The 72,089-nt window shown below is 36.6% G+C and overlaps 1 protein-coding gene across 1 annotated transcript; it reads left to right on the forward strand.

Annotated features, from left to right (window-relative positions):
* Nucleotides 1–3,397: 3,397 nt before the first annotated feature.
* Nucleotides 3,398–56,547, forward strand: Sp3 (Sp3 transcription factor). The gene is made up of 7 exons (XM_076866881.2): nucleotides 3,398–4,086; nucleotides 4,703–4,842; nucleotides 5,296–5,421; nucleotides 14,276–15,635; nucleotides 45,186–45,378; nucleotides 51,063–51,259; nucleotides 54,771–56,547. The coding sequence occupies exons 1-7, from the start codon at nucleotides 4,080–4,082 to the stop codon at nucleotides 55,085–55,087; spliced, it is 2,340 nt and encodes a 779-aa protein (XP_076722996.1). The 5' UTR covers nucleotides 3,398–4,079; the 3' UTR covers nucleotides 55,088–56,547.
* Nucleotides 56,548–72,089: the final 15,542 nt, after the last annotated feature.

Below are 72,089 nucleotides of genomic sequence, written 5' to 3' on the forward strand. Positions count from 1 at the left end.
AAAGTGATCTTGAAAGAGGTGAACTATTTATTATAGGTCAAACAAATTTATCATACGGTATTTATCAGTTAATTTTGTATTTGTCATTCAATTTTCCTACAGTTGTCTTGATGATTTTCTGCTTACTATTAAACATCTACATGTCAGACGTAGGTTAAAGCATTCAAAATATATGATCCCTAATACAGCATCCTTATATTCTAAGGAAGACTTGCAGCATGTAGTGATTTTATCTACTTTATTATTTATTTTTTGGTGCTGGGGATTAAACCGAGGGCCTCCGGCTTGTTCTCAGTATATGCTCTGCCCCTGAGATATAATCCTACCCCTTATTGTGTCTTTAATTTTTCAGATGATAGGTTGGTGGATTTTTAAGGTGATAACTTAAAAGACTTGATGTTGATTGGTGAGAGTTTTTCTTCATCTGATAATGATAAATCTACAATATTTATCTTGTAGGTTTGTGAGGATTAAGTTAAAGGTGTAGAATGTTAGGCATATAGTAAATACTAAAAAAAAAAATCACCTTTTAGTAGATTTAGAAACAAAGAGATACAGCTCTCAAGGTACACTTGTGACAGAATATGGAAGATGTGAACTAACAAAGTGTTAAGTATACAGTGAATGTAAAATTGAGTATTTCTGAAATGTGATAGTGATTATGTAAGTATGAAGAACAAATTAAGATTCTTGAAAGCTAATGTGAACAGGTTAAAGATACAGGGCAAATAAAAGTAGGGTTCCAATTATAGCACTGAAGGTTGCATTCATGAGATATTGGTTTAAGTTGAACTTCACAAAATTGCCACTGTTTTGGCTGAAACACATAGAATATGGGCAGTTACATATGGTCCACTTGTATTTTGAGAGGGAAAAAATGCGGAAGTAGGGACTGTGAAGGAAAGGGCATAATTCTTCAGGTGTAGTCCAATTAACCAGGGTAGTCTTATTTTTAATACAGAATGGCTAGGTTCATGCAGATGTAGATTGTTTAGTTGCCTCATTTCTTTGTAGGAAAAAGCACCACTTCAGTAAGTACCTGGATGCTTATGGAGACTCTTAACCTTCATTACAGTTCCAAAGAATTAAGAAAATTTATAAAAAAACAAAAAAGGTGAGAATATTTTTAAAAAAATATTTATTCTTAAGTTTTAGGTGAACACAATATCTTTATTTTATATTTACATAGTGCTGAGGATCGAACCCAGTGCCTTGTGCAAGCTAGGTGAGCACTCTACCTCTGAGCCACAATCCCAGCCCAAAGGTGAGAATATTGAGTTAAGCAGACATAAAGTGACACACAGATCTCTTTATGTCAACAGTGGCTACCACAGAGCTTCCTCAAATTATTTTGGAAAGAACATATAATAGCCAGGTGCAATGGTGCACACCTATAATCCCAGTGGCTCAGGAGGTTGAGGCAGGAGGAGTTCAAAGCCAACCTCAGCAAAAGCGAGGCGTTAAGCAACTCAGTGAAATTCTGCCTCTAAATAAAATACAAAATAGGGCTAGGGATATGGGTCCGTGGCCAAGTGCCCCAAGTACAATCCCCAGTTCCAAAAAAAGAAAAAGTTCAATTATACAATATTTCAAGATTTGACTACAATACTGCAATAGTTAAGAGCAGTTATTTTTCAAGAGACTGTCATTTCCAGTCATCTTAAAATACTCCCATAGCAATAAAGTCAAGTGTGGTCTGAGGTTTTCTGAATATTAGCTGTAGCAGTGAACAATATTTTAAATCTATGAATCTTTTAAGAGCATCATGTCAGAATGGTCTATAGACCAAAACAAATTTTTCATGTCATTTGTCAACTGGCATCAAAGAAGAATTTAATTCCTGTGGCCAAGTACTTTATTCTCCAAGGTAGCTGGACTAACCTTTTGCAAGAGATAATGCACTTAGACTCCCCAAACATACCCTTACTTCTGGAAAAACATCTAAAAATACACGAAATTGCCCTTCCAGGGGAAAAGCTACCCTCTATCCAACATATTCAGGTTAGGAGAAAGTGATAGTACTGTGATTCCCTTTCTCCCATACTCCACTGTTTTAATCTCTGTCCTCTACAAATTACCCAGTCCTTTTTTCTATTTCCCCCATCATGTTATTCTAAACACTTTAAATTTTTAAACGGTAGGGCTGGGGTTGTGGCTCAGCGGTAGAGTGCTCATCTAGCACACAAGAGGCCCTGGGTACGATCCTCAGCACCACATAAAAATAAATAAATAAAATCAAGGTATTGTGTCAGACTGCAATTAAAAAAAGTAAATAAAAAAAAAAGGTCCATTGACAACTAAAATATATATTTTTTTAAAAAAACTGTATTGACATTAAAAAAACCAACAACAAAAAACCAAAAAAAAAAAAATTAAGTGTAAAATAGTATACAATTTGTACTATTCAAGTATTTGACGTGATTTTTTAGTTCAATATGAAAACAAAAGAACTTAATATTAGATGAATCCTGTTCTAGGACTCAGAATTTCGAGTATTTTTTCATGGTTGTATTTTTTAGGTCAATTCCCTGAAAATTTGATTTTTGGGGGGCATAATTAGCAGCCAAGTACAAGTTTCTCATTCTATGATAGGTGGCATGTATGCATGTTTTGGAAGTGAGATGCAAACTTGGTCTCTGGCAAATGGATACAGAATTTTTTTAGTTCGTGCACACAGTTCAAGTGCTTAGACTTTACAACATCATTCCCTCAGCACAACCTCACTTATTACACAAACTATAATAATCAAAATAATTGAAACTGATTTGAACCTGATTTCTAATAAAAGGCATATTGTGGGCACCGTTCCCACTTCTTGAATTTTACCTTCTTGGCAACCAAACCTAAGGATAATAGGCAGAGATGTCTCTTAGTTGGCAGAACACACAATAAAACCTAAGTATGTTCCCCAAGGTTGATATTAAGAATGTCAAGGAAGCCAAAGAAGGAAGGAGTGTTAACCTAATCCAAACTAATGCAATTGTTGTGGGACTTTTTCAGGAGATACCTGACTTCATATGAGGATTAAGAAGTAGCAATGTATGTGTGTGCAGCAAAATGATTGTGATTTTTTTTTTTAAGGGGATTCTGTCCCACTGAACGTGTACATGCTTCGTATAAAATCTACTTTGTTTTGATGCCACTGACTAGAATTAAAGATCTCTTCCCATGTGTGAGGTGACTTGCGATTTCTTTTGCTTTAAATGCCTGCCTCCAGGGTGGGAGTCGGTTGGAAACCTGGGTCTAAGGGGGATGGGAATGGGATGGCTCCGACTGTGAATCTGAGAGCTGCATGTGTGAGAAAAAAAATCCTCCTCCAGCCTCGGAGGGGGTGTCTCCCCCAATACCAGCTCCCTCCCCCCGGGCTCGTGGGGCGGGTCTGGTTTGTTCAGTAGCAGCAGCGGCCGCAGCAGAACCCCGGGGCTGAGCGGCAGCGGCCTCCTGGCAGCGCGGGGAAGCGGCGGCTCCAAGACCGCGAGGCCCTGGGGAGATCCCACCGAGGCTGCCGCCGGCATGGAGGAAACGTCGTGCAGAGCCAGAGCCAGCGGGGAAGGATTTCCTTCCCAGCTCAGCGCCCCTACAGGTTGGCGGGGCCTGCTCCGGGCATCAGCGAGGTGGAAGAGGCCTGTGCCGTGGGCCTGGCATCGGCAGCCGGCGAGCGAGGCGGGCACAGCGGGATAACCGGCGAGCCTTAGCCGCTCTCGGGAACCTACGCCGCCACGGCTGCTCATTGTCTCTCCCCTTCCACCCGGGGGGCAAACAGGAAGCGCGCCGCTAGGCCGAGCGACGGACGGGTACCCGGACCAATGAGCATAGCTGACAAAGAGCGTGGCAGCGAATAAGCGCGGAGAAGAGGGGCGGGACTTCCGGGCGGGCTGTCACCCTCTTCCCCCCTTTTGGGCTGGAGGCTCCACCTTTTGTGTTTCCCGCACAGTCAATCAAAATAGGAAAAAAAAATCCCCGGACCGCTCCGGCCGTGTCCGCCGCCGCTTCCCGCATCCTCTCCCGCCGCCGCCGCCTTCGCTCCTCACCATGTGTAAGGCGGCGGGGAGCCCCGCCTGAGGTGCCCTAAACACACTATGACCGGTACGTAAAGCCGAGAGAGAGCAACCCTTGCTGCCGCCGCCGCTGCCGCCGACCACAGCCAGCTCGGGGCCGCCGCCGCCGCCGGCTCCCGGCCCCGAGCGTGCGACCGAGTGTCTGTGAGAGGCAGAAAGCCGCACTCCCCTCCGCCTTCTTCCCCTCCCCGCCAGCCACCGTCCAGCCCTCAAGCCCCAGCAACGCCGTCTCCCCGCCGGAACCTGGGGCAGGCGGCCCGGTCCGCCGAGAGCGCATCCCCCTGTGTGCGGGCGCGGGCGGGCGTGTGTGAGTGACTGACGGTGCGAGAGGAGCGAGCGCGAGTGAGAGCGAGCGGCGCGAAGGGAAAGGGGAGGAGAGGAGAGGAGAGGGGGCAGGGGCAGCGCGGGGAGGAGGAGGAGGAGGGAAAGAGGAGGAGGAGGGTTACAGCCGCGGCGGGCGGGGGCAGCAGCAGGAGGGGAGGAGGGAGCCGCCGAGCCGCCGCCGCCGGGGGGCGGGTGGGGGAGGGGAAGGGGCCTCGGTCGGGGCTCGGAGTAATTTCGCCGCGGCCCGCGGGCCCCCCTCCCTCTCCTCCACCCGCCTTCCTCCCCACCCCCAACCCCCCCCCCCCGCGCTGTGCCTGCAGCTCCCGAAAAGCCCGTGAAACAAGAGGAAATGGCTGCCTTGGACGTGGACAGCGGCGGCAGCGGCGGCGGCGGCCACGGCGAGTATATGCAGCAGCAACAGCACGGAAACGGCGCGGTGGTGGCGGCGGCGGCGGCCCAGGTGAGGAGCGGCTGAGCCCCGGCCCGGCTCCCCCCTCGCGCCGCTTTCTCCTCCCCTCGCCGCTCCCCTCCCTCCTCTCCCCTCCCCTCCCCCGCCCCGGGAGCTGCCCGCCCGAGGCGCCAACGCTCCGACCCCGCCCGCGCTCCCCCGCCCGCCGCCTTTTTGTGCGTGTGTGAGTGTGCGCGCCCTCCCGGGGTGGGTTCCGGGCGGAAGGTGGAGGCCCGGCGCGCAGCCCGCCGCCCGCCTGCCGCGGACGGGGCCGGTGTGCGTGCGAGCGGGAGGAGAGCCGAGGAGGAGGAGGAGGAGGAGGAGGAGGAGGAGGAGGAGAGCGCGGGCTGGCTCGCCCGGGCGCAGCCGGCTAGGACCGAGCCGCACTTCCTGTGCGAGCAGCGGCCCGGCCCTAACCGCCACCCCCTCCCTGTCTCCCTCTCTGAACCCGCCCATCGGGGGTAGGACACTCAGCCGTCACCGCTTGCTCTGTTGGCCGCTACCTGCAGCAAGATAGGGCCGCCATCGCCGGGCGACGACGAGGAGGAGGCGGCCGCCGCAGCCGGGGCCCCAGCCGCCGCCGCCGGAGCGGTAAGTCCAGCGCGCGCGGCCCGCCCCCGCCGCGGCCCTGCGCCCGCCATCCCGGGCCTGCGCCGCGCCAGCCCCAAAGGCCTCCCCGGCGCCCGCGCGGCCGGGACACGCGCGGGTAGCGGAGCCAGGGCTTCTTTACTGCTCTGTGCATCCCTGTTTGGACCCCAAGTAAGCACAGCCTTTCTCGAAATTGTCACTGTGGTACCTCGCTGAAAATTCTCAACAAAATGAAGTCTGAGAGGGCGGGGGTAGAGGACTCCAAAATGGATGTTTGAGCAATTCATATCTCTGCTGAAAACTCCTTCGCTGAACACTACATTTTCAAGCACAGCCTATCGGCCATAGATAGTATGAACTAGAAAGGCAGTGTGTTTAGTTTCTAGAATTTTTGAGTCTGGAGCGTTTTCTGCTGGAAGTTACTAGATCTTAAACTGATTTAAGTCGAGAAGGTTTAATTTGAACTCTTTGTATGCAGGAATGAACACAGTGCTTTTTTTAAGTGACCTTTCAAAATGGTTGAATTTTACTTTTTGCAGACAACTACAAATTTGTAATAATTTTTTCTAAGCGTGGTAAATGAAACGTCCGTTTAGCAACCGTTGAAATTTGCAGTTATTTATATAGTACTTAAGCTTTTGAAATTGAACACTAATATCAGTGTTAGAAACAAGTACAGGTGAAGAATTTTATCTTCATGCTCGTTAATGCATATCATACAGTAGAATTTGGTTGGCAAACTTTTCATTGTATTAAATGACTGCTAGTTCTATAGGATGTGGTGGGTTTCTTTTGGAAGTGTTTCTAGTGTCTGGGGAATGGGGAGGAACTGGCAGTGTTAGATGATGGTGTAAGACAAAATTAGTAACACATTGTAGAGTATTTTTTACGAATTTTATATTTGTTTGGATCGTTGCTGTTGCTTTAGTGTAATCTGTACATGTGTGCATTTGTTAAAATAGTTGAAACACTTCTCAGTCTAATTTTTTGTGGATTATAAGAATTAATTTGTGGTGGAGGGTTTATTTATTTATTTTTTGGTACTGAAGATTGAATTCAGGGTCCCTTTTGCCACCGAGCAACATATACACACTCACACACACATATATATTGTATATATATAAATTTTGAGATGGGCCTTGTTAAGTTTCTGAGGTTTACCTCGAACTTGGGATCCTCCTGCCTCAGCTTCTCTTTTGGAGGTATTGGCTACCATGTTGGCCTGAGTAGTGATGTTTTGAATGGTCACTGTAAAAAGAAAAGTTTGATATTTGGTATAGTGAATATGTAGGCATTTCAAGTTTAAGCTAATGCATTGTTAAGTTTATTTGGAATTTTAGTGCTTCAGATTATGCTATGGGGGATGTGAATAGTCTTAATGTCTTAATTGTGCTTTTTAAAGTAGATTAAAGCATAAAAGTATAAAATCATGTTTGTGAGAAGCATTGTTATTTAAACAAATCTGTGGATTGGCAAACCAGTTTTTTAAAAGTATATTCCTCAGGACCCCAGAGTGCCAAAACACATTAAATGTTTATAAACCACGCACAAGTAAAATTGAAAATTAGACTTCTACTTTTTAAGTATTTCAAATAGGCCAAAATCTTTTTCCTAATTTGCCAGATTTACATATCACCTTATAGATGGGGGAAGGGTGAAGTGAAGAATAAAGAAGGAAGTTATGGGTGAAAATGTTATGTGTCAGTCTCAAGCCTAGGATTAGAATACTGTCTCCAACTGTTTCCATGTCTCTTTAGATCTTCTCTGAATTATCACATAATCACTGACAACACATTTACCATCCCATCTTAAATAGAATCATTCTGAGATATCTGAGATTTATCAGTCAGACACCTCATAATTTGGCAATCACAATAAAATGAAAATTAGTTTTTTTCCAAAATAGAATTTTGTATATTGAAAATTAGTTTTGCTGGCAAACCCTTAGAACAGATGTATGTTTGGCACATCTGCATAATATTTTTCACTTTGAGTAAAGTTGATAAGTCTGTCTTAGGTGTTTGCCTTAGCAATAATAAAGATTATTTTTTTCCAGTTCATGCCCCCCCCCCCAAAAAAAAAAAATGAACTTAGATGCAGGGGCATTTGTGCAGTCCTGTAATCCCAGTGGCTTGGAAGGCTGAGGCAGGAAGATTGCAAGTTGAAAGCCCAGTGTCAGTAATTTAGCTAGGCTCTGAGCAATTTAGTGAGTCCCTGTCTCAAAATAAAAAGGGTTGGGTATGGGGCTTGGTGGTTAAGCCCCACCTGGGTTTAATCCCTGGTTTCAAAAAAAAAAAAAAAAAAGAACATAGATAATAACCTCATTTTAGTTACTTAAATTTCTGGGAATCATGAGAAATCAGAGAGTGTTTTTGTAGTTGTGTTTTTAAAAATTTGTGGAATAATTTTAGATTTACAGGAAAGTTGAAAATAGAGAACTGAAAATTACCTTGTACCCTTCACCCAGCTTCTCCTCATGTTAACATAATTGTGGTACATTTATCAAAATTAGGAAATTAACATTGGTATAGTAATAACTAAAGTAATTACAGGATTTATTTGGATTTTGTCAGGTTTTCCACCAATGTTCATTTTCAGCTCCATAGGATCCATCTTGCAGTAACCACATTGCATATAGTGGAAATATACATATACAATTCAACATTATGCCAGTTTAGCTTGATATTTCAAGATTTCAAAGGGCCTTGAAAGGCAATCAGCTGCACTAAAGATTTGCTTTAAAGAATATGAATTTGGAATTTGTTAAAAGTGTTCTCGCCTATGTATAATGTCCCAAAGCATGGATTCCCAAAGATGGAAGCAGAACTCTTTTATACTTTATTACTAAAAATGTCTGGAAATTAAAAAAGTACACCTATATGCAAGTATTAACTTGTGCAAACTACATTTGTGTGAACTTATGGATTATTTATATGCCTATTTCATTTGTACTGTAGTGAAATAAACTGAACAGATAAATATTATGAGTCATTGTCTGATCTTTGGTTTAAGTTGTAAATTTAGTGTTTATTAGTTTAGCACATAAATGTTGGTGAACTAAAATAAATGAATAGTAGCTTATTTCAAGAAAAGGTTATTATTCCATTTTGTAAGATCTACAGTATCGTTGTAATTAATTTATTGAAGTCTGTTTGAGTTCTATTAATTTCCCTTTAAGGTCTCAACCTGCGTATTTGCTTAAGAGTGGTTCTTAGTTTGATTCCACTTTAGCTTCACAATTGTTCTTGTTTTCAATTGTGTGTGTGTGTGTGTTGCTGGGGGTTGAACCCAGGGCCTTGTGCATGCAAGGCAAGCACTGTACCAACTGAACTACCAGCCCTATTTCTGGCTTTTTGTATAGCCATCTGTGGGGACTGAAAAGTTAATTATCCTTTCAAAATACTAAGCAATAAGTGGTATGAATTTTCTTTTCCCTTTCCACAGGTATCTTCTAAGAAGTTTCATCCTTTTTTTTCTTTTCTCTCAATCCCATCCCCCTCATTTTTATACACAATTGCATCCTAGGATGCCTTTGTAATGAATTTGTTATAGTAACATCACTGCTGGTACCAACCTTTGATGCCCTCCCCTCCGCCCAGGCTGCTGTAGTTTGGGGTCCTCTTCATTTTGGGCTTGTGTGTTTAGAGAGGGACACTTTCATGGCCAAATGATATTTTGTTAATTGTCCAAAAAGAATACTAGAGTTACTAATTAAAACACTGGACTTTTCTTTAATTTGTAAGTTCATACAGGGGGTTATCTTATACCTAAACCAATATTAATTCTTGTCTTGGTTATGGGTGTTTGTTTTTAATACTGGGGTTTGAATCCACTGGTGTTTTACCTCTGTGCTACATCCCTAACTCCATTTATCTATCTATTTAGTGCTGGGGATCAAATCCAGGACTTTGTGCAAGCTAGGCAAGTGCACTACCGCTAAGACACATCCCTAGCCCTATTTTTATTTTACTTTACTTAAAAAAATTTTTAATTGTAGATGAACGCAGTGCCTTTATTTTGTTTATTTAGTTTTGTGTGGTGCTGGGGATCTAACCCAGGGCCTCACACATGCTAGGCAAATTCTCTACCACTGAGCTAAACCCCAGCCTCTTAGACCTATTTTTTAAAATTTTGAGAGGGTCTAGCTGAATTGCTGAGGTTGCCCTTGAATTTCAATCCTCCTACCTCAGCCTCCAGAGTATCTGGAATCACAGGTGTGTGCCACCATGTCCAGCAGGGTTATGTCTGTTTCCCTTTGATTCCCTTTGATTGAGCGCTTCCAATAATTCAACACAACATATTATAATGTTTTTGGTGGCAGATGACTTTCTAATTTATCCCTTTCCTATTATTTATTTTATATTGTCTCTTAGTGAGATGAAATTTCGTTGATGAAATTTATTTTGCAAAATGAGTGGACTTAGAAAACTTTAATTTTGAAATATTTGGATTTTTTTCATTGTGGAATTATGGAAATAACAGGTTTAAAATGAACTTATAGCCCTTTTAGAAGGTTCTAATACCTCAAAGTTGATTTTATTGATCCATTTTTATCATTCCATTTCTGTCATTTTCTTTGCAATGGTTTTAAGGTAAAATACCAGTAATTATTCATTCAATAAATTATATATTGATCTTAATTTGTGCCAGCAATTGTGGTAGCTATCTAATGGAGGCTTTTTCTAAATCTTTTCTTTTAATCTTAGTAATCACCAAAACTTGGGATTTTGACGTGCTCTAAAGTTTATAAATATTTTCCTTTTGGTTCTCTTGACCTTTCCTGCAAGATAACATTTTGTCCATTGTGAGCGTGTCATATTCTTCCTTTCCCTAAGCATAGTTTTAGTTGAAATCAAAGTTGGATTTGGTGACACCCCCACCCCCATTCTGTTTAAAAAATCTGTTTTACAGCAGATTTTAAAAACTACATATCTGTTGCATAAAATATTTGTTTTGTTTGCCTGAAATTTTTGCTTCAGCTATTTGTTGCTGCCTCCCATCTTTGAGCTTCACAGATTTTTAAAAATATATTCCTTTTACCTTGGGCTTATTCACAGAAGTTCATAATGCTTTCTCATTTTGTCTTGGAGATTTTGCTTTCATTTAGTGACCTGTTTTGCTGGGGAAAATGATACTACAGTTTATTTTATTTATTTATTTTTATTATTAATTAAAAAATTTTTTTTAGTTGTCAGTGGACCTTTATTTTATGTATTTATTTACATGTGGTGCTGAGAATTGAACCCAAGCCCCCACACATGCCAGGCAAGTGCTCTACCACTGAGCCACAATCCCAGCCCTACTGTTTATTTAGCTTCTGCAGAGGGGATAACTTGGGCATATTTACTCAGATTTGTTATTTGAGTGGTTGTATTTATTTTCAAGGAATTTCTTGACTAGAAATTGGTGGTTGAATATCTTTGTCTCAAAAAAATAAAACTGTAGGTGCCATAAACTTGACATTTTTTTAAAGAAAGGAAAGTGGTCAGAATGCCAGTATTGTAAAATTGATTTATGCATGAACTAGTATATATTTTTTTAAATTTTTTTTTTGTAGTTGTAGATGGACACATACCTTTATTTTGTTTGTTTGTTTTATGTGGTTCCCGGGATTGAACCCAGTGTCTCACACATGCTAGGCAAGCACTCTACCACTGAGCCACAATTCTGGCCCTTCTTCTTTTTCTTCTTCTTCTTCTTCTTCTTTTTTTTTTTAAATATTTTTTAGTTGTAAATGGATCTTTCATTTTATTTTTTTATTTATATGTGGTGCTGAGCATCAAACCCAGGGTCTCCCACATGCCAGGCAAGTGCTCTTACTACTGAGCCACTACTCCAGCCCGAGATAGTATATTCTTTTATTTAAAAAACTTGTAAATTGGGGCTGGGGATGTGGTTCAAGTGGTAACGCGCTTGCCTAGCATGTGTGAGGCCCTGGGTTCGATTCTTAGCACCACATAAAAAAATAAATAAAGATATTGTGTCTACCTAAAACTAAAAAATAAATATTAAAAAAAAAACTTGTAAATTTAATTCAGGCTAGAAATAGTTAATAGTTGATTCTCCAAATAAATAATAATCTTAAGGTAAAGATTAGATTTTAGACTTACTTTTTAGTGTATAGACTTTAAATGTCCTTAGTTTACTTAAAATGCCAAAAGGCTGAAGTGAAACATGAAAGATGAAATAAAATTTTAATTTTGATACCAGTTGAAGTTGAATGACATGTGACTTTAATATCTGGTGCTTCGTTTTCAAATTTAAAATCAACAGTTTAACTATATAGTTTAATAAGTATGTATTTTAAAGACAGATGATTTTAGTTCAGGCTTGGAGGTTTGTACTGGGTCCACAGTTTCTCTGCCTTTAGTCTCTTCTGCCTTTCTTTCAGTCTCCTTCCTTGGACATTAGTTTATCTTTATAAAATACAGATGTGATTGCACTTGCTTATTAAGTGTTTATAGCTGTCATTCACTATCTGCAGGACAAAGTCCAAGCCATGTAGTAGGATCTACAGGCCATTTATAGACCTTGATGAAAATGTCTAGTTTTGTTCTCCCATTATTTTTGTCTATAAATAGGAGCCTTTTTGGATCTTGTTTTGAACTTCAAACTCAAAACTGCATATTATTCTTTTTCTTTTTGTCTGTAATTATGTTGTTTCTATACCTTTCTTAATACCTCTGTTTCTGACAACAGTGAAATCTTACATATTTTAATACTTCAAATATATTGCATGTGAAATCTCTCCTCCAGTCTTTATGTTCCCACATAATAGTTTCATCAGGTGGCTAGTATATGCCACTTTTCACGTTGTATTAGTTTGTGTATGTCTGCTTGGATGGAGTGTGAACCATTTGAATATAGGATTGTATTGTTTACTCATTCATCCTTATTAGATGTGCTTTTATGTTCTCATTATCTAGTGACATATGGAGTTATAGAAAATTATAGATAGGTTTGTAAATAAGTGGAATAGAGATGGCTTGATTTTGATGGTGAGTAAATCATATAGGGTCCTATTCCTAGTGGCTTTACCCCTGGTATTAGTAGAGTCCAGGTATGGCATAGTGTCTAAGGACCTGAGTTTGGAGTTAGTTTTAGCCTAGTTTTAAATCCTGTCTTGGTCACTTGACAACAATGTGACTTTGTCCCTCGATTTTCTCATCTGTAAGATAGGGATGATAATAAATTCTATCAAATTGTTTTAGCTGGTCAGGTGCAGTGGTGCACATCTGTAATCTCAGTGGCTTGGGAGGCTGAGGCCAGAGGATTCTGAGTTCAAAGCCAACCTCAGCAACTTAGTGAGGCCCCTAAACAATTTAGTGAGACCCTATTTCAAAATAAAATGTAAATAAAAGGATGGAGATGTGGCTCAGTGGTTAAGTGCCCCTGGGTTCAATCCCTGGTACCAGAAAAAGCAAATGAGATAGTTTTAAACCTTGTTACAGTATTTGGCATATAAAGAAAAGCTTAGATCATTTGCTTAAAAAATATCTACCATTTGACATTGGCATGCAGGATTTTTTTTATTTTTTATTTTGTGACAGGGTCTTACCAAGTTGCTGAGGCTGTCCTTGAACTTGTAATCCCCCTGCATTTGCTTCTCAGGTCACTGGGATTACAGTGAAGCATCACTGTGCTGGGCCTGACATGGAGGGTTTTTTTTTTTTTTTCTTCTTTCCCTGCTGGCATTTTTCCAATGTTGCCTATGTGACCATATGGGTGATCCCAGAGATTTCTAGCAGGTTACAGCATACAAAACATATATGCCTGGCATTCTACTAGAATCTTAGAAAAGTAACTAAAACCAAACCAAGTATAAATCCTCCAGCTTTTGGATTCTAGAAAAGCTTTTCAGATGGGGCTTCTTTACTCTGTAGTCACAGGGCAATAATAACCTTTCCTTACGAAGTTTTTATAAAGTTTTTTTTTTTTTTTAATTGTTCATGATAAAAGTGAAGAACTTGATGGGTATGCTTATGAAATTCCACTAATCATAAGTCTATTCTGAAGTACCTTAATATATATCATAAAAGAATAGCTTTAATTGTTTGACTTAAGGTTTATAGCAGTAATATACAAATCTTTTTTTTTAATATTTTGCCACATTTTTTTCTTTTTTTTAAGAGAGAGGGGGAGAGAGAGAGAGAATTTTTTTAATATTTATTTTTCTTAGTTTTCGGTGGACATAACATCTTTGTTTGTATGTGGTGCTGAGGATCGAACCCGGGCTGCACGCATGCCAGGCGAGCGCGCTACCGCTTGAGCCACATCCCCAGCCCAAATCTTATTTTTCTAACTTAGATTTAACACTGCACTGTTCACAATTATAGTACTCTGGATTTATTGACATTTTTAGTGGGTTGTATACTTTTTTATACTTTTTAATGGGTTGTGCACTTTCTTAGCTCTTTAGTAGATGTCATGTTTGGTTTGAACTGTTTATAATCTATTCTAGCCACCTCCACTTAAAAAAAAACAAAAACACTATAAACATTAGTGATTATAGATGAGTAATTGGAAGATCATAGTCCCAGACTCATTTGCTGCACGATTTCAAGACCTGCCCAGGGCAATATAGCAAGACTCCATTTCCAAAACATTAAAGAAAAAAATTGATCAGGTCATGATAAATAGAATGGGCTGTCTTCACAATAACTAACAAAATTGCAAGGATTATTGTTGTAGTTTGTAAAGTATTACTTTTGTATTTTAGTCCTGTTATGTTATTAAGGGGATTTTCACTCTTAGATAGTAGGATTTATACTAGTTTAGAGTTTTTTTTTTTTTTCTTTAAGAATTGGTTTAAACATACCACAAAATATATCACAACATTTTTGTTTTCTTCATCCAGACAGGTGATTTGGCTTCTGCACAGTTAGGAGGAGCACCAAACCGATGGGAGGTTTTGTCAGCCACACCTACAACTATAAAAGATGAAGCTGGTAATCTAGTACAGATTCCAAGTGCTGCTACTTCGAGTGGGCAGTATGTCCTTCCCCTTCAAAATTTGCAGAATCAACAAATATTTTCAGTTGCACCAGGATCAGATTCATCAAATGGTACAGTGCCCAATGTTCAATATCAAGTAATACCACAGATTCAGTCAACAGATGGTCAGCAGGTTCAGATTGGTTTCACAGGCTCTTCAGATAATGGGGGTATAAATCAAGAAAGCAGTCAAATTCAGATCATTCCTGGCTCTAATCAAACCTTACTTGCCTCTGGAACACCTCCTGCTAATATCCAGAATCTCATACCACAGACTGGTCAAGTCCAGGTTCAGGGAGTTGCAATTGGTGGTTCATCTTTTCCTGGCCAAACCCAAGTAGTTGCTAATGTGCCTCTTGGTCTGCCAGGAAATATTACCTTTGTACCAATCAATAGTGTCGATCTAGATTCTTTGGGACTCTCGGGCAGTTCTCAGACAATGACTGCAGGCATTAATGCCGATGGACATTTGATAAACACAGGACAAGCAATGGATAGTTCAGACAATTCAGAAAGGACTGGTGAGCGGGTTTCTCCTGATATTAATGAAACTAATACTGATACAGATTTATTTGTGCCAACATCCTCTTCATCACAGTTGCCTGTTACGATAGATAGTACAGGTATATTACAACAAAATACAAATAGCTTGACTACTTCTAGTGGGCAAGTTCATTCTTCAGATCTTCAGGGAAATTATATCCAGTCGCCTGTTTCCGAAGAGACACAGGCTCAGAATATTCAGGTTTCTACAGCACAGCCTGTTGTACAACATCTACAGCTTCAAGATTCTCAGCAGCCAACCAGTCAAGCCCAAATTGTGCAAGGTATTACACCACAGACAATCCATGGTGTGCAAGCCAGTGGTCAAAATATATCACAACAGGCTTTGCAAAATCTTCAGTTGCAGCTGAATCCTGGAACCTTTTTAATTCAGGCACAGACAGTGACCCCTTCTGGACAGATAACTTGGCAAACATTTCAAGTACAAGGGGTCCAGAACTTGCAGAATTTGCAAATACAGAATACTGCTGCCCAACAAATAACTTTGACGCCTGTCCAGACACTCACGCTTGGTCAAGTTGCAGCAGGTGGAGCCTTGACTTCAACTCCAGTTAGTCTAAGCACTGGTCAGTTGCCAAATCTACAGACAGTTACAGTAAACTCTATAGATTCTACTGGTATACAGCTACATCCAGGAGAGAATGCTGACAGTCCTGCAGGTGAGTCTTAAATGATGGCCTTCCATAAAAAGTGTAGTTATAATATATGGGGAAATTTTTATTAGCATATAGCTTTCATTAAAGATGACATGTCCCTATGTTTATATGAAAGTAGACATCAAAGTGTCTTCCAAATTGTTCTTTGAAAGTTTTGAAGTTAAGGTTTCATTTTTCTGTTATGCCAATTACATTTGTAGTTTCCTTTGTTTTGACATCTGGTGTTGTCAAGCATTACAGAATTTAATTTTGCAGGTAGTGTGTCTTGTTTGGCCCTGGTGTGATTTGGTTTAAACATGGTGTGCATTATATTTGGTTGATCATATTAGCATAGAGTAGAGTACTTATGTAGCTGTCTTAGTCACAAACTAGCTATGTGATTTTTGGATAGGTTTTTTTTTTTTTCTCTTGAAAACTTGGTTTCCTCATTGTGTGAAATGGGATATTAGTAACTTCATATCTAGGATACCTTCTAGATGTAACATGTGCTTCTCACCCCCACTCCTGCAGAATTGAACCTGTGGGTACTTTACCATTGAGTTATATCCCCGGTTCTTTATTTTATTTATTTTTTTTTTAAAGAGAGAGAATTTTTTAATATTTAATTTTTAGTTTTTGGCGGACACATCTTTGTTTATATGTGGTGCTGAGGATCGAACCTGGGCTGCATGCATGCCAGGCGAGCGCGCTACCACTTGAGCCACATCCCCAGCCCCTCTTTATTTTATTTTATTTTTTTAAATTGTGAGGCAGAATCTCTCTCACTTAAGTTGGTGAGGCTGACCTTAAACTTGTGATCCTCCTTTCTCCCAAATTGGTGGGATTACAGGCATGCCTATCACGCCAAACTCCTTTTCCTTGTGAGAAATTTGGGACATATGCTTAGAATGTTGGAATTGCCCATGGATCTCAGATCTGTATTTGGAAATTCTTCAATTGTGTTTGTGCCTTCTGAGTCTGGGTTTAGAGCAGCAGTTCTTGAAGTGTGGTCTGTCCCCAAGACCCGTTCAGAGGTTCTTTATGTGAAAGTGCTTTTTTTTTCGGTACCAGGAACTGAACTCAGAAGCACTTAAACACTGAGCCACATCCCCAGCCCTTTTTTGTATTTTATTTAGAGACAGGATCTCACTGAATTGCTTAGTGCCTCACCATTACTGAGGCTGGATTTGAACTCAAAATCCTCCTGCCTCCCTAAGCCCCTGAGATTACAGGTGTGCACCATCACGCCCAGCTGAAACTACTTTTCATAATAATACTAAGAAGTTACTTGATTTTTTTCCCCCCTCTCCAGTGTTCACACTTTCACTGATGGTGGACCAAACTACTAGTATTTTCCTGACTGTGCACTTGTAGTTAAAGAAAAATTTTGTTTCACTGAAGAATGACATACATTATTATTTTTGCTAAATGTCAACTCTTCAGAGCTGCATATCTTTTAAAAAACAGTAGATTTATTGGATTCTAACATACTATAAAATTCACCTTTTATACAATTGAGTAGTTTTTTAAACATAGTCACAGACTTGTGCAGCCATCATCACTATCTAATTTTAGAGCATTTTCATTACCCCAAAAAGAAACCCATATCTATTAGTAGTCATTTCTCATTCCATCCCATCTCCCAGCTTCTAACAACCACTGTCTTTCCGTCTCTTTGGATTTGCATATTCGTTCATAATAGTGAATTATATAACGTGTGGCCTTTTGTGTCTGGCTTCTTTCATACAGTGTGTTTTCAAGGTTCATCTATGGTACAGCATGTCAGTACTTCATTTTCCTTTATGGCCCAATATTCCATTGTATGCCAAATTTTATTTTTCTATTGATGGAAATTTGGATTGTTTCCACTTTTGGGCTATTATGAATAATGGTGCCGTGAACATTTTGTGTATAATTTTTTGTGTGGCATGGGTTTTTCTTTTGAGGAATGGGTACTAGGTTCTATGGTAATTCAGTGTTTGAGGAATTGCTAAAAAGATTTTTCCGAAAAGAATGCACCATCTTGTATTCCCATCAGCATTGTATGAGAGTTTCAGTTTCTCTAATTCCGGTCAATGCTTATTATTGATCATCATCTTATAACCACCCTATTGGGTACGAAGTGATATCTCATTGTGGTTTTGGTTTGCAGTTCTTACTGATGTCTATAATATTCTTTGTGAGGAAAAGGAAAGTATGCTTTAATAAAGCATTTCTGCTGCCTACCAAAATAAGATAATTGACTTTGAAAAAAAACCACTTTTCCCTGTTGTACAGTCTTGTATGTTACAAGCTGAAATATTGTTTTTACTTGAAAGAACAACTGACATGGTTTTGGGGACTTCAGATATTAAGTGACAAAATAATTAAGCAAAATTAAATGAAGTAAGCTTGTCATTTAAACCCTACAATATTTCTTGCTAGTGATAAAACATGGACTTTCCAGTTAAAATTAGAATTTTGGCTAAAATCTACTACTGTGAGTTTGTTAGCTTCTTTATACTTAACATTTTTCTGAGGAGATGGGTGGTGCTATAAATAGAATCTGTTTGATATTGTAATATTATACCAACACTTGGAAGATCTACATGAAAAACTCAGTGAGTCAGTAGCTTTTATTTTTCATTTTCATATGTATTACACATATTGGGGATTGAACCCAGGGGCCCTTTACTATTGAGTATAGGATCTCACTGCTGCTAAGCTCTTGCCTCAGCTTCACTATGTGCTTATAGGTATGTACCATCCTGCCTGGCTGTCCATAGTTTTTAGGTGATGAACTTATTATCATGGGTATTATTGAATTATTATACATGGGTAAAAGCCATTTAAAGTCCAAGATAGATAACGAGTGTGAAAAATTTACCAATTTGGTATAAGACTCCATATTTCAACTGAGTTAATAAACTGCCACTTGTCAAGTTTGGTGGTATCAAAGAAAACCCAATTGTTTGAAAGACTATTAAATTATTCTTCCCTTTTTCAACTGCATATTTTTGTGAGACTATATATCTTCAAATGCTTCAACCCAAACCACATATTGCAAGAGATTGAATGTGAAAGTGGATCTGAGACGCTTTTGACTTCTTTTAATCTGGATACTACAGAGATTTGCAAAAATGTGAAACATGGTTTCTTTTATGAAAAGTGTTTTGGCAGCTTTTTCATAAAATGTTAATTAATTTTCATTTTATTTATTTATTTATGGTGCTGGGGATTGAACCCAGGGCCCTGTGCATGTGAGGCAAGCACTCTACCAACTGAGCTATATCCCCAGCCCAAAGTGTTAATTTATATTAACATGTTAATGGATTTATTTTTTTAATGGTGTCAAGCAAATCCAGGGTCTCATGCATGCTAGCCAAGTTCTCTACTGTATTTACTTTAAATGAATTTTAACAATTTAAAGTTTCTTATTTTTAATATAGTAAATATGTCTAATGATAAATATATATGTATACACACATATACATATATATGCGAATATGGATGTGAGTATTCGTGTGTGTATCCTACACGAATAAAAGGTTTTTGGAACCTCAGTAGAGTTTAAAATAGAGAGTCCTGGGTTGGGGGTGTAACTCAGTGGAGGAGTGTGTGCTTAGCATGTGTGAGACCTTGAGTTCAATCCCTAGGTCTTGAGACTAAAATGTTTGAGAATTACTGGTAAGATGACAGACTTCTGAAGACAATTTGAAACATTTGAATATTCTTTCTTAAAGATATTTGAAAATAGTTTTTAACGATTACTTAAGTTAATGTTATAGAGTGTTATTACATGTTAGAAACATCTCCAGAATTTGTTTTTTTTTGTGGATTTATGTTGATGTTGAATTTACGAGTCTCTTAAGTATTAGTAAGATGATTTCAGGTGTTATCAAATAGGAACACTGAATTAAATACAAAATGGAGGGCTGGAGTTATGGCCAGTGATAGAGCGCTTGTCTAGCATGTGTGAGGCACTGGGTTTGATTCTCAGCACCACATAAAAATAATAAAGGTTCATCCACAACTGAAGTATATATAAATAACATTTATATATATATGTGTGCATGTGTATATATGTGTATGTGTATACATACATATATACATAAAATTTAAAAATACAATTTTTTTAATATTTATTTTTTTAGTTTTCCGTGGACACAACATCTTTATTTGTATGTGGTGCTGAGGCTCGAACCCAGTGCTGTGTGGATGTCAGGCGAGCGTGTTACCGCTTGAGCCACATCCCCATCCGCTAAAAATACAATTTTAAAAAATAAACATAAAATTTAAAAGAAATGTAGTTAGTCTCAAAGGGTAAAATAAGTACTCCAGAAGGACATTAAGTTTGTCCCAATTTTAAAGAATGGGGAGCTGGAAATGGTGGTGCGTGCCTGCAGCTACTTAGAAGCTGAAGAAGGAGGATTGCAAGTCCACGTGGACGACTTAGTGGGACTTTGTCTCAAAAAAAGTAATAAGGACTGGGGATGTAACTCAGTGGTAGAGTACCCCTGTCCTGGGGGAAAGTTTTGTTGTTGAGAAAGTAAAGTTAAAGCAAATGAGAATTTAAAATGCTGGATAGTACACAGCATATTTAAAAATAAAAACTAGGAAATTATCATTTGGGAAATATTAGATATTAGGAAAACTTTTTTCTTGGTATGCTATTTAATTGACAAGAAGGGGAAATAGGGGCCAAGGATGAAGCTCACTGGTAGAGCTTATAGGAGGTCTTACAAGTTCCCAAAAAGTGGGGGATTCAGAGATAAATTATTATTTTTTCCAGCATAAGACATTTTTATCTGCTAGGAATAGGATATCCAGATGAAAATGCTTAATACTTTGACATATTTGCTTTGCATTTTTGGTAAGTATGAAATTAATGTAACAATTTTCCCAAATACTGGATAAGGTATCCTCTTCCTCCTAAAATCAGGGCTTTGGAATTTGTCTCTTTAAAGTTCCCATTTAATAAAAATGACCTCTATTCCAGCCTTTTTAAAGTTTTGGGCTCCTCCTCTTGTGAGATAATTTTACTATTTCTTGTCCTTTAAGAGCAGATCCCTGAGGCAGAGTAAGCACAAGGCAAACAGAATAATATAGGCAAAAGAGGAAAGTGACTTTGGCTAGGCTAATATTATATAAGGAAAGTCTGAGGAAAGGTAGGATAAAGAGGGAATTAAGAACTCTGTTTTGGAATTGTTGAATTTGAAATTTCTATTATATATCCATAGTAAAGTGTTTTAAATAAACAGTTGGATATGTTGGATATCAGAATCTAGTGCTCAAGTTGGTTGGAGATAAAATATAGGGTGTAATTAATGTATATAGATGTGACAAGATGAAATCATTCAGGTCATATAGCTTCTTAACCTTTTGTTGCATGGTAGAAACTCATAGGGAACTTCTAAAAAAAAAAAAAATGCTAACAACTTGTGTTCACCTGCCTCTCAGTTCTAATTTAATTGCTCTGTATGAGGCCTAGGAAAAAAATCCCAAAGGGATTTTGAAGTACAGCTGGTTTCTGAATTACTTAACTTTGTGAGCAAGGAATATAATAGAGGTTGGAATAGGTATCATTTTCAGCCTGAAGTTATTTCTCCACATTTTTCAAATGAGCTGTCTAGCACAGAATCAAAGGTAACTAGGCATATGAGGAGATCAGACACAAATGAGAACCAGTAGGAACAATACAAATAGACCACTGGAACTCCTGATAACAAAAATTATGAATGTGGACTGAAACACGTGTTTATAGTAGTCTAGGAGATAAAAGCCAACCTTCAAATTTTTAAGATTTAGAGACCATAATAAAAATGACATTACTGGTTTGTGAAAAAAACAAATAAAAATTTAGCAACTGAAGCTTAAAATATAAAATTGAGGAAAATTTTGGAGGCTTTGTCAACATTTAGCGAGTGAAGTAAAGAAGGATCCAGCAAAGGAAACAGAAGGAGCTTCCTGGAGAGAGTGATATCCTGGAATCCAAACCAATAAATTACCTAAGAAAGGTAGTAGGAGTAACTTTCATACAGTGTAGACAGAATATGTAAAATGATAGAGAATGGGAGATAAGAGGAAGATAATGGTTGTCCCTGGCCCTTAACAAATAGATTCAGTAGAGTGCAGGAGAAGAAAACCTGGCCAGAATGACTTAATGGGGGTGGGGGTGGGGGAGAAGATGGTAACTGGAGGTGAATTTGGTTAAAGGAGGATTTTTTTTTCAGGAATGTATCAGTAAAGAGTGGGAAATTGATGCTGTAAAGAAGGTAAAATGGATAAAAGATTTGAAGAAGGCAAGGAAGATGAAATATAGGACTGTGGGTATAGTAGAGGTTGGGCAATCCAAGTCTGAGAAGGTATGAAATGGTCTGAGAAAATTTGGAAATTGAGATTTGAAACAATTGCAGTAGTATTGGGTTCCCACTTGAATAATTAGCATAATTGTGTGTTTTTCTCCAGTTGCTCTGCTGCTGGGATATATGTACAGGGTTGATTCTTCTCCCAAGTAAAAAGTTCTGAGTACTTTGGATTTTTCTCTACCATGTTTTTGTGAACTCTTCCTATCTATTCTCATTTTGTTAACCTGGCTCTAACTGACCCCTGATCTTTTCTCTTTCCAGTTCATTTACAATTAAAAAAAAGAGTTTCATTTTTTGAATAGGCAATAGGGCATAAGGCCCAACTTGAAAAGATATAAAAAGTGTAATTAATAGGTTAGTTTCTTTCCTTCCTTAATCTTTAAGTTCCTAGTAGCTTTTTTTTTTTTTTTTTTTTTTTTTTTGGAGTTGGGGGAGAATGTTGGGTATTGAACCCCAGGGCTTTGCGCTTGCCAAGCAGGTGCTGTACCACTAAATGAACCCCAGCCCTTAAATTTGTAGCTTTTACAGAAGACCCTTGACTTAGAATTATGTTTCAGAAACCAGTATATAAACTTGAGAGGGAACATGCTAAGAGAAGCCAAAGGAATTTTAGATTGGTTTGCTTTCATATGAGGGAATTTAGTAGAATTGTGACTGGTTTCAAGTTCTTTTAACACTACAGATTTTATGTGCTGTAAGAATAACATGTTGAAAGATTTTTAAAATGTTAAGTTGTTTTTTGTCTTTGAGCAATTCATATGAAATACTTGAATCAAATGTTATATCTGAGATAAACAATCTGGAGGTAATTTGGCTTGTATAGATGATAGGTATATTGGGGTTTGTTAAATACTGTTTTACTTTGTTTATATTTGAGATCTTAGATAATAGAAAGCTTTTGAAAATGTTTGGTCCTCTCATGTTTTTGATTAGTGGAAATTTTCAATTACAAAAGTTTTTTAAGAGAAACAACACATTAGTAATATTGGACTTTTGGTGCCAGAAGATCCCTGTGATGGCTTGGGTTAGTGAGCCTTGTTCATAGTTAACAGCTTGGGTAGAGTGTGAATACTTACTTGGCTCTCAGTAGAAAGGATTTTATGGTTCTATGAAAGCCTTAAAGATAGATTTTTGATTCTAGACTGTTTTGCTGCTGCTATAATACGAAGCAAGTAGTTGATAAATGTCAGGGGTTGATTCTTTATACACTAAACTGCAGTGAAGTGTTCTTGGTTTGCTTAAAAATGAAGGGGAAAGCCACATTTTTATAAATGCTGTTCTTATATTTTGGCTGTATGTAAAATGTAGGGGCATTTGGCCAAAGGCAGAGAAAGGCTTAAAAACTTGAGAGGGTCTGGGGATGTGGCTCAAGCGGTAGGGCTCTCGTCTGGCATGCATACTAGGCATGCGTGAGAGTTCGATCCTCAGCACCACATACAAGCAAAGATGTTGTATCCACTGAAAACTAAAAAATAAATATTAAAAAAAAATTCTCTCTCTCTTTAAAAAAAAATTAGAAAAAAAACTTGAGAGAAGGGAGAAGGTGAACAAGCTTCTTAGAGTGAAACTGTATTCAGTCAACTAAGTAGTACTTTTTTTTTTTAAACTGGGTGCTTTATAAGAGAAGTGTATACATGTTCAGTTCTTAAGAGGCTTACTGATTTGTTGGGTATTAATGGTAGACATATGGGGCAGTAATAATCACTATAAATCAGTGCATAATTGACAGTATAAATCAATGTAATAAGTTAGTAAATTGCATGATGGAGATAATTGTGTAGATCAAAGAGTGCTCCATTTGTCAGTGGGGACTTCACAAGAAGGAAGAACTTGAATGGAGTGTATCTATATTTGTATAGATAGAGATGAGGAGAAGATGTTTACTAATAAGGTAAAAAGCATTGTCAATGTGCTTATTCAGGAGACAGCTTAATAATGAGCATTTCCCCCAAAATGGTTTGTAAGATGTTAAATAGGTATTATTAAATAAGTCATGAAAATGTTCATTAGCATATCAAAGTTTCTGGGAAATTCAGTGGATAATAAACCTGATCTTTTAAGGAAAGATCGAGGCTACATCTTTGTTCTTACTTTGGATTATACATCTCTAGAGATTAGTAATATGTCATTGGGTTAATTATGAAGAACTACCGGAAATGTTAATAGCATGAATAGCAGTTGAGGTTATTTGGTGACTAGAGGCTGATAGGGCACATTTTATTTGAATAGACAGGATAAGAGTGTAGAACACAACTCTGTAGCTATGAGGATTTTACTATTTTTAGTCTCGCTAAAGAGCCATTGAAAGTTTTTTTGGGGGTGGGGGGTGGCTCATACTGGGATTGAGCTCAGGGTTACTCGACCACTGAGCCATATCCCCAGTCCTGTTTGTGTTTTATTTAGAGATGGAGTCTTACTGAGTTGCTTAGTGTCTCGAAGTTGCTGAGGCTGGCTTTGAACTTCTGTCTCAGCCTCCCAAACTGCTGGGATTACAGTCATGCGCCACCATGCCCAACCCATTGAAAGTTTTTTAAGAGGAATAACCTGAATAAATCAATGCTCAGAAGACTTTATTTCAGTAATAAGTTGTAATGGGAAGAAACAAGCACTAAAGAATGTAGAAGGCTACTTCAGTGATAACAGGGATAAACTAATGAAAGTAAGGAAGTAAGATGGTAGACATTTCAAGGAATGAATTTATACGATTAGTAACTAGTTAATGGGAATGAGAGATGTACCTACTGTTTTAATCAGAAAGGTCACATTATGGACTGAGTTTAAAGAGTAACTGGGGGGCGGGCCTGGCCAAGTGATGTGTTTTAATTAATTTGGTTTGTGAAACTATATTGAAAGGACTGTTGATAGCATAAGTAGAGATGAACTCAGGATGTAAGACTGGAATTATTTAGGAGAGAAGTTATAGACTTTTTTTTAAATTTTAATATTTATTTATTGGCGGACACAACATCTTTGTTTGTATGTGGTGCTGAGGATCGAACCCGGGCCGCACGCAGGGCAGGCGAGCGCGCTACCGCTTGAGCCACATCCTCAGCCCCAGTTATAGACTCTTGAAGTCAGAAGAGTAGATAACTGAGCAAAGGAGTTAATGTAAGGTAATGAAAGGTAGATGTTTAGGGGGGCTGGAGTTGTGGCTTAACACTAGAGCGCTCATCTAGCACGTGTGAGGCCCAGGGTTTCAATCCCCAGCACCACATAAAAATAAATAAATAAAATAAAGATATTGTGTCCAACTATAACTAAAAAATAAATACTTTCCCCCCACCCCAAAAAATGTAGATGTTTGGAGAAATTTTGAGGGTGGAGTGGGGACTATAATAAGTACCGTGTTAAATAACATCAGTAAAATATGCGGAAATGTGTACATTTTGTTATTTCTAAAATTTCTTTCCTTAGGATACTAAAGTTTAGTGGGTAATATATGTCCTTGGGTTATAGGATTTCTCTTTCCCTTGACTACTGGCATTAGAAAATTTAGTTTGGAATCTGTGGATAGTTTTGAGTTTGGGTCTTATTGTCCATCAGAAAAACACCTACATGAACTGTGTAAGTTCTAGATATTATCACCTCTGCTTATATTTAAAAGAGCTTATTTTACAGGTTGCAGTGGCATATACTTGTAATCCCAGGCTGAAACAGGATTGTAGGTTCAAGGCCCACTTTAGCATTTTAGTGAGACCTGTTTCAAAGTTTAAACAATAAAAGGGTTGGAGATGTAGCTCAGTGATAGAGCACCCCTGGGTTCAATCTCCAGTACCCAAAGCAAACAAAGCCCCAAATAGCTTATTTCATCTGAAACTGATCTTTAATAAGTTAGGATACCCAACTTTATTTTTAATACTTATTTTTTAGTTATAGTTGGACACAATACCTTTATTTATTTTTATGTGGTGCTTAGGATTGAACCCAGGGCTCTGCATGTGCTAGGCGAGTACTCTACCGCTGAGCCACAACCCCAGCCCTAGAACACCCGACTTTAAAACAAAGATTTTTGTAGGAAGGAATTAACTTTTTAGCTTGTTCTGGGGATCAAATCCATTCATTGCTTGCTGCAGGCTAGGCAAGTGCTGTATGTACTATTGAGCTGTACCACCCAGTTCCCAAGACTCTTTCTTGAATGCTCAAATGAAGACGAAGTAGAATGTAAATATTCATTATTTAGGAGAAAGGGATTTTAGCTTTAGACCTGGAAAACCAAAGCTTATCTGTGGTTCTAGATATTGGTTCTTAACATTTTGGGTAACTAAGTAGGCAATTGATTTTTAGCCATAAATAACAGGGAGTTAATAATAAAGGCTGGAAGAGGAAATTTTCTTGAAGGTCAGTAAAAATATCTTTAGTTTTTCTTATTTCATCTCACTTTTAAGGAGTAATTGTGGCTTTTTCTCCCCCTATTTTTTTCTTGTCTGCACTTGTTTCTGCAACAGTAACCACTCAGAAAATCTTGGTGAGATAAGTTTTAAAGAGGATTCAAAGTACTTGTTTGCCACACCAAAGTAATAGTATTTCAGCTTTACTCACATCTTTTCAATTGCTTTTTCCAGAATCTTCAGAAACATTGGTGAAGGGAAATTTATGTTCCATGATAAAGAAATTTTATTTGTCCTACAGTTACTATTTCATCTTGTTAGTGGTAAAAGCAATTTACTCAATAGTATGACTCTTGACATTTCAAAATTTTATTTGTGCCCCCCACCTCCGTTCTGTGCTGTTGAGGATTGAATCCATGTGCTTGTTAGGGTAGGTGCTTTATCATTAAGCTATGCAACCCCCCCCCCCCCCCCCCCCCCGGGCTTCTGCCCCTTGCGACCCCTCCCCACAGGATATCTGTGTTGCCCTCTCTGCTCATCTAAAAGTCCTGAGTTTAAGGGTTCCCCCAGCCTACTGCCTCAGTCTCCCAAGTAGGTAGAACAATAGCAAGTGCCACCATGCTGAACTCTTTTATTGCTTTCTTTTTTAAAATCAGGTTATATTAAGGGATTAAAAAAAAGGAATTCCTTGAAAACATAGTTTGAAAGTTTTAAATTGTGACTTGAAAAATGAGTATGGTAATCACCGGTGCTGTCTACTTTTTGGTTCTCTTTCTGGTAACACCTGAGTTCGGTGTAGCTATATGTAGCTTGCTTTAGTCAGAGAAATTGGCTACTGCTCCATTATCATTGATCTGTAAGTGAGAAAAGCTTGCTTTCCCTGAGCTGACTTGTGATGGAGGTGAATTAAAAAAAATAAAAAGTTTTTTTATTTTTTTTAAGCCACTGTGATTTCAGGGGCTATTAAAATAGTTTTGGCCAGGTGTGGTGGCGCAAGCCCGTAATCCTAGCTGCTTGGGAGGCTGAGGCAGAAGGGTGGTGAGTTCAAAGCCAGCCTCTGCAAAAAGTGAGGCGCTAAACAATTCAGTGAGAACCTGTCTCGAAATACAAAATAGGGCTGGGGATATGGCTTAATCCCTGAGGCTTGGGAGACTGAGGCAGGAGGATCAAGAGTTCAAAGCCACCCTCAGCAATTTAGTGAGACCCTGTCTCTAAATAAAATATTAAAAAGCGCTGGGGGGCAGGGGCTGGGATTGTGGCTCAGTGGTAGAATGTTTGCCTAGCATTCATGAAGCACTTGGTTTGATCCTCAGCACCACATAAAAATAAAATATTGTGTCCACCTAAAACTAAAAAATAAATATATATTTTTTAAAAAGGACTGGGGATGTGGCTTAGTGGTAAAGCACCCCAGGTTCAATCCCATGTACAAAAAAAAAAAAAAAAAAAAAGGAATTTTGAAGATTTAGGATAAAAAACAGAATGTAAAATATCTCATTAATGTTTGTATTGATTATGGATTTAAATGTAATTATTTTGGTTAAATGAAACAGTATTAAAATTAATTTTACTGTTTTTTTTACCTTTTATATGGCTATTAGAAAATTTGGAATTACTTATGTGACTTGCATTATATTTCTGTTGGACAGTGCCTATGTAATAGCCTATTCTGACTAAAATAAAATTTGATACAAGGAGTAGTGTATTCTAACAAAAGAATTCAACTCTAGCATTGGCTTAGGGGTCAAATGGCAGGGAAACTGATTTTAGAGCCTGGGAAGATGGGATACAGAGGAGAAGTATTTAGTATAATATGCAGTAAGGCATGTAATGTGCCCAATGTATTTGTAGGTTGAGGGAATGAGCTTGGAAAACAAATGGTATTTTAGCTGACATTGGCTCCATTCAGTGAGTTATTATAAGAAAGAGATGAGGGGCTGGGATTGTGGCTCAGCGGTCGAGTGCTTGCCTAGCACAGGCGGGACCCAAGTTCGATCCTCAGCACCACATAAAAAAGAGATGAGATAGAAAATGATTGGCTGTTTTTCTCTTTCTTTTTTTTTTTTAATATTTATTTTTTTTAGTTTTCGGCGGTCACAACATCTTTGTTTGTATGTGGTGTTGAGGATCGAACCCGGGCCGCACGCGTGCCAGGCGAGCGCGCTACCGCTTGAGCCACATCCCCAGCCCTTTCTCTTTCATTTCTCCCTCCCTCCTTCCTTCCTTTCTTCTTCCTTCCTTCTTTCCTTCCTTCCATTGTTTCCACATCACCCATAGATTCTGGTATTCCAACTTGATACTGTGACTAGATGGGGTATTTGGGTTATCTTCTGTAGGAGTCTTATAGATATATTTTGCATGTGGAAAGAAGAGTAAAGTGAATATTGGACCAGCAGAGGAACTTGAGAGTTAAGATTGTTCTTAGACACTCTACTTCTCTTCTAAGCACATGATAGGGGGATTGCCCTTTTCTGTAATTTTTCAAGTTAGGCATGGCCTTGTGCCTTTTTGTGACCAGTGGAAATGTAAGTGAAAGTTCGAGTAGGATGTGATTTGCCATGAACTTTTAACCTTCCTTCGTAAGGTAATCTTGAAAGCATTCTCAAGTGGAACCTAGGTTCAGAGAAAATCTCATCTGCCAGCCCGAATTGGACATGTACAGGTAGTGAGAGAGAAACTTTTGTTGTGTCAAGCCATTGAGATTTTGGGATTGTTTGTTAACTATAGCATAATTTCACCAATCTTGATTGATGTGTTTGGATATAATTTGGGTGCTTGGTAAATGTTTGAATTGAATAATAAATTTGAGGGCAAAAGAAAAATGTACAAATTCTAAAATTTCCAAGATTTAGCTTTTTGCTTTATATTTCTTGTAATATAGCCAGCCTACACATTGACTAGGAACCCTCTTATGTAGGTAATATGGCAAACTGATTACATAGGCGGAAGACACAGGAGGGAAAAAAGGTGAAGCTTGTAATATAACTAGAAGTAACTAGTCAAAACAATGTTTATGATATGGTGTAGTGCTTTATTTTTTTAATATTTTTGTTTTTTTAGTTGTAGGTGGACACGATACCTTTATTTTATTTATCTTTATGTGGTGCTGAGGATTGAACCCAGGGTCTCACATATGCGAGAGGAGCGCTCTACCACTGAGCTACAACCCCAGCCCCTGTAGTGCATTATTTAAAACATTGTTTTCTATTTCTGTTGATATCAACCCACATTAGTCTTGTTTGTAATCTATAGAAAGTATTTCAAATCCTTAGGGAAAATAATATGCCTTTTTAACATAGTTTTGAATAGTTTTGAGGAAGGGAAATGTTTTGTTTGCTTAAAGGCAGTTGTGGGGTTGGTTAGTTTTTTTTTTTTTTTTTTTTTTAAGATGGGGGAAAGATCCCGGATGGTGACTTCCCCGACCCTGGCCATAGCAACAAATGGCAGCAGCATAATTTTAGTCCAGAAGAACCTTTCCCTTAAACAAAATCTCTGGTAAATCCTCCAGTGTATAAAACTGATCTTAATGGGGCTGCTCAGATTTATATGATGACCTGGAACCCTATCTATTCATCTTCATTGTTGGCATAATGTCATTTAAGGAAACAGTTTGAAAGTCTGCCGAAGTAGGTGTTAGCTACTGTAGCCCTCTTCATTTGGTGTGTGTGTGTGGTTTAGGTTTCTTTTTTTTTTTTTTTAATATTAATTTTTTAGTTTTCGGCAGACACAACATCTTTGTTTGTATGTGGTGCTGAAGATCGAACCCGGGACGCACACATGCCAGGCAAGCGCGCTACTGCTTGAGCCACATCCCCAGCCCAAGGTTTAGGTTTCTTAAGGAGTAATCTCAGATCACTTTTAACAGTCTTGGCTGATTGCAAAATGATTTGGAAGATGTCAATTAGAAAAGGTAATGGGTATGGTGATCCAGAGCTGGAGAGGAAAGATACCACTGGAGTTTGGGATAAGATAGAAGAGTAAGGGCTGGGGTTGAGGCTCAGTGGTAGAGTGCTCACCTAGCACATGTGAGGTACTGGGTTTGATCCTTAGTACTACATAAAAATAAATAAATAAAGGTATTGTGTCCATCTACAACTATATATATATATATATATATTTAAAAATAAGTATATAAAATAAACTTAAAATGTAGAATTTTAGACACTTAAAAAGTGCAGTGTTCTAAGCCAGGCATGGTGTAGTGTATGCCTGTAACCTCAGGTAAGGCTGAGATAGGTGGATTGCAAGTTTGAGGGTAACTTGGGTACCTTAGTGAGATCCTGTCTTCAAAAAAGGGGCATGGATTTACTGGGATTATGGCTCAGTTTTAGAGCGCTTGCCTGGCATGTGTGATGCCTGGGTTTGATCCTCAGCACCACATATAAATAAACAAAGTAAAAAACTTAACTTAAAAAAAAGAAAAAGAAAGAAAAATGGGGCTGTGGATGTAACCAATGGTAGAGTGCTTCTTTAGCAGTGCAAGGCCCTTGCTAGTAGTCTTCAGTATCACCAAAAATATTTTTTAACAGTGTGGTATTCTAGGCCTTGTCTATACCAGTTCAATTTTAATAATGAATTGGTGTTAACAGATGAATATTAAATAATATCCTGGGCTTCCTGATAAGGAAAATAAATAAATGAATAATTAATTCTGGAGATATTTCTGTTTAGAATATGGTGACCTGTAAATTACCTTGTAACTATCCTAAGTAACTTATGCTGTTCTAAATAATTGGTGTCCTAAAGCCTTTTTTTAATACTTATTTTTAAAGGTGGACACGGTATCTTTATTTCATGTGGTGCTGAGGATCGAACCCAGTGCCTCATGCGTGCTAATCAAGCACTCTACCTCTGAGCCACAACCCCAGCCCCTAAAGGCTTTTAATTTTAGAAGTTTTCAGTGAATTTTGAAGTGATATACAAATAATTAAACATCAAAATATTTAATACTCTTCCAAAGTTTAATTTGAAATCCCAGGGTGTTTAAATTTGAGAAAATGGATTAATACTTTTATATGCCATTATCATTGTATTTTAAATTATAAGAATAATGTATAGTTTCTAAAAAGCATACCTATAATCTGTCATGGTTATGTTTTTGGACTTTTTTTTGGGGGGGGTGGGGGGAGACTAGGGATTGAACCCAGGGCCACTGAGCCAAATCCCCAGCACTTTTTTGTATTTTATTTAGAGAGAGGATCTCACCGAGTTGGTTAGGGCTACGTTGCTGAGGCTGGCTTTGAATTTTAGATTTTCCTGCTTCAACCTCTTGAGCTGCTGGAATTATGGGTGTGCGCCCGCAGCTCCTGCCCGTTTTGGAATATTAAGAGATAACTACATCCAGGGCTGGGATTGTGGCTCAGTGGTAGAACACTTGCCTGGAGTGTGTAAGGCACTGGGTTCAATCCTCAGCACCACATAAAAATAAATAAATAAAATAAAAGCATTGTGTCCATCTACAACTGAAAAAAAATTCAATTAAAATAAATTAGTAAGAAAATTCATGTGGAAGCAATTTTTGCATTTTTAGTGACTAATATAAACATACATATATGAACCTATAGGATAATGTTCATTGGGTAGAAATTATGAAAACTTGAGAATAAGGCTATGAGAGATGAGGTTACAAAATCTCATATAATGTTACCTATATCTATATATTTCAACCCACTGTCTTAAAACAGGAGGCAGTATAAAACAACTGTATATTTTGTCTTTAAGACAATTGCATATTCTAGTGATAAAATTTTTCAAAGATCAGGCGATTCGGGAGTGGGATGGGAAGTAAACTCTTATTAGGATTCAGTTCTAGTCCTGGTTTGTTTTGAAACAAAAGCACTATTGTATTCCCTAGTTTGAACACTTAACTTTACTCATAGTGTAGCTTCAAATCATCTTTAGTTATCTCTAAAATTGAATCTACACTTAAGGTAAATATTTGGTACTATTAGGATTTGAATAGTGAGAGTTGTGAGTTGTGATGGATGCTTAAAGCAAATCACTTTTTTCATGTTTCTAGGGTAGCAATTAGAAATTATTGGGAGCTGTCATTCTTTTCATATTATTTTAACTTGGAGGAACAACTTTTTTTTTTTTTTAAAAAAGAAATCTTCAAAGTAGCATTAAAGTTTCTTCTTCCTCCTCCTCCTCCTCCATCATCTGAAGGAGAAAGAAAAATTAGCCCCTAAAGGTTGTGGGGAATGGGAGGGAACCTTAGGAAAGAATACTATTTGCAGTAACTTACAATATTGATGTCAATAGTTACTCTCAATTTCATAGCTGTGGCATTGAAGATTTGTTCTGTGGGGTTCCTAAAATTAAAGTCCTCTGAAGGTAGGCATCAGGGCAGATAGCTTCAGTTTTCTTTTTTTAATTTAATAAATAAAAACTATTTTAATTTTTAATTATCTTAATTTAAAAGTTAATAAAATTTAAATTTGTCATTTTAACGATTTTTTAAAAAGTGTTCAGTTCAGTAATGTTAAGTATGTTCACACTGTTCTACAATAGATTTCTAGAACTTTTCTTTATTTGGTACTAGGGATTGAACCCAGAACGATTTAATACCATGCTTTATTCTCAGCCCTTTTTATTTTTAATTTCAAAACAGGGTTTTGTTAAGTTTCCTGAGGCTGGCCTCAGACTTGGCAATACACCTGCCCCTGCCTTCTGAGTAGTTGGGATTATAGGCCCTGTACAGCTGTGCTCGACTTCTAGAAAATTTTCATCTTGCAAAACTGATATTCTATATCTATTCAATACCCATTCCCCTGTGCTCTTTTCCCTAGCAGTTGGCCGCTTTCTGCTATGTTTTTCTATGATTTTCACTATTTTAGATATTTCGTGTTCATGAAGTCACAGAGCATTTGTCATTTGTGACTGACTTATCTCATATTTCTGGTAAGACCATAGAATGAGATTTTTTTAAAAAATATTTTTTAGTTGTCAATGGATCTTTTATTTTATTTTTTAATTTATATGCAGTGTTGTGGATCCAACCCAGGGTCTCACGTATGCCAGGCAAGCGCTCTCTACCACTGAGCCACAACTCCAGTCCTAGAATGAGATTTTTAATGTCATTAAGATTCATCCATATTGTAGCATGTGAAATAATATATTCTTTTTTTAAGGCTGCGTAATATTCTATCATAGGTATATACTAAAATTTGTTTTTCCTTCCCAGATTTTAGAGTCACTAATACTATTTGATCAAACTATAGTTAAAAATCATATGTATTTATATGTAGGGGAAGGTAACTTAATGCTGCTTATTCTTGTGAACAGGCCCCTGGTAAATAACTGATCTTTAATAATAATCTACAATATGGTTATGTTTAATTTTTTATTGTTGTTCTATTGAACTGTGTGACTTCAGGCGACTATATAACCTCTTTATCTTCTGGGAAAAAATTAACTCAGGGGCATTCAAAGCCAGCCCGAGCAGTTCAGCATGGTTGGGTGCATGTAATGAGATATTAATAACATATTAATAACATATATGTTAAATGTTACAAGAATGCCTGAGAAGTAGTAAATCTTACTTTTATTTTATTTATTTATTTTTTAAAGAGAGAGTCAGAGAATTTTTAATATTTATTTTCTAGTTTTTGGCGGACACAACATCTTTGTATGTGGTGGTGAGGATCGAACCCGGGCCGCACGCATGCCAGGCGAGCACACTACTGCTTGAGCCACATCCCCAGCCCTAAATCTTACTTTTAGATACCATCTTCATCTTAATCTTAGTAGAATACTGTTCCCTTAATAGATTATCTAATACTTCAGATTAAAAAAGGTGAATCTAGGGGCTGGGGTCATAGCTCAGTGGTAGAGTGCTTGTCTTGCACATGTGAGGCACTGGGTTCAATCCTTAGCACCATTAAAAAATAAACAAAAGTACTCTGTTCATCTACAACTAAAAATATTTTTTAAAAAATGGTGAAGCTAATATTTCACTATATACAATGTATTAATTACAGGCCACCTGGTCTTTTTCTCATATATTTCTGGTAAGACTATAGAAGGAGATTTTTCTTCTGTAACTGATATTCTAATATGCCTTTAGAATATCAGTTATTTCCTGGTATGCTCATTTATGTGTGTATATATTATAGAAGATTGTATTTTCTAGATTTATGATCTCTGAATGGATAGAAAAACTTAGAGGATTAATTTTAATTGAGGAAAAAGCAGCAGTCATAGAAGAGTTATGATCTAAATCTAAGGAGATGGGGTTTGAGAAAAGAGCTTGCTTAATGGTAGTGATAATATAGTTTTATATATACCTTTTTTTTTTTTTTAAACTAAGAGAAAGAACTAGAATTCAAGCATGGAGAATAGAAATAGAACTTGTTGCCCTAATAAATATATTTTTTGATAACATTTGGTAAGGAAATAAATGTAATTTTAAAATCTGCCCATAAGCGGCTGGGGTTGTGGCTAGGGGTAGAACTCTAGCCTAGCATGCGTGAGGCACTGGGTTCGATCCTCAGCACCACATAAAAATAAAATAAAAAGGTATTGTGTTCACCTACAACTAAAAAATAAATGTTTTTTTAAAAAAAGTCTGCCCATAAGGTGTTAACTTTAGATTAGATATGAAAGTGCGTTTTGTATAACTTACCCTCTTAAGAGAAAATTCGAAAAAAAACCTTTTAAGTAGTTCTGAAGCATTCATAGGAGTATAAATCGTTAATGAAATCTAACTAAACAATATATGAAATTGTATAGGACTATCCCATAATTCTATTTAGGTGATTTTTTTTTTTTTTTGGCAGGTAAAACTAACTAAAGGGAAATTTAAATAAAATAAATTTCAAATTAAAATGTAATTTCATCAGTGCTTTAAAAAATCGAAGGCAGAGAATATGAAAGACTTTGATAACAACAACAAAATCCTAATGATACACTATTGATAAAGGAGAATGCCTCATTTTATCAACAGTTCTTTAATTCATATTTATCTAGTGTTAGCTATTTAAATCAAGAATGCATCTTCCAGACTTGATAAACCAGTTAAGAATTTATATTAAATATCCTATTAGCCTCTGTTTATAAGTAATTACCAACTAGTTTTAGGTAGAGATATTTAGGATGTTTTTCTGATATTTTTAATAGAAATCTAGGCATGTTTTGAGTTATTAATGCTTAACTAATATTGAGAATTAATCTTTTCTTGGTAACTATATTGTATGCCTCTCTGTGTATTTCATCATTTAAAATGCTTCCCCTTTATTTCAGCTCTTATCCAGGTGTGCAGGATTTTTTTCCCCCTCTTACCTATATCCCTTTCATAAGCTTGGTTTTTCATAAGCTTGTTTTATATATGGGTAGGCCTTGAAAACAACCATAGTCATGGGACAGAGATACTGTTAGTGCTATACCAGGCCAGATGAAAAGGAAATGTAAACATTTTGAGATAGAAAATATTCATAACTGGACATGGTGGTGCATGCCTGTAATCCCCAGCTGCACAAGAGATTGAAGCAGGAGGATCACCAGCTCAAAGCCAGCCTGAGCAACTTAGCAAGGCCCTAAGCAACTTAGCAAGACCCAGTCTCTAAATAAAATACAGAAAGGGCAGGGGATGTGGCTCAGTGGCTCACTGCCTCTGGGTTCAATCTGTAGTATCCCCAAGATATATATATACACACACACACAGTAAAACACCAGACTTGTTAATTTATAAATTCTAAAATGTGTTATGCAGATATCCTTGAATTTCTATCAGTTAACAATTTTGTACTTTAAAGCCTGTTTTCCTAAAATACCCAAAGTCAAATTTAAACCAGCACATGCATTTTCTATACTGCTAGTGTATATAGTAAAGGTATTGCTATTTGATATAAAGGCTAGTTTACAGTATTTTAGGTACTCTAATGCACTAAACCTACTAGTGTAGTGTAAATCTACTTTTCTGGGCTAACCTAGGAAATTTTGTGACATTTTACAATGCTTGTTGTATTAGTCAACTTTCAGTCACTGTAACAGACCTGAGATAATCAACTTATAAAGAGAGGTTTTAGTTTGGCCTACAGTTTTGGAGTTTGGGGTTCTGTGATCAGTTCACCTCATGGCTGGGATTTGAAAAAAAGGAATGAGGGTCCCATAATCCTCTTCAAGGATACCCCCAATGATCTTAAGACCTCTCACTAAACCCTGCTTCTTATCCTCTGGATAGTGCAATCCTGGGGAACAAGCTTTTACTATGTGGACCTTTGGGGGACACTGAAGATCCAAACTCCATAGCACTTTTTTTTTTTTAATTGGTTGTTCAAAACATTACAAAGCTCTTGACATATCATATTTCATACATTAGATTCAAGTGGGTTATGAACTCCCATTTTTACCCCAAATACAGATTGCAGAATCACATCGGTTACACATCCACAGTTTTACATAATGCCCTATTAGTAACTGTTGTATTCTGCTACCTTTCCTATCCTCTACTATCCCCGTCCCCTCCCCTCCCATCTTCTATCTCTACCCCATCTACTGTAATTCATTTCTCTCCTTGTTTACTTGATGTTACCACAAAACTCTAAATAAGAGTCGGCTATAGTTTACTTTTCATTTTCTTGAATCTACTTTGGGCAGGGTTTTGTCCTTATTTCACTGAAACAGTTTTTGTGAAGATTGCTAGTGATTAACATGTTTTTACATCCAAGGATTATTTCTTGGTTCTCATTTTACTTTTCAAGTATTTGACATAGGTTAGGTTCTTTTTTTAAAATATTTTTTTTATTAGTTGTTGATGAATTTTTAAATTTTATTTATTTATTGGTACGTGGTGCTGAGAATCGAGCCCAGGTTAGGTTCTTGAAGTGATTGTTTTCATTTGACTTCTGGGCACCAGTTTCCTCCCTCACTTCCACTATTAATTTTCTGTACTTTTTTTTTTTTTGGAGAGAGTGGGTAACTGGGGATTGAACACAGGAGTGCTTTATCACTGAGTTACATCCCCAGTCCTTTTTATTTTGAGACAGGTGCTCCCTAAAATCCTGAGTCTTGCTAAGTTGTTGAGGCTGGTCTTGAATTTGGCAGTCCTCCCACCATAGCCTACAGCGTCATTAGGGTTACAGGTGAACACCACCACATCTGGCTTTCTGCTTAATTTTGAATTGCCTTCTATCTACATTGTGTTTTATGTGACTCTTAATACCAACTGTATGTGCTTATGATACCCAAATTAATATTGGCAACTGCCTGATTATTGTCTTTATTTGGGTATTTAATAGGCATTTCAAAATGTTCATACCCAAAAATAACCCTCTAGTTGGCTCCCTTCCTTACAACTTTCTACCTATATTCTGTCCTATTTCAGTTAACAGCAACTCCCTATTTTTAGTTATTCAGGACAGAAACTTTTAAGTATCTTTTTAACTTCTTTCTCATAAAATAACTTATTACCAAATCTGTTAGCAGATATCTTTGACTACAGTTATTTAATGACTCATTCTAATACCTCCTCATCAGCACCCTAGTTTTAGACCATCATTATCTCGTGCTTTAATAACTACAGCAACCTCCTGATTTAATCAGTATTTTAAAAATTTTTATTTCATTTTATTTTTTATTTTAATCCCTCTTCATGCCAAGTAGCAGGGATTATAGGTGTTGTGCCCCAACACTCAGCTACTTGAACTAGTATCCTTGTTTTTGCCTTTGCCTCCCATAGTCTCCATGATTCTGGATTTATTTTAGTAAAATTTAGTTCAAATTATATCACTCCTCAATCCCTCCTTGGCTTTCCTTAAGATAAAATGTAAAGTCCTTATAATGATCCCGAAAGTAATTCACATTGGCTTGTAACATATGATTCTATTCTCTCTTTACCTTCCATTTTATACCTCTGTGATCTTATGCTTCTATACTTATATATTCAGGCCATTTTAGCTAGCCATACAACCTGCTTCACTTTTCTCTGAATACACCAAACTTAAGACAACTTGGCTTTTCTTTCTGCTAACCATTTGGTCTATTACCTCCTTTAGGTCAGATGTCACCACATTAGTCCCCTCTATTTAAAATAGCCAATACTGGCTGGGTGCACTGGTGCCCACTTGTAATTCCTGTGGCTCTGAAGGGAAATAGGCTGAGGCAGGAGGATTGCGAGTTCAAAACCAGCCTTGGAGAGACGCTAAGCAACTCAGTGAGACCCTGTCTCTAAATAAAATACAAAATAGGGCTGGGGATGTGGTTCAGGGATTGAGTGCCCCTGAGTTCAAACCCCGGTACCCCCAAAATAAAAAAAAAGCCACTACTGTCTGGGCACAGTGGTAATTTACTGCAGGGGTTGAGGTGGTAGGAATACGAATTTGAGGTTAGTTTGTGTAACATAGTGAGACCTTGTCTAAAAAATGAAAAAATAAAAAGAATAACAACTACCACTTTCCTTCCATTTCCTATTCTTTCTTGTCCAAAAACACTTTTTCCCCCAAAACAATTAATCATTGCCCAAGTACTGTGTATTTGTTTATTTATTCTGTCTTCTTTTTTAGCAAGCTGACTTGCTAAAGTCATGAATTTATTAACTGCTTTCTCCTTAGAATGTAGAACTGTGAGTGGGGTTGCTCATAGATCTGTTGAGAATAATATTCTAAACTTCAAACTGAACTTCATTTTGGCAGCATGGTCATTTTAAAATTTTTAGTGTTGTTCATACTTCAACAAAAGAAATTGTATCTTAACAATTCCTAAGTTACCTATATTTTAATATAAAATGTTTTATTTAGGATAGTCTTCATATTGAAGTATATATCCAGAAAATCTATAGATCATTTTGTATAATTTGATGATTTTACAGAAGAACACACAGATCAGAAAGGTGATTCCAGATCATGAAATGTATATTACCAACCAAGAAATATTTCTTTTCAGTATCTCTCTCAGAAGTAGGAAGTCACCACTCTTCTATCACCACAAAGTCCTCTATCCTCTCTCTGAAAAAGTTAACCTTATTATAAATTCTCAATAGAATTGAAAGGAAGGTATCACATGTATCCCCTACTCCCACACATGCATAGCTTCCTCAATTATCAATATCTTCCATTAGAGTGGTATGTTATACTTGATAAACCTACAATGACACGTCATTATCACTCTAAGCTCATACTCTGCATACTCTTGGTGTTTTACAGTCTGTGGTTTTGGGTAAATAAATAACATGTATTTACCAATTTAGTATCATATTGAGTATTATCACTCCCCTAAAGTTCCTCTTGCCCTACCTATTCGTCCTTCCTATCCCCTGGCAAACACTGATTTTTATTTTGTTTTTTTATTTTATTTTACTGTCTTCAGAGCTTTTGCATTTTCACAGCATTTTAGTTGGAGCCATTGCCTATTCTGAGTTTTCAATTAGTTATAGTTGGACAACAATACCTTTTTATATAGATGGAATTCCTAATTTACAAAAATCATGTGATCTTATTGTATAGGGGGAAATATACATGTATTTTTTAATGTGTATATATTTAAATAGAGTATGTATATAGATTTGACGTCCTTTGTTCAAAATTAGAGTCACTCTTATCATTGCATGTTAAGTTGTTAATTTTCATTATTTTAGCATGTTGCATTATACAGATGAATACATCATGTTTTTTTTTTTTTTCATTTCAATACTAGTGGATATAATCTGGTTACAGATAATGTTGTGATTTTTATACATTCTTTGGTATCATATATGCATTTCTGTTGGATATATCCTTAGGAGTGAAAGTATTTGGACCATAATTGTATAGATAGATTCGGTGTTAGAAGATATGGATTATGGATGAAAGAGTTTCCAGTGTGGTTCTGCTAATTTACATAACTACCAGCAGTGTAGGATCCTAGTATCATTGGCTTTACTTCTTTTTCAACAATTGGAAGTTATCTATTTAGAAGTTTTTAGTCATTTTGGTATAATGTAGTAATATCTCATTGTGAATTACATTTTTATTTCCCTAGTAACTGATGATGTTCAGTCCTTTTCATACGTTTATGGGCCATTTTGATGCATTATTATTTTCCTTTCTCCTTATCCAGCAGATCTCAGAATAATTAAGTACCATTGAGGACACTAATACAGCACAGTTAGAAAATGATTTCTTCTAATCTACATAAAGAAATTGAAGAAGATGTAAACTTGATTGACTAATACTGAAAACTTAAGGTTCAGGTTGAGTATCCCTTACCAAAAGGTTTGAGACCAGAAGTGTTTCAGATTTGGGAGTTTTTTGGATCTCTTTATATTTGCATAGGTGTTACCACTTGATCATCCTAAATCTAAAATCCTCCAAATCTGAAACTTTTTGGATTTTGGAGCACTGAAGATTTTTACAGTTTAGGTAGGGATGTTCATCCTGTATTTGTCTTAAATTGGCATTCATTTTGACAAAGGGGAAGTATTAAGGACATTAATTTATGATTAGAATTTTAAAATAAAGCCCAAATGCATATGAGTAAAAATAGTGATTGGAAATTGTTGGTAATACTTGATGGGCAATAATTTATTGTCTTATAGGAGTTGATTCTTAATCTTTTATATATTTATTTATTTATTGGTACCAGCGATAAAACCCAGGGGCACTTAACCACTGAGCCACACCCCCAGCCCTTTTTAATATTTTATTTAGAGAGGAGAGGGTCTCTCTACTTTGCTTTAGGGCTTTGCTAAGTTGCTGAGTCTGGCTTTGAACTTTTTTTTTAACATTTATTTTTTAGTTAGACACAATATTTGGGCATAAAGAAGTAGACACAAAGTTTTCCTATGTAGATCATTACCAGTATTGGAAATTCTTCCTTAAAGAAGGTTAGTTCATTTTAGTCAGATTGTATTTTCTGAGCATTACTGAGCAAAGCATTTGTTATGTAAGGAGATATAGGGACAAATAAATGTAATTAATTCTACCATAAACATGTATAAAGGGAAATGACTTTTGATCTGTCTTGAAGGAGAGATAGAGGCTACTTAGATGAAGAGCAAAAAAACCGGAGAGCAGTGTAGTCAAAAGGAATAAATCATATAAGGGTGTGACATTGAAAAATCATATGTTCTAAAAAATGCTGAGAATTGCAGTTTTTTTAATATTTGAAGTTGGAAGAGTAGGGTGGAGCCAGATTGAATACCGAGTTAATGAGATTGGACTTGATCCTGTTGAAACTAGAGGAATAGTGCAAGTGCTCAATCAGGAAAGTAATGCAATAAGATTCTTATTTAGAAGAAAATTTGGGAAGCTGAGTAGAAGTGGGATTGAAGAAGAGAGCCTGGGGATGGACTAATAGGGTTTACTTGTAGGTAGGTTGATGCAGGGAGATATTTTTAAATTGGTGCATATCAATTATACAGAATAGTGGGTTTCATTGTGGCATATTTGTACATGCACGTTAACATACTTTGCTCAGTTTTATTGTTCAGTTCTTCCCCTTGCTTTTTCCTACCCGCCACTCCACCTCACCCTGCTATTCTCCCTTCTATTTTCATAAGATAACTTTTCCAAAGATTTTTTTTGGGTGGACAAGATTGTTCAGTTTGGACTTAAATTCTTTTTGCCTATGGTTTATCCAGATGCAGTAAGAAAGAAAACTTAAGTTTGAGTATTCATTTCTATGACTCATTCTTAAAACATGTTCTTTGTAGGTTTCTGTAATAACAAGAATGCCCTAAAATATCTTCATCTCCTCAGTGAGGTTGCATTTCATTCTTTCCCACTCTCATCAATTGCTCTTTTGTTCCCTATGCTTGTCTTTAATTCTTCTTATATAGGTCCTGTCTGGATTTCTTCATCCATTCTTTTCTTTAGGGGGCAGGAGGCTGGGGATTGAACCCAGGGTGCTTTATTTTTCATTTTGAGACAAGGTTTCACTGAATTGTTCAGGGCCTGCCTAAGTTATTGACTGACTTAACTTGGGATCCTCTTGCCTAGGCTTCCTAAGTTGTTGGGATTTCAGGTATGTTGCCTGGCTCTTTATCCATTCTTTTTCTTTCTTTTTTTTTTGAATCCAGGGATTTTTAACCACTGAGCTACATACCCAGCCCTTTTTTATTTTGAGATGGAGTCTTGCTAAATTGCTTAGGACCTCACTGAAGTTTGCGAGTGTCATTCGTTCACCCCCACCCCCACCATGCTGAGCTCTTTATCCATTCTTTTTTTGGTGGGTGGGGGTACCAGGGATTGAACTCAGGGGCACTCAACACTGAGCCATATCTTCCAGCCCTATTTGTATTTTATTTAGAGTCAGGGTATCACTGAATTGCTTAGTGCCTTATTTTTGTTGAGGCTGGCTTTGAACTCTCATCATCCTGTCTCATCCTCCTGCCTCAGTCTCCTAAGCCACTGGGATTATAGACATGTGCCACTGCGCCGGGGTCTTTATATCTATTTTTGTTATTATTTTGCCTCCCTTTTTCCTACCATCTTATCACAAATGATGTTAAATAAAAAGAAGATTGTAAAAAAAAACTAAAATGAGTAGCTTTTAAAATGTTTGATAAGATTTTTCATTTCATGGACTTAAATATCCAGAACTACATATGTGATAACCTGTGTTCATCTTGTGAAGGCTAGTACTGGACAATATTTGGGCAGTCTTTTGTTATAATAATACTATTGAGTACCTGATTATAAAGTAACATAGGTTAAGGTTTACTTACATAGTATATGGAAGAACTTTTGTTCATATCTGATTCCCACTTAATCCTTTCACTGGGAACATAGAAACAGCAGATTAGAGCTGTTCAATTGCGCCTTAATTCCTAGCCATCAAATAAAATTCATTCTATATCTGGGCACATAGTAGATAATTATATCTATTAGATGAATGAATGTGCTCTTATCTTTTGGTCCCTCATCCAGCAAAGGAAAAGATGACTGCTCCATCAGCTAAACCTGTAAGTGCTCTGGATTATCATGTCCTCCTGGCTGGAAATTCACTCTCCCTCTCTAGTGAATCTTTCTCATAAGCATTTTAAAGGTTTGTCTTTCCTATTTTTAAAACCAAACACCTTTTGTCTTATGTCCCCTTCTAGCTTCCACTGCCGTGTTTCTTTTTTCCTCAAACTTCATGAAAAGTTTAGGTCTATAGTTGTTATTACTCTGTCACTTCTTGCTCACTAGTCATTTTCTTTATTGACTTATCTGCAGCAACTTATGTTGTGTATTTCCTGTCTTTCTTGAAACATATTCTTTCCTTTTATTTACCATATTTTCTTGACTGCTCCCTTCTCATCCCTTAAATGTTTGTGTTCCTTATAGCTCACCTTCTATCCTCATTCTCATAGTGCCTGAGTAATATAAACTACTGTGGATGAACTCAGTAGCATAGTGAGAATTCCCAACTATATATCTCTAGCATATACATCTTTCTGTGCTCTAAACCTGTAGGACTAGTTTCTTTACTTCTCAAATAGTTAAAACTCAATGATAGAATTAACAACTGTCCCTCTCCACCTGGACCTTATCTAGTAGTAGTTCCTATTTCACCATCTATTTAGTTGCCTAGGCCAAAATCTTTCATCTAATTTCCCCCTTTGATTTTTGGAGTAGTTATTCTGGTTTAAAAAAAAAAATAGTTTAAACCTGTTTGTAGTTTTTTTTATTGTTGATTATATGTTCTAGTTTTTATTAATGTAAAGTCAGAAGTTTTTGACAGGGTTTTTTTTTTTTTTTTTTTTGGTGGGTGGGGGAACAGTGCTGGAGTTTGAACCCAGGTCCTCAAATGCACTAAGCACATGATCTTCTATTGAGCTACATTAAAAATGTGCAGGAATTTGTTTTATCAAAGGAGGTTAATTCAGTGTTCTAAATCATCATTTTTTAAAAAAAATCAGTTTTCTGAGATGAAAAAAAAAACTTGATTAGTTCTCTTACTTTCACTTAGAAAATGATGTTGTATTATTACAGCATTATTGTATAATAATCATTTCTGCCGAGAAAGTAACACAGCTTCCTGCCATATCCATTTTTCAATTATTGCATGCTCATTTTGTTCCCCAGGATGGTAAAACTTCTCAAATAGAAACTGTCTCTTATTGCTGTATGTCCTTCTTTTAGTAATGTTGTGGACATTATAGATCATTTTAGTAATGGTTGACTTTTTTTTTTTTTGATACCAGGGATTGAACGCAGGGACTCTCAACCATTGAGCCACACCCCCAGCCCCCCCCCCCTTTTAAAGACAGAGTCTCACTGAGTTGCTTAGCGCCTCACTTTTGCTAAGGCTGGCTGGCTTTGAACTCGAAATCATCCTGCCTCAGCCTCCTGAGCTGCTGGTATTACAGGTGTGTGCCACTGCACCTGACTTTTTTTTTTCTTTAAATATTTTTTTAGTTGTAGATAACACACACAGTATCTTTATCTTTATGTGATGCTGAGGATTGAACCCAGTGCCTCACACATGCCAGGCAGGCGCTTGACCAATAAGCTACAGCCTCAGCCCTTAATGGTTGACTTTTAAAGCTTAAGTTTGTAAGCAACAGTTTCAAGTGAATGCTGCCTTTTGCATTCCATATATTGCCTACAGATAGGCAAAATAGATATAAACTGTGAGATTATAGATGTAAATTATGAGAGATTAAAGGCATTAGAATTTGTTTCGGTTTACATTGATCACTGGATTTATTGACCAATAAACTCTTAACTGAAATTTCACTCTTATCGAATTCTTTAAAAAGTAAGCTGTCCTGCTGGCTTTATTCTCATTTTTGGTTTATCTTTGCTATTCTTTTAGAATAAAATTGTTTTGAAAACAATAAGCCAGGAGGAACAGGCTTACTTTTTTGTTTTGTTTAGTTTTTACCTAATATTCAGTTAGAGAAGTTTAGCTCAAAAATATTCAGTTAGAGAAGTTTAGCTCTCATGCTTTCTTTCAGGGCCAGTGGGCTGCTTCTCATTTGCATTTGTTTTTTTCTTTAGATATTAGGATCAAGGAAGAAGAACCTGATCCTGAAGAGTGGCAGCTCAGTGGTGATTCTACATTGAATACCAATGATCTAACACACTTAAGAGTACAGGTGGTAGATGAAGAAGGGGACCAACAACATCAAGAAGGAAAAAGACTTCGGAGGGTAGCTTGCACCTGTCCCAACTGTAAAGAAGGCGGTGGGAGGTATGCATACATGAACCATACTCCTTATGTTTTTGTTTTTGTTTGTTTGTTTTTAAGAGTACTAATATCACCACCCCAAATTTTTAAAATATCGCATGCCATGTCACTTAATTTGAAAAATTATTCATTACATGATCATTTTTGGGTGCGTGACTGTAAAAGAGTATGATATAAATTAGAAAATAAAAATATATGAAATTGAATTTTCAGATGAATGCCTTTAAAACTAAAATTATGTAGTTTTTAAAAAACAATGTAACAGATGCAATTTTATTGGCCCATATTAGAAATAATACTGTTAGCAAACTAGCAATGGGTTTTGCTTAAATACAGATTTTAAAAAATCTTGAGTATTGCAGTTACATAAAAATATTGTTTTTATTAGAAAATTCAGAAATAGCTGATAAGCACAAACATTTCCATTTTCAACAGAAATGGGAATAAATGGCCTTAATGGGGGGAATTTTTTTTAGTATTTCAAGTCAGTTTTTTTTAAAAACTAAATACTAAGATGATAACATGACAGGAATAAACTCAAACCATTAGTATTTGTGTCAAATGTTAAGCTTATTGACTAAGAGACTGTGACTCATTTTTAAACAACACCTCAAATAATTGATGTAGCAATGTTGAAGATGATGCATAAATTATGCATCAGGCCAATGTTTGAGAAAGAGAAAACTTGGATAGCAGTATTGTTATCAGGCAAGATGGGATTAAGGTTTAAAGCTTCAAGTGGACAGACATGCATATATTTCTTGTTAATAATATGAAGTTTCCATCAAACAGATTTAATATTCATTGTACTTTTTTCTATAGCTTTGAAATACATGAGCAAAAACTGGTAGAACTGTGAAGCTATACTGAACAATTTCTTGGTCATAGTGAAAGGTCTTAACACACTACTGTTAAGTACTGTTTAAGTGACAAAATATGCTGTAAAATAGAAGGGTGTATATAAATATATGCAGTTTATCTGACAAGATAACTTTCTCTGCCTTTTTGGATTGGTTTTATTAGCTGATTTGTACACTGGCCAGCCCATTTGCAATATTACTACTACTGCTGCTATTACTACTACTACTACTACTAGCTAATATCTGCTAACATTGTGAACTTAATATATTCTAGTATGTCTTATAAGTGAGCCATAGAGAAGTGGAATGACTCAAGAACAAACATAAATACTTACTCCAAAGATTTTTGCCATTATACTACTATCTATGGAGTGAATCTGCTTTTGCATTACATTCTTAGGTGTTTACATTTATTGTAATCAGTTGTTTTAAATTTATTTGTTCAAAAAAATTCTTGTTAGGCAATAACTTCTGAAATTCTCATTTTAGAGGAACTTATGAAAATCAAATCTAACTGTAGACCTAGGCCTGGCCTGTTTCATTTGTTCTTTAATGTAAAAATCTTTTAATTAATTTCTATGTGCTAAACTAACATATTCCTAAAAATTCAGCAATATAGAATAATATTTTTAAAACACCAAAATCCTAACCTACTTTAATATTAACCACTATAGCACATTGTTATGTATCCTTTCAGATATTACATATATTTTAAAGTAGAATCATTATCTCCTCACTGTTGTATTTGTCTCTTCTTATTTTGAAAACTTTGTCACCATATTTCCAAGTCTAGTTTATCATTTTTATGTCTGAAGTATTCTATTGCATGATGTGTAATAATTTAGTATCTCCTTTTGTTGGGGCTTGTCATAATCCTCACATAGGTCTTTGCACATTTGTCTGATTATCTCATTAGTATAAATTGGCAGAACTAGAATTGCTGGGTCAAAGAATTTTCTGCTAGAAAGGCTGAATCAATTTCAACTCCCACCAGTGTTGTATTAGAATATCTGCATTTTCACATCCTGACCAACACTGGATTTTGTTATTAAATATATATATATTAGTTGTAGATGTACATAATGCCTTTATTTTATTTGTTTATTTATATGTGGTGCTGAGGATCAAATCCAGGGCCTTGTGCAAGTGAGGCAAGCGCTCTACCACTGAGCCACAACCCCAGTCCCAAGCACTGGATTTTAATCATAGTTTTTAACCTTTTAAAGCTGACATGTGAAAATAATATCAGTATTGTTTTACTTTACTTTACAACTTTTTTTGGTTGTTACTTTGCCATTTTAAAATTTCTTGTGAATTGTTTGTCTTTTGTGAATCTGTTAATTTGTGTATTAACTGTCATGTGCAAATATTTTTTGCCAGTTTTATATTGCCTTCAGCTTTATGTCGATAGTTTGCAGAATGCATTGTTATATAAGTAGTTCCATCATATGGTTGACAGACTTTTTTTTAAACACAAAATTTAAATTGGTCAGTGTTTTATTAGATTCCTTGTTATCATGTGTTAAAAGCCTGAGAATTATAAAAATATTCACTTACTTTTTTCTAGGACATTTTTTACTTTGTTTTAAAAAATAGCTTTCTATAAGTAATAAAAATCAAGGTTCTTAAGAAGAAAACTATATTGTCTATTAAAACTCTTTTGAACAATATACAACTAGTGTGTGTGTGTGCGCGTGTATGAGATAGGAACACTTGTATAAATTGCAATTGTTGCATCTAATTAGTAGAAGCACTAACATATAGTAAGTCCAAAATATTTCATAACATTCTGCAAAGAAGAGAAGTGGCATGTAAGATTTTTTTTAAAAAATAGAATTTTGGCCCTTTTTTTCCCAATCATTTTCTTAAAATTTTTTTAAAAAGAATACGAGCAAGATGGCATATTTTGAGAGTTAATTTCATTCATCTTCAGAGAACTGAGTTTTGTTTCCCTTTTTGAGCAAGGTGTAAAAATAATAAAAACATATTCATTTAGCCAATATTTATTGAGCAGAACCAACCTTGAGAAACACTAGTGGAGGAGACATCTTGATTGTAATAAAGTAAAATAGAATTCTAAAGACATTATTATTGTGTAGGTTTTGTATGCATTAAAGCCTTGATCCATATTTTTTAAGTTAATTTGTAAAGTCTGTTTTGTCAGCATTTAGTTTGTCTTGTTTTCTCCCACCTTAACCAAGAGAAACTAGATTTATTCAACTTTTCTTAACTCCACCCAGAATTTTGCATTATTTATTCTGTGTCACTGTCTTGTGGTCATTAAATCACTATGCACTTACGAATAGAAACTTAAAATTGTTAGTTTTTTAGGTTATCTAATAGGTGCTAGTGGCTATGTAATAGGTATTAGTGGTATCTAATTATGTGTCAGTCAAGAAGAAGAGTTGTAAGCCGGGCGCAATGGCACACGCCCGTAATCCCAGTGGCTCAGGAGGCCGAGATAGGAGGATCGTGATTTCAAAGCCAGCCTCAGCAACTGCAAGGCTGCTAAGCAATCAGTGAGACCCTGTCTCTAAATAAAATAGAAAATAGGGCTGGGGATGTGGTTCAATGGTCAAGTGCTCCTGAGTTTAGTCACCCTCCCCCACAAAAAAGATGTGTGAATCTTTTCTTTGTTGAGAAATTCACTTCAGTCCCTTTCCCTTCCATCATAGGACATGGCAAAAATTCATATCTAGAATATTTAGATCTTAATCTTGAATCAAATACCCCCACCTTTTCTTTTTGTGGTGCTTGGGATTGAACCCAGCACTTCATACATGTTAGTCAAATGCTCTACCGCCGAGCCACAGCCCTAGCCTCAAATTTCCTTTTGAAGTGGAAACTTGAACTTGAATGTTGAGCATTTCCCTTAAATTATAGTATTTATGTATGACCGTGCTCCATTTTTTTCTTTCTTAGATAGATACTGATCCCATTTTAAACAGTGAATATTTCTCTTATGATTCAATTGAAAAATCTTTCCCTACTAATTTTTTGGTTTTTTGAGAACCCAAATTTGTTGTGTTGAGGTGTTAGATTCTTAGGCTTTGTTAGTGCTCCCAGGCTAAATTTTGCTGAGTTTGTGAAATAACACTTTTGAGTTTATAAAAAGCACATCGATTCACCTAAGTGGTAATCTTAGAGGAGAGGCAAGAGGTCATGAATATACAAGTGAACTGAATTGGATTGTCTGTGAAATTGCTATGGTGAACACAATACGTAAAATTGGTTTGTACACTACTAGCCACAAAACATTGCTGTTTTTCTTAGGGCTATTAAGGATAAAGCAAAATTTTAAGAAGCTGAATGAAATGGAAACAATCAAACTTTGGCATTGCAAGTGAGCCAGAAAAACCTTTCACTCAAGAAACCCAGCTCTTTGAAGAGAGTTGTAGAAAATGGGGGTGGACTGGAGCAGGAACTAGAATTGTGTTAGATTATGACATCCTTGCCCTTGAGACAACAGCATGACTCCTCCTTGTCTTTACTTATGCTATTCCTCTGCCTGGAATGCCTTCCCTTCTTTCTATCTAAATCCTACCCACCTCCTCCACGAAGTCTTCTCTAACTACTGGAGCCCACATTGATGTCTCCCTGTTCAGAACACCTATGGCACCTAACAGCCAGCACTGCACCGTTTAGCACTGTTTGTCCTATGGCAATTTCACATGCTACTGAGTGTGAGTACATTAAAATATAAATGTGGGGAAATATGCATTTTTCCAGTAAAATTTGAGAAACAATAGGTATATTGTTTACAGGAGGCTTTATAGGATATGGAAAGTTTATAGGCTACACCTAGACTGTGAGATTGGGGGAGGAGGGCAGATGGGGGATTAAATATACTGTTAAATCTCAGAGAAACATTGCAAAGTTTATACAATGTGATTTAGGTAATTGTTGTGTCCAAAACGTCATGTTAAAAAAAAAAAAACTACGATTTTAATAACAGCCTGATTTTTGTTGTAGTCTTTAATACTGTCCCTATAATAGTTCTGGAATCAAAAAAGTTTAGATGCTTCTGTTCACTCATCAAAGCACATGTCTCCCAAACTCTGTTGTTGGTATCAAATACTGAAATGTAATGTCAAATTATATGACATGGAAAAGATGTTACTTTGTTATATACCTTATGTATTATTTTGGATATCTTTGCATAGTTTATGGCAGAAGTAATTTAACTGTAAAAGTAATTTTGATTTCATTGAATGATGTGAGTTAAGACCATAGCTTTAGCTAAATTTTAAAAAAATCAAAAAAGCTTTGTCTAAAGTTAACATATATACAAAGTGTAGCTATTCAAATATTTTAAAAATATGCTTAAATCATGTTAATTTATTTACAGTCTGCTTAAACTATCTATCTTTTTAATCGTGCCCATGCTCAGTTAAATTTGTGCATTTATATTTTGGTTTAAATATTTAAAAAATTATCTGACATGACATGACTATTTTAATAACAGTTTCCCATACAGTTAATTGAATTGGGCTTATGCCTAGTATTTGAGAATTGTTTTCGACAGACTAGTAAAGAGCTTTACTGTACATTCATATAAATTCATAATTACATAATTCTTGAGTATATTTACATTTGGAAAGCAATCATTAATTCTGAAGTAAAGTTAACATGTAAAACATGTTTAAAATATATAAATTTTTATTTAAAGAGATAAAAATAGTTTTGATTTCTGATTTCATGTTGATAATGTCTTCTTTTTGAAACACAACATGAGGATGGATATATGATATAAATGGTAATGTCCATTTGAATACTTTCATATAAGTGTATATTATTCTGTGTGTGTGTGTTTTTTTTTTTTTTTAGAGGTACCAATCTTGGGAAAAAGAAGCAACACATTTGTCATATACCAGGATGTGGTAAAGTCTATGGGAAGACCTCACATCTGAGAGCGCATCTGCGTTGGCATTCTGGAGAGCGCCCTTTTATTTGTAACTGGATGTTCTGTGGCAAAAGATTTACTCGAAGTGATGAATTACAGAGGCACAGAAGGACACATACAGGTTAATAATATTTTATATTTGACTTTTTTTTTATGCGTTTGTGTGCTGGGGATTGATCCAAGGACCTTGCATATACTAAACATACACTATACCCTGAGCTTTACCCCCATTCCCTCTAATATTTATTGAATTTAATGTTGATGACTAATTATATCACAGTTTTACCTTCAGTAACACTAATATAAAAAACATTAATTCCAAAGAATAAGCCAATGTGAACTATCTTATAAAACTAAGTTTTATTTTATGAAGATTTTGGTTAGCTTTTGTTGACATTGTAGAATATCTTAAGATCCACCTATTTTGTTCATTTTAAATTGGTTACTTTTACTCTTGATCCATCTTGTTGTTCTTTCCTCCTAACACTGTAGCAAAGGGTAAACCTTTTCTTCTATTAAATTTGGGTATTTCACCATTCCTATTGGTAATTTATCTTGAGGTAAGGGAAAGACATTCCACTGAAGAATACCCAAGGCATTGTTGAGGTTGAAACTCTCCTTTGATTTTTTAAAAAATTTTCTTATTGGTGTATTGTAGTTATACATATTAGTGGGATTTATTATGCCATATTTGTACATGAACATTATTTGGTTGTTTTTACATAGTATTATGTGATTGTTACATGAGGTAGACCCCAGGACTAGTCCAAGCTGAAGTTTAATATACTAATAATTTAGAGATAGTTTCCTCCTGCTACCATGTAAAAATTACATGATCAACGTATTTATTTAAGCTGGGGCTGTAGCTCATTGACAGAGTACTTGCCTAGCACGTGTGAGGCATTGGGTTCGATCCTTAGCACCACATAAAAATAGATAAAATAAAGGCATGCTGTTCATCTAAAACTAAAAAAAAAAAATTTTAAAGCACTCATTCATCAGTCTATGAATTGGAAAATAGATACTGTTATACAATTTTTAGAGAGTTTAGAAGAAAAAAGCATGGTGAAATGAAGAGCAATGTTGGATGAAGTCTGCAACATCTGGATTCCAATCTAAGTTCTCTAGTAGATAAGCAAATAAACTGTCCCTGTTTCTGCTTTATGCTTTTTACTTTGGTTTTAAATACTGTATAAAACAATCAGTGAAGTATAAAGCATTACACATATTAGATATTCTACTTCTGTATCTTTCATTAGGTACTAGTCAGATAAGATTAACTTGCAACAAACAGTATATGAAAATAGAAGCCAGGCCTGGTGACACACACTTGTAATCCCAGTTTCTTTTGAGGGTGAGACAGAAGGATTTTGAGTTCACAGCCAGCCTCAGAATTTAGTGAGACCCTGTCTCTAAATAAAATACCAAAAAGGGGTTAGGGGTAGCTGGGGATTCCCTGGTACCCCTCTGCCCAAAAAAAGGTAGATAGTGAAAAGATTTTATATTATAGTTTGTGCTATTGGATATTCTCAGAAGGAAAGATAATTATTGCTTGAGATGTAAAGGCATCCTTGGGTAGTGAACTTTAAAACTTTTCTTTAGTGCAATTTGGTCAGTAAGTTTTAAGAGGAAATAATGTAATTGGAGGAAAAAGTCTGTGATCAAATAAGTGGGTTAAAGAGGATACAAATACCTACAAGGGAGTACTTCTTAGAATTTTTAAATTGAAAGCTAAATGAACATCATATGTTTTTAATGGATGGTATAATATGTATAAGTTTTCCCAACCTCATTTGATCATTGTGCTATTTGTTGTGGAACATCTCTTATGACTGATCTTCAAAAAAAATATTGGGAAGTATTTTTCTAAAAAATGGTGGTGTGTTGATAGAAGTAAGAAGCACGAGTGAAGTTTAAAGTTTTTACATAAACTATTTCTGTTATGTAGGATTGAGGCATGTTGTAGAAGGACCTGTAAAGGCAATGGAGCATCTGAACTGTTGGGTTATCTTGAAGTTACCCTTGCATTCCATATCATTTAGTACAGAGATGAAGTTTTATAGTGTAATATTTGGGAAAATGAGTCTGATGTTTTATTGGCTTGGAGAAGGTAAGACTAGGAGGTTATTGCGTTGTGGTTAATGCATTAGGGCTAATATGGACTTACCTAGAGTAAAGGTACAGAAATGAAAGCTAGGTAAACCTTGTTGGGGGTAGGGGTGTACTAGAGATTGAACTCAGATGTGCTTTGTCACTGAGCCACATTCCCATCCCTTTTCTTCCTTTCTTTCTTTTTTTAATTTTTATTTTTTAGTTGTGGTTGGACACAATACCTTTATTTTAATTTATTTTTATGTGGTGCTGAGGATCAAACCCAGCATCTCACAAGTGCTAGCGAGTGCTCTACCTCTGAGCCACAATCCCAGCCCTCATTTTTTTTTTTTTTTTTTTTTTTTATTTTGAGATAGGGTCTCACTAAGTTGCTTAGGGCCTCCCTAAGTGCTAAGGCCAGCTTTCAACTTGCAATCCTCTTGCCTCAGCCTCCCAAACTGCTGGAATTGCATGGTGCTGAGGATCGAACCCAGGTTCTCATACCTGCAAGGCGAGTGCTCTCGTGCTGAGCCATAACACTCAGCCCCACTAAAACATTTTTATTTATTTATTTTTATGTGGTGTTGAGGATCGAACCCAGGGCCTTGCATGTTCGAGGCGAGCGCTCTACCGCTGAACCATAATCCCAACCCCCCCCCCCAAAAAAAAAACATTTTTGAAGAAAGAAATTAAGAAACTGTTTACTAGATTTATTGATTGATTTCACTCTTGATTCCTTTTAGGTTCGCCTTTGTCTTCTCTTTCATAACCCTCTTATGTAGTAGATTATTGATATAGTAGAAATTCAGTCTGTCTTTTGTATTAAGTATTCTTGCTAGAAAGTAAATTTAGGCATCATTTATTAACACCTTTAAAATCTTGGTATATCAAGCTGATATTGGTTATTCCAGCTGAAACCATGTCAGGTAGCCATCTCCATTATTCTTGATACTACTCAATCTTTCTGAGCCTCAAGCTTACACATCTTTGCTTTACTCTGGAAGTGCTCAGTGTTGTTACTTGAGTTCATATTTAAGAGTTGAAAGTTTAGTATTGTGGATATGAAAAGAAGTATGTTACATATGGATGATTGTGTTTATTAGCTGGTTTCTGTTTCTTTCACCTTGATTGTTTCCAAACAAATGTTAAGTAGTATTGAACCCAGGACCTTGTGCACTCTACCACTGAGCTAAGTTAAATTGCCCAGGCCGGCCTCGAACTTGTGGTCTTCTTGACTCAACCTCTAAAGTCACAGGGACTACAGGCTTTAACAGAGGTGTTTCAAATCAAAATATTATTATAGTTTATTAGTCTCTCATACAATATATTTGAGGATTGCTTTTCATCCAGAAATAAAGATGGAATTAATTTTGGAGAGAGATTCAATAAGAGGAATCTTGAGGAAGCAGCTCATGAAACTAATACAATTTTAGTAGATCCCTGCTTTTCACTCTCAACCATCAGTTTTGGCTTTGAGAGAAGATCTGACTATTTGAGATTGAATTTTTAAAGTAAGTAACAATTTTTTTTTTTCTTAACAGGTGAGAAGAAATTTGTTTGTCCAGAATGTTCAAAACGTTTTATGAGAAGTGACCACCTTGCCAAACATATTAAAACACATCAAAACAAAAAAGTTATTCACTCTAGCAGTACAGTGCTAGCCTCTGTGGAAGCTGGGCGAGATGATACTTTGATAACTGCAGGAGGAACAACACTTATCCTTGCAAATATTCAACAAGGTTCTGTTTCAGGGATAGGAACTGTTAATACTTCTGCCACCAGCAATCAGGATATCCTTACCAACACTGAAATACCTTTACAGCTTGTGACAGTTTCTGGAAATGAGACAATGGAGTAAATATTACACAAATACTTATTCATTGTGGTTATTTTTATACAGTAGTGAGAAGAATATTGTTCCTAAGTTCTTAGATATCTTTTTATTGATGTGCAAAAATTTTTGGATTGACAGTAACTTGGTTATACATGACACTGAAATGCCTTACTTTGTATGATATTCCATAGTATATTAAAAATGGTAAAATTGCATGGGTTTTGTAGGTACTTTTGGAATCTAGAAGAAATGAAATTTTACCAAGTTATATAAAGAGAAAATTGAATTTAACAATGCGAATGGTAGTCTAACCAAATGCATCAATCCTGTGTGGTTTAGTGTAAAAATGAGAACATGTTGGTATTTATCTATTGTAAGATAAAAAAAAAAAAAAAAGTTGGTGGGTGAAAGAAATCATGTTATGATAAAAATTTTTGTAATTTTCTTGATGACTGGAATTTTTATTATGCATAACTGACAAATCAAGTTTCCAAGCAAATGTTACATAGTGTAGGCTTTACTTAGCTTATCAATTTGTCATTTTGAAGCTAATTATTTTAATTAGGTTAACTATGTACAATATTTTAAGCATTACTCTTGTAAGATTTTGAAAACTACATTTTAACATGGAACTCTAGGGATAGTCACCTTTTAAATCCTGTTGAAAAGCCATGTTTAAGATTTAATTTGCCAAAATAATGTCTTGTTAATATTCTTTCAATAACGAAGTTGGGCAATATAACCAATGTTTAAAAAAAGTTTAAAATGTATAGGTTGAGGCATTTGGGTGGTAAGAAAATGTTATAGTGAATTAGCCCTTTTCTTGAATATTGGAGGACCAAAAAAAAAAAAAAAAAAAGAAAGAAAAATAAATAAGGTGTATTGCGTCTTAGCGGTGATTTTTATCCAATCTTGTTTCCAAAAACCATGTCTGCCAGGGCCTTAAAAGCCATCATGTAAATTACCAATAAAGTATAACATATGCAAACATAACAAAATCACTTCCATAGTGACAATACTCCAACCATATGGATATTAGTCATAGAAAATTAGACATTTTATGATATTTTTTAAAGTTTTTTTTTGTTTGTTTGTTTGTTTTGTCTAGGTAGTCAGTCTGCACTTAAATATCAACCATTTTCCTTTTTTTTGCTTCTTCCCTTAAAATTTATATGTATCCAATACATTTAATTGAGAAACGTATGTTTTTTATTATGCTGTATTTTCTTTTTATTTTTTAATTATTGTTTATATTTTCAATTAAAAATGTACAAAATAAAGTTACATTGCTGGTCTTGTAAGAGCTATACAATTTTCCTAAATGTATACCTATAACTGCAGCAGTTCACCTATTTCAGAAATTTGGAATTCTGTTCATTTGTTATCTTTAAGACCACCTCAGATTTAAAGGCTACCTTATTGTACGTTTCAAGTGTATTATAACAGTGTGGTAGTTAATAAAACACTATTTTTTTTTCTTTTGAGTTTGTTGTATTCCTATGCATTTAAAATATTGTAGTGGTAAGGGATAAGAAAATTTGTGTCTTATTTTTTAACTTAGCCATTTTCAGATGCTTGATTTTAGACACTCAAATTGTAAATAGGTATATTTATTTAAGAAGCGTTGTATAGGGCTGGGGATGTGGCTCAAGCGGTAGCGCTCGCCTGGCATGCGTGCGGCCCAGGTTCGATCCTCAGCACCACATACAAACAGATGTTGTGTCCGCCGATAACTAAAAATAAAATACTAAAAATTCTCTCTCTCTCCCTTTCTCCCCCTCTCTCCCACTCTCTCTTAAAAAAAAAAAAAAAAAAAGCGTTGTATAGAAAATTAAATTGGCAATTTAATTTTTCACCTAAGAATGACATTGTTAAATACAGCTTTTGGGAAAAAAAAAATCTTATTAACCCTTAGCCTATGTGAATTCATATTAGTTTTATCAATTCCATTTGCAACCATTTTGTTTCCCCTTTAAAGCAGTACATTTTTTTAAAGAAGCACTGAACATAATTCAACTGTAATCCAGGTTTAGATACAGTTTAATAATAGTTCATTTCCAAAATAAAAGCTATCATAAGTGAAGCCATGAAATTTCCTAACACTTGATTTTAATACATTGCACTAATTTTCTAAAACAACTCTTGAGTAACCAATATTTACAATAGATGGAATATTTATGAAAAATCTGCCATCAGGTATATTTTTGTGTGTACACATTTGTATATATAGAACCCAGGCGATTATATGAACGAGGAAATCAAGAGTCTGTATGTCATGTCTTAACACCAGAACTAGAGTGCAGAATGTGAAACTTTTCGGGTCTGGAAAAGGAGCAGACATCTTGTTTCAAAAGCCAAAAGCTTTCTCAGGACTGAAGTAAAAATCTTAACTGCCATAGAGAAAGGGAAGCTTTTCTGGCTTTAATTGTTCATCTAGGTCAGAAAGTGCAGAATCCCTGAGATAGGAAAGGAATGATAGGTTTTCCCAAAGGAAGATTGTTAAAGCAGTGCATTTAAAACAACGACTAACAAAAACTTATTTTTAGTTGTAGTTGAACACAATACCTTTATTTCACTTGTTTATTTTTATGTGGCGCTGAGGATCAAATCCAGGGCCTCCCACATGCTAGGCTAGCGCTCTACCGCTGAGCCACAACCCAGCCCTATTTTGTATTTTACAGAGACAGAGTTTCCCTGAGTTGCTTTGGCCTCACTTCGGGCCTCACTTTTTCTGTGGCTGGCTTTGAACTCTGGATTCTCCTGTTTCAGCCTTGTTTTTTAAATGCATAGGAAAACCCTAAACACATAACTTAAACATGGACAATTTTTCCAAATACGTAACTAAAAGCATGTGATATGGAAAGAAGATTCCTTGAAATTATAGAAATAATGGAATTTGATTGATTTGAAGTTAAAAGGATTAGAATTTGAATCTTTAAATCCCTTTAGATAATTTTTAGAGTCTTTTATTTTAATATTTATTTTTAGTTGTATGAGGACACAATACCTTTATTTCTATGTGGTGCTGAGGATCAAACCCAGTGCGTCATGCATGCTAGGTACCTCCGAGATACAACCCAGCCCATAGGGTCATATTTTAATATTTAAGATTGTATGAAGATGATTATTCACTTAAACTGTCCCTTGAGTCAGGAGATTAAACCTTTTTAGAATTATAGTAGAGTTGTTTCTAAGTAATAATGGAATTTTATATTATTTATAGAGCATGTGATCCAAGAATTTCCAAACATAATTTAGAGACTAAACGCAACAAAGAAAAATACTCTTGAAAATTATTTAGTTTTTAGATTTTGTTAGTATCCTTTAATACATTATTGATTTTAGATTTTTTTCCTAACAAAGTAGTTTAGTCTTAAGTGATTTTAAATATTTTTCTATTTTTTAAAAAAGTTGAATATCTTCTAGATATATAATATTTGAAGAATTATTCTAGGGTAATTTTTTTTCTATTAAAAAAGTGTTTAGCGTATATGAGTATTTAACAACTTGTAATAGTTCACTAGTGGACTATTCCTCTGTGAACCAAAAGAAAATACCACTTAAGAGCATCTCATTTTCTGTAGATTGATACTTAAGAGCTTTGAAAAGTGACTCAGTTAACAAAAAATACACAAGATCTTTCAGCGAGATAAACTTGTAAATAACTTTGGCCTTTGAAACAGTGAAAATGTTTAAAAATATTTTAAAACATTCAGATAAGCTGAAGCCATGTCATAGAAGTAGTTATTAACCAGTATTGTTCAAACATCAGAAAATACTGGAGAGCTTTTGTCTGTAAATTCATGTTTGGCCTCATTTTTTAAAAAATTCTTTTTTAGATATTCATGGCAGTAGAGTATATTGACAGTATAAGTGGAGTATGACTTACTCTAATTAGGGTCACATTCTTGTTGTAGATGATGTAGTTTCACTGGTGGTGTATTCATATATGAACATAGGAAAAGTTATGTTCAATTCATTCCACTGTCATCTGTTCCCATCTCCCCTCTCTTCTATTCATTCTCCTTTGTCTAATCAATGAACTTACACTCTCCCACCCCCTGATATTGTGTTAGCATTTGGTTATCAGAACATTGGGCCTCTGGTTTGGGGGGATTGGCTTATTTTACTTAACAAGACAGTCTCCAGTTCCATCCCATTTGTTAGCAAATGTCATAATTTCATCATACTTTATGAGTAATATTCTTTAGTGTACATACACCTCATTTTTTTAAATCCATTCATCTGTTAAAGGGCACATAGATTGGTTCCATAGCTTAGCTATTGTGAATTGAGCTGCTGTAAACATTGACGTGGCTGCATCGCTGTAGTATGGTGATTTTAAGTCCTTTGGGTATTTGCTGAGGAGTGGGATAACTAGGTCAGATGGACATTCCAGGGGCTGTTTGATCCTCAGTGCTACATAAAAATAAATAAAGATATTGTGTCCAGGTATAACTAAAAAAAAATTTTAAAAGGTAGTTTCATTCCAAATGTTCTGAGGAAATCTCTACTGCTTTCCATAGTGGTTGTACTAATTTTTAGCATGCAATCCTACCAGCAACTTATGAATGTGCCTTTCCCTCCCACATCCTTGCCAACCTTTATTGTTACTTGTATTCTTGATAATTGCCATTCTGACCAGAGTGAGATGGAATCTCGGTGTAGTTTTAATTTGCATTTCTCCTAATTGCTAGAGATGTTGAACATTTTCACATATTTGTTGACCATTTGTATTTCTTCTATGAAGTTCCTGTACAGTTTCTTTGCCCATTTTTTTATTGGGTTATTTGTTTTTTTGGTGTTAGGTTGAGTTCTTTATATATTCTGGAGATCATATATCCTGCTCAATCTGAGGTGTAGGTGGCACAGATTTTCCCCCATTCTGTAGGCTCTGTTCATGTTCTTGATTGTTTAATTTGCTTTGAAGAACCTTTTTAGCTTGATACCATACTATTCTTTTTTGGCCGGTAGGGGCTGCCAGGGATTGAACTCAGGGACACTTAACCACTAAGCCACATCCTGAGCTCTTTTTTGTGTTTAAATAAAACACACAAGGTCTCAATGAGTTGCTTAGGGCCTAAGTTCCTGAAGCTGGCTGGCCTTGAACTCATGATCATCCTGCCTCAGCCTCTTAAGCCACTAGGTTTACGGGCGTGTGCCACCATGCCTGGCCACTTATTAATTCTTGATTTTACTGCTTGCACTTTTGCAGTCTTGTTGAGGAAGTCGGTTCCTAAGTCGGCATGACAGAGAGTTGGCTGGCCTCATTCTTGACCTGCTGTTGGGGTGGTGTGTATATATATTTTGAAACGTTTCCTCGGGTTGCTCTGGTAAAAACTCCTATGTTAGAATCACTTAAAATTGAGCAAGCATCTCTTTGGGATCTTAATTGTTTATTCATAGTACTGCTTCCTCAGGATATTTAAATTTTTTTTATTGTATTGGGCATTGTTTGAAATTTGAGATTGTTACATAAATGATTTTGGAATAACATTTGGTTTTTAAATTAAGATGACATGTTAGTCATGCTACTTGTAGACAATTTATTTTTCAGTTTAAAGTATATGAAGTTGGTGAAAATTGTTTTCAGTGTAAAAGAGTTGTTCCAGTATGCAGTATGTTTACAACTTAATGCTATGAATGAGTATTAAATCTTTAATTGTCTGACGAAGTATGAGACATTAGTTGATAGCTTAGGAACAGAATTTGATATTTTAGTGAACTCACTTTTATTTAGTGTTTTAGAGACACAAAGATTCAGAAATTGGCTTCTTGCTTTGTTGTGCTAAATTTGCATATAACCAAATATATTGTAAATATATACTTTTGGCAGATTTAATGGACTGTAGAAAACTAAAAGGGAGAATCCTGCATGGAGAAGTCTGGGAATGCAGGCAGAGTCACAGTTGCATGATAGGGGAATTTATGAGGGATGGGATGAAGATGGGAGAGGGACTGTCATTGCAAGGAGTTGAGAATGTAGTATTTATATCAATTGTAGCTAATTTTTTTGGCGGGGGGGGGGGGTAGGGGGAGAGCTTTTGCAGAAGAATTGAAGTCCAGAGTTTTCAAACACCATGGAATCTAGCTGAGCTAAGGACTAAACCTTCACACTGAAGGAACTGTTAAGAGAGAAGCACTCAGAGAGACCATAGTAAGTATCAAGGTTGTGCTGAACATCAAGTGCAATAAAGTTAAGTTGATGAAGATCAAGGGAAGACTGCTGGTTTAGGCAATGAAGAATTGCCTATTAATCTTTGTAAGCAGCTGAGTGGATAAAAGACTAGTCAGTTGATGACATGGTTGGAAAAAGTTTTTTTTGACAGTTGTATACTGATGAATATAGGGGAAATAAGTATAAAAATTAGAATGACAGTCCACCTAGAGGTAACTATTGTCTTTTTTCCTTTAAGTGTAGTAGTTGAACTTAAAATCCATGTTTATTTGTTGTTGTAAAATAAAAACCTTTAGTCTATGTATTAAAACAGTATTTAAAAACTAGCACCTGTAATCCCAGTGGATTGGGAGGCTGAGGCAGGAGGATCACAAGTTCAAAGCCAGCTTCAGCAACTTAGTAAGACCCTTTGTCAAAATAAAAAAAAATAATGGGCTAGGGTTGTGGCTCAGTGGCAGATCACTTGCCTGGCATATGTGAGGCACTGGGTTTGGTCCTCAGCACCATATAAAAATAAATAAAGGCATTGTGTCCATCTATAACTAAAAAAAAATTTTTTTAAATAAATAAAAGGGCTTGGGATGTGCCTCAGTGATTAAGCACCCCTGGGTTCAATCCCTTTACAAAAAAAAAAGTAGGGTTTTTCACTGTTGAACTACTGTTCATTCATTGATTTTCTCCTTCAAAATGAAAGGCAGTCTTAATGATTGCAATGTGAAAAGGACATTTAGAATATAAATTGATAGTGATGTGTCTGAAGTGACTGCCTCATCAGGAAGGATGGAGGAAAAAAAAAAAAAAAAAGAAGAAAAGCACATAAAAGTGTCTTGAAGAAATTATGTCCTAATGCTACTTTAGCAGTTCTGAGAACCATCCAAAGCCTCTGCTTTAATTTTGATTGAAAGGTAAAATTTAGCATTTAATGGTTTAAGGTTGGAAAACATTAAGCTGGTGCAGCTTATTTCTCTAATGCCTAAGACTCCAATTAATACACAACAAATACAGAAAGTGTATTTAGAATACCTGTCCAATTTATGTTCCTTTTCTGAATATTATTTCCTACTACCTTCAAGGAGGAACTTTTCAGATTGAACAAGGTGGATGGACATTGGTCAAAGTTGAGCCAATTAGATGATTTCTCCTAAGAATGTGGAATTGGGAAACACATCTTGAGGGGTCCCATTTGGAACATGCAAGTGAGGCAGAAAAAATAAAGCAAAGACAACTTAATCCTACCTCAGAAGAAAAAGAATGACTGCTTTGATTTCTGGTAACTGCATTTTTTAGTTCCAATTTTTGTGCCTGTCCGCATTTCGTGCTCTGAGGTAATAAGAAAGCTTTGAAATTTACTGTAAGACTCCTCCACTTCATTTTTTCCTAAAAAAACTTAGGAGGCTATATAATGCCAAGTAAACAACATCTGAAATGGTTCATTCCCATATAAAACAATAGTTTGAAATAGTTGGTCACTTGGTCCATAGAAAATACCAAAAAGAAGCTTGGCACATTCCTGTAATCCCAGAGCTCCAGAGGCTGAACCAGGAAGATTTCGAGTTCAAAGTGAGATTCAGCAAATTAGTGAGGCTCAAAATAACTTAGCAAGATAGAAAAAATAGCAAAATAGAAAAAAGGGCTGGCAAAGTCGCCTAGATCTTAAGTGCCCCTGGGTTTGATTCTTGGTACCAAAAAAAAGAAAATACCAAAAAGAAAAGCAAGTCATGGTTAGTGCCAGATGAGTCAGCTTTAAATGAGAGAATTTAGTACAGAGCTTAGATGAATTAAAAAGGGTAAGCCTTACAGGTCCAATAGAATGAAGAAAACTGATAAGGCGAGGGGCTGGGAATGGGGCTCAGTGGCAGAGCTCTAGGTGGATTCCATTCTCAATACCACATATAAATAAATACAATAAAAAGATTCATTGACAGCTAAAAAATTTTTAAAAAGCCAATACGACTTAGAGATCCCTCTATAGTCTTTACACCCTCTTATCGGATGGCTATATCTGTGTTTGGTCTTAAGGAATATTGACCTTCTGGCAACATTATTATCACACTACTACCTGTATATTTTGGACTTGGAATTGGCTTGTGCCTTCCTTCCCCCTATCCCCCACCTTTGGGTACTGGGAAATGAACACAGGGGCACTCCACCACTGAGCCACATCCCCAGCCCTCTTTTGTATTTTATTTAGATACAGAGTGTCACTGAGTTGCTTAGCACTTAACTGTTGCTGAGGCTGGCTTTGAACTCTCAATCCTCCTGTCTCAGCCTCCGTAGCTGCTAGGCTTACAAGTGTGCTCCCCTGCGCCCGGCCTATGTCTTACTTTTGATTGTGTATAACCAATTACTTAGTCCTTCCATACCTGATCATTTAAAAATTCTTAGTTTATTAATTGCATCTTCCTCATTTTTAATTCTTGGTAACTTTCTGTGACTTTTTTATTTTGATTTATTTAGTAAAGGTAAAGGCTTTCACAGGATAACAATGATTAAGTACACAGGATTAGGATTTATACACATTTGGACTTGTATACTGCTTACTAGCTATGTGAAAGTGGGCTCTATCTTTCCACTCTGAACCTTGGTTTTCTACTGTATAAAATAGGGATGAGGGGCTGGGGATGTGGCTCAAGCGGTAGGACGCTCGCCTGGCATGCGTGCAGCCCGGGTTCAATCCTCAGCACCACATACAAACAAAGATGTTGTGTCTGCCGAAAACTAAAAAATGAATATTAAAATTCTCTCCCTCTCTCTCTCTCTCTCTCTCTAAAAACTAAAATAAAATAGGGATGGTATGGGGCTGGAGTTGTGGCTCAGTGGTAGAGTGCTTGCCCCTCATGCATGAGGCCCTGGGTTTGATTTTCAGCACCACATATAAATAAATAAAGGTCCATTAGTAACTAATAAAAATATTTTTTTAAAAATTGATTATCAGGGACTGGGGATATAGCTCAGTGGTAAAGCACTTACCTATGTGTGAGGCTCTGGGTTCAGTCCACAGCAAAACAAAATGGGTAAGCAAAATAAATAAAAATAATAAAATGATATCAATAGGCATAACTAAACATTAATTAAAGCAGAAGCATACATGTTTTTCTCACTAGTTTCATCTTTTAATTCATTTAACCCTTGCCCTGGTATAGTGCTCTCTGTCCTGACTTCTAGGGTCTCCCCACAGAGTTGGTGAGTGTTTTGGATTGAATATTGTGAAGAAGGCTTAAGCCCAGCTAGTTATTGCCCATGATGTCCATTTCGTCTAAGGGTTAGGTGTACAGGTTAGTGCACATGGTGGGTTGGTAGGTGTGAAATAGTATGATTTAAATTCTTATTTCCCTGTATTCTGGTGAGGTTGAGCATGGTTTCCTAAGTCCATAACCCATGTTTCCTCTGAAGTGAATTGCCAATCCTTTGCCTTTTTGCTTGTTTGGGTTATCTGCATTTTTGCATTGATTTTTAAACATTATTAATCAGTTATTCACACATTATTTTAGAGGTGTATGTTCTAATAAAATTTTTTTCCAGTCTGAGGTTTATCTTTTAACTTTTTTTTTTTTTTTTTTTGGTACCAAGGATTGAACTCAGGAGCACTCAACCACTAAGCCACATTCCCAGCCCATTTTGTATTTTATTTAGAAACAGGGTCTCACTGAGTTGCTGAGTGTCTCGTTATTGCTGAGGCCGGCTTTGAACTTGAGATCCTCCTATCTCAGCCTCCTGAGCCTCTGGGATTACAGGCATATGCCACCATGCCTGGTGAGAGAGAGACCATATTCTTAATATGATGACTCTAAGTTCTTCTTACTTGGTAAGAAAATCTCTGATGCCCTCCCTTTCTTCAGAATGGTTTAATGGTTTTGACTGTTCTTTAGTCCTGACCCTTTCTGTGAACTTTAAGTTGTTAAGCTCCATTAAGTAATCATGTTAAGATTTTTATTGTAATTATGTTGAATTTCTAGATTAATTTGGAGGAAAAATGTTATCTTCCTATTTGTGGACATTCTGCATCTCTTCATTTAGTCAAGTCTTCTCAACTTGACTAAACTTGTGTTTTTTAATATTTATTTTTTAGTTTTAGGTGGACACAATATTTTTATTTTACAGTTAATGTGGTTCTGAGGATCAAACCCAATGTCTCATGCATGCTAGGTGAGCACTCTACCACTGAGCCACAATCCCAGCCCCTCAACTGTTATTTTTATAAATTATTACAATCTCTTTGAAAGATCTTACATCTCCTTTCTTACATTTATTCCTATGTAACTTTGTTTTATTATTGCTAGGGGGAATAGGCTTTTTTTTAAATTAAATGTTTAAGTTAATCAATGCTGGTGAATATGAATGCTATTGATTTTTGTTAACTGATTTTGTCTAGCAATCTTTTGTTTTTTTGAACTCAGGGATGCTCTACCACTGAGTTGCATTCTAGTCCTTTTTATTTTATTTTTTATTTTGAGACAGGGTCTCACTAATTTGCCAAGGATGACCTCAAACTTGGGATCCTCCTGCCTCAGCATCCTGAGTTGCTAGGATGACAGGTGTGCATCACAGTGTCTGGCTTGTCTAGCAATCTTACTTCTTTACTAGATTCTAACAGTTTGTCTGTAGATTCTATAAGATTTTCAATGGAGACAGTCATATCATCAGATAAGAAAAGGTCTGTCAGCCAGGCATAGCAGCTGTATAATCCCAACAGCTTGGGAGGCTGAGGCAGGAGGATCACGAATTCAAAGCCAGCCTCAGCAACTTAGCGAGGCACTTAGCAACTCAGTGAGATCCTGTCTCTAAATACAATATAGGGCTGGGGATGTGGCTCAGTTGGTTGAGCACCCCTGGGTTCAATCCTCAGTTCCATTAAAAAAAAAAGGTTTGTTTCTTCCAATTCTTGTACCTCCACTTATGAAATAACTGATTACATCAGCAGCTTAATGTCAAATAGACTTGGAGGTGAGAGGTCTCTTCATTCTGTTTCTGACCTTCTGTTACTTGTCTTTTCTATATGTAACCTTATTTGGTCCTTATAACATATGGAGATAGGTGGAATAGACATTGTCTCCATTTATATAGTTTAGGCTTGGGCAAAATATTACTCAAAGCCACATAGATGGTTTGTGTGGATGCCAGATTTTCTGACTTCAAGTCCTGTCTGATTATTCCAAGTACCACATCTGTCTTCTTCATAGAATTTATAGGATTAATGGCATTTATTCCTTCCTTCAACAAACATTTGAGTGCATGTTATATACTAGGCACTTGGGATAAAATGATGATCATGTCATCATTTTTGTCCTGAAGGTTTATAGTTAGAGGAACTGATGGCATTATGACTACAATTACCTTTCTGACTTGAAAAAAATTCAGTCTGGTTTCTTTCATTTCATGTACTTTTCCTATTATAGCAATATATTCCCTTTATTTAAAAGTTAGGAAAAGACTAGCTCCCCCCGACCCCACCCCTTAAACATGATCCTCTAAAAGCTGCAGCATAACCCTGCTAAATGTCAACAGATGTGACATCTGGAACATCACACCCCCAAAAATGCACCAGCCTAAGTGTAGGCCCTCTGGCTGCTTGGCACAGTTATATTCATGGGGGCACCTAATAAATGTTTTATGACATTCAAAGAAAGAATATAGAGCTTTACTTGCTTGGGCACTGGTATTGAATGTGAGACTTGCTTGATAGGCCAAGTAAGGAAAAAAAAAAAAAAAGGTAGGAACAGTTGCTTATGGGGTTTATCTTTCTAGCCAAAGTCTCCTTAAGTCTACTCTAACACTAGAGACAGAGTCAACCCTGAAATAGAAGCTACAGGATATTTCTCACATCCTAGAACTTAAACTGAGGACAAGGAACAGAGGCTGAAAGAAAGAGTGTGCCATTGTCTCCATTTATATAGTTCAGGCTTGGGCAAAATATTACTCAAAGCCACATAGATGGTTTGTGTGGATGCCAGATTTTCTGACTTCAAGTCCTGTTTGATTATTCCAAGTACCACATCTGTCTTCTTCATAGACTTTATAGGATTAATGGCATTTATTCCTTCCTTCAACAAACATTTGAGTGCATTTTATAAAAGAGTGAGGAGACCAGCTGTGTGGGGCAGTGGGGGTGGGCCTGCCAAGCTGGCTGTACACTTTTTAGGGTTTTGTGGTACTGGTCATTAAATCACATCTACCACTGAGCTACATTCATGACCCTTTTATTTATTTATTTATTTCTTATTTTTGAGGCAAGGTTTTGCCAAGTTGCCCAGATTGCCCTTGAACTTGGGATCCTCCTACCTTAGCCTCCTGAGTTTCTGGGGTTACAGGTGTGCGTCACCATGCCCCCAGTCATCCTCTTTTAACCTCATGAAGAATTACCAAAGGAATTTAAAGGAGGCAGGTTTTTGCTGCTGAGTAAAGTCTCCCCCCACCCCGCCCCCAGGGTACCAGGGATTGAACTTGAGGCACTTGACCACTGAGCTACATCCCCCAGCCCTATTGTGTATTTTATTTAGAGACTGAGTCTCACTGAGTTGCTTAGTCTTGCTTTTGTTGAGGCTGGCTTTGAACTCAATCCTCCTGCCTCAGCCTCCCGAGCTGCTGGAATCACAGGTGTGCGCCACCATGCCTGAGTAAAGTTTTAACATTATTTAAAGCTGGCTTTTTGGGCTCCAACCCATCGTGATCACACCTTCTTTGTTCTCCAGGCTTTCCCCCACAACTTTGAGAATTACTAGAGAGCAAGCTGCAAGGTTGAAATCCTCTCTTGTTTTGTTCTTAAAGGGCAGAGAAAAACCGCCTTCTGTCAAGTTGCTAGACTGTCTGGTATCCAATGGCAGAAGGACCTGGGTTTGCTCATCATGGATATCTGAGAATTAGCGGCACCCGGTTGCTATTCCTATGCTCCATGCACAGGCGGGAAGGGGAGTGAAGCCGAGCTTTGGCTTGTCTTACTCTTGCCTACTCCTCACCTTCACAGTCAGCTTCTAGAAAGAGTTGCCAGGAGCTTTCGAGTTCCTCTTCCACTGTCTTCTCAATTTATTTCCATCTGGTTTATGTCCCATTGCTCCACTGAAAATGTTCTCAAAAAAGGTCAACATCAGCCTCCTTTAGATCATGTACCATGTAACCCAAGGTGTTCAGGGCAGGTGGCTGGTCGCCCCTTCTTCAAACAATCCTTGCTCTTTTTTTTTTTTTAATTTAAAAATATTTTTTTTAGTTGTAGATGGACACAATATCTGTATTTTATTTATTTATTTATTTATTTTTATGTGGTGCTAAGGATCAAACCCAGTACATCGTGCATGCCAGGCAAGTGCTCTACCACTGAGCTATAGCTACAGCCCCAGGCCCTGCTCTTGACATCCAGGGTCCACTTGGGTTTCCTTCCTCTGCCCTCTCTTTTGCTAGTTATTTTTGGTTTTTTTTTGGTACTAGGGACTAAACCAGGACCACTTAACCACTGAGCCACATCCCCAGCCCTTTTTACATTTTATTTTGAGACAGGATCTTGCCAAGTTGCTCAGGATCTCGCTAAGTTGCTGAGGCTGGCTGTGAACTCTTGATCCTCCTGCCTCAGCCTCCTGAGCCGTTGGGATTACAGGTGTGCCTTTGCTAGTTTTTCTTGCGCCTGATACTTCAATGCTGGCGTTTTCAACTTGCTCTTTCTTGCTTGCTCTTCTCTTTCTGCTCTTTCACTGGATGATCTCTTTCATTTGGAAGATTTCCCTTCACTTCAAATATGGAGTGTTTCAAGTTTCCCATCTCCATTCCACTTCTCCTGTGAATTGCGGACAAGATATTGAATTACATATTTGGCCCCTCAATTGGAAGTTGCATAAGTACTTCAAATTTTGTGTTCAAATCTCAGTTTCTGAAAGTCTGTCCCTAAGCCTGGGCCTTCAGAATTGATCTCAGTGAAGAGCATCATCTTACCGATCTCACTGCCAGAGCCAGAAATGTAAAAGTTCCTGGTCACATTCCCTCCTTCCTGTCCCTCATAGTGAGCCTGTCAGTAGTCCAAAGGGCTTCCTTTTCCAGTGTCTAAGCCAGCAGCCATCATATTTTGCCTGGATCACAATAACATTCTCTGATATGATCACCCTATAGCTCTCTTCTTGACCTCAGTACTCTATTCTCCAAATAGTGGCCTAGAGTTATCTTTAAATATATCAGACTTGGGGTGGAGCTGTAGCTCAACAGCAGAGCACTTGCCTAGCATGTGTGAGGCACTGGGTTTAGTCCTTAGCCCCACATAAAAATAAATAAAAAATAAATAAAATTTTAAAATAAGGACTCAGACTCCCTAATACTCTTGATTGTTGCTTTCACAAAGCACCTCGAGCTTTTGCAGTGGCCTGGCTGGGTCTCTGAGGACCTCACCAACCTCTCTCTGGGGAGTCTTTCTCTCACTTGCAGGTCCCAGCCACATTGCCTTCCCTTGCTCCTCAGAGTCCCCTTCCTTCCAGCTCACTTCTATGCTCTGTGCATTTGGTCAGGGCTGTGTCATGGTCTTTGGGTTCTAGCCATTTTTTATTTAAAAATTTTTAAAAATATATTTTGTGACCTATATTGGTATAAAACAATTATAATCTGGGTTAGGTTCATTTCTTTTTTTATTGAGATAAAATTTGCATAACAAAATTAACCCTTGAAGGCTGTTTTAATTGAAAAATAAAAATTGTATGTATTTATGGTGGACAACATATTTTAAAATATGTATATATTGTGAAATTGCTAAATCAAATCTCACATACTTATGTTGAGAACACTTAAAAACCTACTGTCTTAGAAAATTTTAAATATACAATACATTGTTATTAACTATAATCACCATGTTGTACCATTAACCCTTTTAAAGTGTACAGTTAAGGTCATTCAATATGGTCACAATATTGTGCCACTACCACCTTTACCTAGTTCCAAAACATTGTTCCAAAAGTCAAAACAAAAAACAAAAAAACTGGGGCTGGAGTTGTGGCTCAGTGTTCACCTAGCATGTTGCGTTCAATCCTCAGCACCACATAAAAATAAATAAATAAATAAAACAAAGGTATTGTATTATGTACAACTAAAATTTTTAAAAAATTAAAATAAAGATATTGTGTCCAACTACAACTAAAAAATAAATATTAAAATAAAAAAATCTGTACACAGACACTCCCTGTTAAGCCTCATTCCAGCCCCTAAGAATCACTAATCTATTTTATTTTCCAATGGATTTACCCGTTTTGGATGTTCCAAACTTCTCTAACTTCTCTTACTCAACATAATGTTTTTGAGATTCACTTGAATTATAGCATATATATAAGTATTTAATTTTTATGGCTGAATAATATCTCATTTTATTCCTTCTGCCTGAACTGCATCTATTACATCTTTGCCACCAGGAGAGGGGCAGCCCCAGCCAGAAAAATGTTGATTGGAGAGACCTACTGTGTCTTGTAGAGCAGGTGAGCCCCACTGATTGGACAGAAAATGGATCTATTCTTAATTCCCATCCCAGGGAGAAATATGAAGTGATTGGAATAGCCAGTCTGAGCTCAAAGCAAAGAACTGTTCTGCACCCCTGCAGAATCCTCTCACTCTCCACTCTCTAAACTGGTTGGGAGTTCATCCCATGTCCTGGGGGCCTGGCTGGTGTGTGAGCAGCCAGATTCTATTGGTTCTCATTTGCTTTCCATCTCCTCAGCTGCCTCCCCACAGGGAGCCTGACCTTAAAGACAGAAAAATAACTGGTCCCTTTAGTCTTAAGTACAGTGCCAGTGGTGTAAGATAGTTAAATACAAGCAAGTTATGCTGACCTTGCTAGTTTTTTTTTCCAAGACCTTGGGATTATATTCTTGTATTAACTGGAAAGTCTCAAGTAAATTTTGAACTTTATGAAGAAAGAAATTCCAAGTAGAATAAATTATAGTAAAGGGCATGGAGATTTCCCTAGTGCTCTATCATATAACTCCTCTTACATTTTTACAGAAACTCAAATGGTAGAAGAAAAGAGAACCATTTTTCTTTCTTTCCTTTTTTTTTTTTTTTTTTTTAATGTTTGCAGTACTGGGGATTGAACCCAGGACTTCTCACAGGCTAGGCCAGTGCTATGTTACAAAGCTACATCTTTAGCCCTTTTAATTGTTTGGGGTTTTTTGTTTATTTTATTTTATTTTATTTTATTTTGAGACAGGGGTCTTGCTAAATTGCCCAGGGTGGCTCAAATTTGCTATCCTCCCACCTCAGTCTGCTGAATAGCTGGGGTTCCAGAACTGTATCCTTGTGCCCAACTAAGACTGATGTTTTGTTTCTAAATGTTAACACCAAGTTTCTTTTGTTTTTTTCCCTTCTCTTTTTTTCTGTTACTTGCATGTTAATTTAGCAAAGAGACTAAAAGGAGACTAGTACAGGGTTTTATCCAATGGGATGAAGTATCTAAATTTATTAGTCTCATGTTCTAGACTTATCTCTTTCTTATTACTTGTCTGCATATCAGGTGTTTAAAAGGAAGGGTTTGGACAAGTCTGCCATCTATTCATGTTCTTTTCATCAATACCCTATGCTGACATTTGTAATAAGAGAAGGTTATAGTTAGAAAAAGTTTTTACCCACTTTTTTTTTTTTTTTAGTGAAACCCACAATATTTTCCATTCCCCCTTTTAATTACATTTTCTTTGTGGTTTGGGTAAGCAGACCACGTTGCTTGCTGCCTAAATTATTTTCCAACTACCAAATTGCTATGTTCCTGACAATGTCCCCAAATCATCTCCTTCAGGTTTTCAGGCAAGCTATCTTTAAGGACAGTCTTTATTATGATATATCATTACAGCGTCAATGTCTATACACCTTTTGTTACAAATATATGCTAATTATTTTTCC

This window comes from Callospermophilus lateralis, chromosome 9 (assembly GCF_048772815.1).
Source record: "Callospermophilus lateralis isolate mCalLat2 chromosome 9, mCalLat2.hap1, whole genome shotgun sequence".
In the NCBI taxonomy this organism is placed as follows: domain Eukaryota; kingdom Metazoa; phylum Chordata; class Mammalia; order Rodentia; family Sciuridae; genus Callospermophilus; species Callospermophilus lateralis.

Bases quoted from the DNA above. Each gene is read 5' to 3' on its own strand.
- Sp3 (XM_076866881.2), top strand. The intron at 45,379-51,062 runs GTATGCATACAT...TTTTTTTTTTAG, and splicing joins TGTAAAGAAGGCGGTGGGAG to AGGTACCAATCTTGGGAAAA. The intron at 51,260-54,770 runs GTTAATAATATT...TTTTCTTAACAG, and splicing joins GCACAGAAGGACACATACAG to GTGAGAAGAAATTTGTTTGT.